The sequence below is a fragment of the Ochotona princeps genome, chromosome 20 (assembly GCF_030435755.1).
Source record: "Ochotona princeps isolate mOchPri1 chromosome 20, mOchPri1.hap1, whole genome shotgun sequence".
Classification (NCBI taxonomy): domain Eukaryota; kingdom Metazoa; phylum Chordata; class Mammalia; order Lagomorpha; family Ochotonidae; genus Ochotona; species Ochotona princeps.
This window is the reverse complement of record NC_080851.1, coordinates 32,119,367-32,191,455: the sequence shown is the minus strand read 5'-3', so window position 1 is coordinate 32,191,455 and position 72,089 is coordinate 32,119,367. Positions and strand designations below refer to the sequence as shown.

Below are 72,089 nucleotides of genomic sequence, written 5' to 3'. Positions count from 1 at the left end.
TGTTCATTTGGGTTTGAGAAGGAAGAGAGAAGATGAAAGAAACATGGGAAGACAAGAAGTGAAGACACACGCTCCGGAAGGATTTTGTCCAAAATCTAGATTATCTACTACTCTTCCATGTTACCTCTTGGTAAGAGTTTAGCTCCAAAAATCAGTGTCTTTTCAAAATCAGTGCACATTTCTGGCTCATGGCAAACATGCACCATGGACGGGGCAAGGTTGTGCTTAACATGTCAGGAGTCTGGACAGAAGAGCAACTCTGCCTTCTATCTCCTCAACAACTGGTGCCATGCAGCTTTTAGCCTCTCCTGTAAAACAGAAAACTTAGGTTGACAATTGACATCTTATCTCAACTGCTTTCACCCTAACATTGTGTAAGTTACTTCCTCTCAGAATCTCTGGACAAAATCAACCACAGGGTTCCAACATAGTTGTGTGCAAGTGTGATAACTTTCCCATGCATGTAAGAAGGAAAGAACTGAGTATGATCAGCCCTCAAGATTCCTACTACACAAATATTTACTAAGCACCCACTGTGTACTAAATACTGGGCCCCCAAAAAGTAAGAAAACAACTCAAAATAATACAGTTATGTTCCTGTTTTGATGGAGTTCACGAAACCTTAAGAACAAAACAGATGTTCCATTTGATCCCATTTACGTGAAGGTGCTTCAGGAAGTTTAGGAGACATAAATATTACTCAGCACAGGCTTTCCAGGTGAGTAGCTACAAGAGCACAAAAATGAACATCAGTTCTGCTCTGCATGGCATGCCTGCACCCATCCAGCACAGTGTTTCATTTTCAGCACAACAGTGAATTTTGATCTCAGAATGGTGCTCACTATGTCTGTATGGCTTGGATTACCCTAGGAAAGCCAATGAGTGTTGTGGCCTTTCAGTGTAAACACCATCATCTCCTAGTTCATGGTTAGCTATATTCGTTTGTTAACACAGCTTCAATTCATCCATCTGTGAAGCACGTAACATAGTGACAACAAGCAAGCAAGACAAACAAGATATATTCTGCTGAGTCAATGATGGGCTAGTCACTGGGTGTCACTAGGTTTGGGCAGGCAATATATGCAAAGAAATGTGTCTGAAGTTAAAGAGAAAACCACCTTGAATGTTTCCGAAGGAACAAAAATTAGTATCCACACCCACTGCTTGCCTCCCTCTTTTTCCAACGATTAGACCAGTCAGTGTAATTACAGTAGATAAGTGCTGCAAGGAAAAGTGCACGCTGCTGTGACGGGGGCGGTATATATGTTCGGGGAGTCAGAGGAGGCCTGTATGTCAGGGTCATGTGTAACCAGAGCTCCGAATGAACGCCAGTAGCTACAACTTTCCAAACAGCGAAAGTGTTATGTGCCTTGGGAAGAAGCAGGCCTGTTGGAAAGACAGAAATCAGTGACCTGGAACTATGAGAAGACAGAAGATGGGATGATGGGATAATTCCAATGAGATCTTCAGGGGCCAACCACAGATAGAAAAATATAGAGCAGGGATCTTTATCTCAGAGGTAGAGAGGTATTGGAGTGTATTCGATGGGGATCCTGAAGAATGACCTGGTTACAGAGAGTGGACACCAAGAAAAAGAAGTAGATAACCACGGCAGTGGTCTTGGAATTGAGAACATGATGGCTTGAGTGAGGATGGTGTCATGTTGATCAGGTAGGTTACCTGACTTAAGGGATCATTCATGGGAAAGGGACTGGAACTGGTAGCAGACTGACTGTGTAGACAGTTATCACTGATACCTCGGTGACTCGCCTAACCACAGGAATACCATTGCCCACTATAGGAAACAACACAAGCAAAGCACATCAGATCCCCACAGGAGAACACGGGGCACTAACAGAGAGGGTTCTTGCCTTGGCACTCAGTGCTGACAAAAGCCCCTGTGAGAAATAAATGCTGAACTGCACTTCAAACCAAAAATATGTGAAAAGGAATTGAAGGTCAAGGTTGAGAATGCTATCCAAGTGCTCCAACATGAATGAAATTAAATAGCAGAAGGGGAAGCTGAGGTGTTTCTGCTGTTTGGTTTGTGTCACATCTCTTCAAGCAGGTGGGGGCTCACAGAAGGAGGGAAACAGCACTAGAAAGCTTGAAGGAGAGAGGGAAGCAGAAACAGAGCGGTAGAGGACGAGTACAGACCTATTGGTTATGATGTATGCTGTGTAGTGAGCTATTCATCACCAGAAGGAAGAGTCAGACACATTTGTCTCATATAATGAGTCAGTTCCTTGAGAATTAACAGCAGGACAGACATTTAGCGTGGTGGCTGACATACCCCAATCTTATGCCAGAGTTCCCTGGGTTCAATTCCTGGTCCCAGCTCCTAACTGTAGCCAGGAGACAGCCATGGCATCTTGGGCAAATGAGTTTCTAACGCCTACATGGGAAATTCATTGCAGTCCTAGAGGTTCATTGTGGACATTTGAGGGGTGAGCTAGTGGGTTGAATCTCTCTTCATTTCCTCATTTCAAATAGAAAAGAAAGAAATAGCTAGAAGTATAAGCTTTGCTGCACTTCCTCTCTGTTTCTTTATTGGCATTTAACAGTTGTGTGATCTTGGACAAGTAGTTAGTTAATGATGTGACTCTACCCACCTTTAAAATAAAAGCAATAATGACTTCTTGTTCCACATTAAATGAAATGATATATGAAGATATTTGCAAAATTGTAACGGAGTTCTATATTCATATGTTGAAATTATAGGTTTTATATACTTGATAACAATTATATGATTATAATTGTATTGATAGCAATATACAATAATATATTAGAATGATTAAAATTATATGCAATTATGTAATGATAACATAATTATCAATTCTATTGACAGTAAATGTGATTATTAATTTCCATAATAGAAAGCCAAGCACCAAAAGAAGCTGGAAGGAGTAAGAGGAGATGAGTGTCCAGTATAAACACAGTAAATTCATAATGAGAGCTTTGCTTGAGGACAAAAAAAGGTGAAGTCAGCCCTGACTGTTTATGTTTTGTGTGGTTTTACTGGAAGCACATGTGCAGGAAAACATGACATTCAAACAAATGACAATAATCATAGAATGATCTTGCCAAGAATGAAAGCAGAGGGGACTTCCAAGGCTTTCTTTCCCAGTTGCAGTCTTTTCTTTTTAAAGGTGTGAGCTCTAGGACTGCCTTCTCCTTCCTGTAAATGGTCCTGAGCAAGTATGTGGCAATCTTCTCAATGAGGTTTTAATCTCCTGGATAATCCCATGGTGTCTGCAAGAATAAAGACATCAAGAGCAACTCTTCACGGAACAGAGGGAGGAGAGCTGGACACATGGTTAGTCCTTCATTTCTATAATGCATTGCTTGACCTTTGTTTTGGCATTTCTGTAATTAGGATGCAGTCCATGACATTATACACGCTTAATTCTTGCAAACATCTGCCAATAAAAAACATGTTAGATTGGTACAACTATCATGAAATGTATATTATACTGAGGAAATGCAAAATATTAGCTTGCAATGATTACTATTCTAAATGATCTTGCACTAAACAAGAAAAGGAATAGCAAATATTTCTTTGGAAAAAGTTCATCAAATAAATCATCTACCCCTTACTCATTCAAAAATCTTCTTATTCAATTTCTGCTTGGTGCAAATCGCAGGCAGAGAAACAAATGTACATGCTCTGGGCAAAGAACTGTAGAGTTCCCAGCAGTATGACCACGGCGCACAGCCAGGCTAGCCTATCTCTGCACAGCCAAACTTATCTCTTTGTTCCTGCAAGCCTTGAATTCCTCAGAAATAGTTCAATTCAAGCCAAAAATCACTGAATCTCTTACAGGATAATCTTGATCCACCCTTGCCTAAGTTGGGATGGGGTTAGAGGTTTTTTTCTATAGGAGCCATATCATGGAAAATTTTTTTATTTAATTAATTAGTTTATTTCTAAAAGGACTCATAGTGAGCTTTCCAAAGGCTCCTCGCCAGCCCCTGGATCCATCAGTTAACTCGCTCCACTGAAGTTCAAGAGCAAATGCTCAGGGGTAGAATCCCCATTAGCTCCTTCCACCTACCGTCTGCATGATGTGATCCCTACTTGCCAATCTGGAATGCTGTCAGTTCATTTGATTATTATGCCTAACGGCTTTTGTTGTTCCCTCTTAAAAATGAGGAACATATTTAGCACTCTGCACTAATGAATTAATGTCACATATGTAATACATATAGTATGTGTATATCTAATTTATGCATATAAATATTACTCAGCATACACATATCGATTAATATAATATACATACATGTGTAATGCTTGTATGTATACATACATAAATTAAGGAAATATATATGATACAAGACATAGGATATTCCCTTTTTTTAAGATTTATTTATTTTTATAGGAAAGGCAGATTTACAGAAAGAAGGTGAGACAGAAAGATCTTCCATCCTCTTGGTTCAGCCAGAGCTGAACCAATCTGAAGTCAGGAACCTGGAGTTTCTTCTGGATCTCCCACCCAGGTGCGGGGTCCCAAGGCTTTGGATCATCCTCTACTGCTTTCCCAGGCCACAAACAGGAAGCTGCATGGGAAGTGCAGCAGCCAGGACACAAAACAGTGAACATGGAATCCCAACACATGCAACATGGGGATTTAACCACTGAACCATTGCGCCAGATATAGGAGATTTTCATCAGTGCATGAAATGATCTCATTGTTTTCCAGTTATTATCTTTTTTAGAGATAGCTGTTTTGCTTGTGGATGTTAACATGGATTTGTATATCTTCAGAATCATTTGAGACATGGGACAAACAAGAATGAAATGATAAAAGAGAAGTACTTCATAGAAAGAAAAAGGTATATGAAGAGATGTCCAAAAATTTGTAAGGAAATGTAATTAAAAGGCAGTCTTATTTCAGTGTAAAAAAAAATGAAATCTGTGCTTAACTGTTTTCAGTATACAATACTCACGTTCTGTTAAAGGTTTATTATGTTAACTCTTTCTGTCTAGCCCATTCTTCCGTTCTTTCCCCAGCCTCTTCACCACACCCCCAAACCAGTACGCTAAAACTGGATATCCTTTATTTATTTCATTACTAAAAAAATACTGAATTCATAGTTTCATAGCTGTCCTTGTATGTTTAGTGAATTTTCCCATTAGCAGGATAAAATAGAATGGCCAACAGGTGGTTCAGAAGGAAGACACACACCAAGTTTGATTTCAAAAATCCTTTGATTTCACTAAAAAAAAAAAAGGATATAGGAAAGATGTGTTTTAAATTATTACTTGAATGTGTGATTTTAATTTATTTGTTTTAAGACACGGAGAGAAAAAGTAGAAATCTCTTATCTACTCATTTACTTTCCAAGTGCTTGTAACAGCTGGGACTGAGCCACGCAAGGCCTTTTAAATAAATAAAATGAATCCTTAAAAAGAGAAGTTTCAGCACACTCTGCTATAGAAGATCTTCTTTGAGCCACTAATCAAAAGATTGAGAGTCTAATCCTTCAAGCAGCCGTAAATCTACCTAACTATTCCATCCTGAATTCAAATTTCTATGGATATCACATGTCAGTTCATTCAAACCATATGTCTTATCTCTCTGGCATCATTTTGACTTGTGGAATAACCTACAGAAAAATAAAAAGAAAGAAAAAAATAAAATCAGTTAGACAAAATAATGTTTTTACCAGATTCCTACCAGAGTGACCTCATCCCTTGACCACAGATTCACTGAGTGATCGCTGTGTCTAAGGTACCACAGAAGGCATAGAACAGGAGGCAGTCCCATTTCAAAGTCAATCCTAATCCCAATCGCCAAGATGGAAAAATGAAAATGATTATCTCCTGGAGTCATGTCAAAATGAAGACATATTTCTCTATTAAAAGAGACTGTAAGTGGAAAAAGGCTGGCAGCCGTCACCAAATAAATATGATGTAAGGTCATAAGTCAGAAATGTGATATGTAGAAAAGAACCATTTTGGCAAAGGTACAAGGCATCTTCAGGTAGCAGTCAAAGGCAAATATTTACAACTGAAATGTGTTCAAATTCCTAAAATATCATCTGCTTCTCCCACAAACTCCATGACAGCTGCAGTTCAGGGACATAAAAAGAAAGAAAAAGATGTGATAGGCAAACAAATGCTGTCACAGTCCTTCATCCAACACACCAAGGAGTAATATTCCAAGCGCTCCAAGTCCTCAGTCTCCTTGACTGGCAGAAATGTTAGAAATGATCATCTTCTTTTCCCTTTGGTTGACAGGAAGAAACTCTCAAGTTATCCTGTTTCAGGTAATATCAAACCCATCCCTATTAATAGAAGAAAAAAAATCCCACTCAGCATAATATTATCATTGGCCAAAAAAAAAAAAAAAAGCAATACTCTGACCCATCTGGCTAGAATTAAAATCTAGTTCCACTGATTTCCTGGATATTGATCTTATGATGTCAAACAAAATTAGAATCAAAGTCCTGAAGAGGTTACTCAACATCTATACTTGATATGTTAGAAATGTATGTTTAAAGTATTTTAACAATTGACAAGGAAATTTGCAAAAACATCTAGCTCCTTATACATCTAATTTCATCTAGTGTGTGCTAGAATATTGCATTTGTTCAAGCATTTGGGTTGGGCAGATGGCTCATAATTCATAATGGAAAGGGGAAAAAAAGATTTGTCAGTTCGCTTTTTCAACCTGTGTTTTTATATATCTCGAGGAAATATAGCTTCCCCAAATGGTTCAGAGATGAAGAATTGGTACTCTGCTCTTTTTCCCTCTCAGCTGCTCATTTTATTTTTAATGTTTGAGCCAAAGTCATCCCACTCCTACTCAGTGAGGCAGAACTCTCACTTCTTTTGCTTCTTGCCTTGAGCATCTGAGTCAACCCAAAATCACCACTTTAGGAAATGTTTATGTTTACCCATAAAAGCCCGTGAACTTAACTTTATCTGAAAGAATGATGATTGTCCCCCCTTATGAAAACTGAGAGCACATCATTACGAAGTCACAAACTGCCATTTTAAGCTAGGCGGTGCTAACAGCTTGTCTTCCTCAGCTGAAAACCAGGCATCAAACATAAGTCCTATTCTGATATTTGAAGACCAATCAGTTTAAGGCCCTACCACATGGCAATGTAGCATCCATTAAGGATCCTGTAACATGCTATCTGCTTTGTTGTTATTTGTTGTTGTTGTTGTTCTTTGGTTTTGGCTTTTGCTTTTGCATTCGATATGTTAAGTCAAAAATTGGTGATTTTTTTTTTGAGATAAAAGAAATCTGATCTTCCACTAAATCGCTTGTGATTCAAATTCCCAATTCAATAAATAAGAAAATTTGTTTTCAGCTCTAATCTTCACAAATAAGTTCAAGACGGGATGGGTGTATTTTTAAAACCCATGATTAATTGTTTACCATTAGAAGTAATCCATCATTAGGAAATTGAAAGCATGTGACAATTTGGAAAACAGACATAACATTTTACAGGATTCTTGAACATGCTTGAAAGAAGGATAAAGTACTGCTTCTTAATTAGCTAATTTGAACCTCAACTTCCTCATCCCTAAAGTCCCTTCCAAGTTTGTCACTGTCTGTTTGCCTCCAGTGCTCCGCTGTGTCATGCTCAGAGTCCAACTTGGTATTGCGTTTTGATGTGTACACATGGGTCATGTGTATGTACAACAGCCTTCCGGAGGACAAAAGCATTAATCCCCTATTGTATCCCAGGCACGTAGTGATGGATCAATAGATATCAACTGACTTGAATTAGAAGTCGAAATTAACCCTATTTCCCAAAGACATGTTGAATAGATTCTATTGATTTATGCCAAGGTCACAGAGGTTGATGGTTTGCAGGGAAGCTGATTCAGCTTTCTGGTCTCCTCTTGATGCCACATATTGCTTTTCACATTTTGTGAAACCATGGTCTTAAGAAAATACATTAGGCTTCCAGACTCACAGTATGCATAATGTTTGTGTTTTATAACTCACAGTCTCGATCGCACTGTATCTTGGCCAAGGATATATTTTCTATCAGTATTGCTCTCTGATGAGTACCTTGGATGGCTGTATGTTTTCCCTTTGAGTCATATTACTAAAATTTATACACATACTATGTAGATTATGAAATTATGGTTTAAAATTATGTTTATATGTTGAGGAAATGTTTCCTCGTTATGCAAAGAAACCACTCTAAACATATTAAAATAGGACAATAATAACAAACACAAGAAACTTCAATTTTACCTGAAAATGAACAAACTAATATAAAAAGTACACCCAAAAAGCATTTGTATGTCAGATTACTAAAGGCAATCTACAAAATCTAAGCCCATGACACTATTACCAAGGAGTGATCACTTCCTATGGCAAATTGACAAATTTTTTTTTTTTTGCTAAATTTAATGTTATTCAGCCAAATTCTAAAGTCATCTAAAGAGATGAGCAGGCAAGACATGTGACACAGATCTAAGCTGTGACTATCTTAACTATTGCTTGTCACCACCAGGTGGCCTGGGAAAAAGGGTCGAGGAGCCGAAACCTAGTCCCTGCCTTTATAATGAGACATCTGCCTACCCCAGAGTGTTCTAGTAGCTGACCAACTGAAGCCAGTGAAGCAACAAACCTAGAAATGAATTTCCAGGGAAACAATTTAGTCTTTTCCAGAAATTTTAATTTAATTTTTTTATTTGAGAGGCATTTTTAAATTTAGTTTTATTATTACATTTAATTTTATCTAAATTTATTGTTTTATCAATACAGATAGATAGATACAGACAGAGATCTTCAGTCTATTGGCTCACTTTTTGTGTGCCCGCAACAGCTAAAGCTGGACCAGATCAGAACCAAGAACCAATAATTTATGTCTGGTACAGGGGGCCTAGCGGCTAAAGGCCTCACCTTGACCATGCCAGGATCCCATATGGACACCGGTTCTAATCCCGGCAGCTCCACTTCCCATCCAGCAACCTGCTTGTGGCCTGGGAAAGCAGTTGAGTATGGCTCAAAGCCTTGAGGCCCTGCACCCACATGGGAGACCTGGAGAAGGTTCTGACTCCTGGCTCCAGATCAGCGCAGCACCGGCAATTGCGGCTCACTTGGGAGTGAATCATTGGATGGAAGATCTTCCTCTCTGTATATCTGACTTTGTAATAAAAATAAATAAATCTTTTAAAAAAAGAACTAATAATTCAATCCAGCTCTTCCACATGGATACAATAGGCACCCAACTCCTAATTTTATATATGTATAAATTTTATATTTATATAAATTTATAATATATATACTTATATATAATGTGTGTTCTAAGAAAACCATATAGCTTTGTCCATGTGTTTATTTTATGATAATGAAAGGTACAGGATAGATTTCCCATCCTATCCCATTCACCCATTGACTATCAAAATCCCTTCAAAAATCCCTTCAATATCCCTTGTGCTGAGCTAAGTTGAATCTAGGAGCTGTGAACTCAGCAATCATGTTCTCCAATAAGTGTATCAGGGCCCCAACCACCCGAGCCATTACTGCAGTGTCCCAGTAGCAAGCTAGCAGGAAGCAAAGCCGGAACTCTAACTGCACACTCAGATAGGGGATGCAGACATCTCAAGATGAGCCTTCATTGCTATGTCAAATACCTGCCCCCATCTAGCCATCTAGAAACCTGGTTCATCACTTAAAATTGGGACAAAAGTGACTACATACACATGATGATGATGATGACAAGGTAAAACAGGCATTTGGTATTTTCAATAGATTTCACTGAACTCATCTTCCCCTACATAAGTCATTTCTTGCACTTTTTATCAATTGATCTGCATTTCATTCTGAAAGATATTCTGGATTTGTCTTCAGGCTTCACTGCTAAGTGCCAGATGCTAAAATATACCTACCCCAGAGGCTCTGGAACTCTGAGCAGGCATACTGAGTATTAGTGAGGCTTTGGCAAGATACCATCTGTCTTTTGTTGTCATATCCAACCTTTAGCTCCTTTGTTTTTTGTTTTTACCCTTCAGCTAAGCATGTGATGTCACATTATACAGATTTAAAAGTGATATCTTTTCATGATTTCAGCATCGAAGCAACTGCTGCTAGCTAATGACATAAAAATGTACAGCTGTGATGTGAAAGTAATATGTTGTGAAAGGACTAGAATGAGCTGATCATAACATTGCCTTCTCTCAGACACACTAGTGGCAGCCCACGTGGCTGCAGCTAAAACTCCCTAGAGTGACTATAAGAGCCTTTGTCATTCTACCCTCGCTTATGACTTCACCTCTTGCTCTGTAATGCCGCATTCCACATCTCTTCTTTTCTTATCATTGAGGCTGCTGCCTTGCTAAATGATTTATAGGGTTCAGAACACACCATGTTCGCAAGGTCAACTCTAACCTGTGCTTAGGTCGCTTAGGCTGCCTAGAGATTCCTTTTGCTCCTCTTTTCCTCCCTGACTAGTCTGTGTCCTTGGCAGTCAGAGGTCTCACAACTGAAGCACCCACCATCCAGAAGGTTGACTAGAATCTGAAGTGGAATATAAATAAGCCGCAACTCATGTCAGAAGGACTGACAAGAGGCTTAACTTGGATCTTATTAAACTTAATGAGATGAATTTTTCAAAAAGAATTAAATAATGCTTAGAATGTATACAGTGGTAGAAGTTTTTTTTTAAAACAGATCCTAGGAAGATAATGATAATTCAAAAATCATGAAAGGATTGCAGTATAAACAATAGGACTTTTTATCTGAACACATAGAAATTGGGTTAACTAACTGCACAATTCTTGACAAATTATAGTATGTGTTGTTTGGAAGTCACAACACCTAAGAACAACGTTGTTCTTATTTCTGGAAGATTCCAAACAGCCAGTAGATATATGTTCCTTTCCTTGTTTTATTAATCTTTTCACTGTTTTTTGAAAGAAAAAAAATTGACATGGTTTTCATAAAATTTTATCCTAGAATATCCCAACTTACATTTGTATTAGAAAAGAATGATAATTATAGGTTGCCAGTCCTGAGAACAATTTGCTTAAGGTATATTCTAAAGTCTCGGCATAGATATTTTATGATGTAAAATTTCCTGTGTAGCTTTGAAAACAGAAAAGCTGAGCACCTGAGCTTTACCAATTTCTCTGGTAATCCATGATGTAAGAATGGATGCTAATTAACTTGACTGGAAAAACATGGTAGATGCCAAGATCATTCCATGTCTCACTATAGTCCTTTGTCGAAATTTAGGAAAAAGGGCCAAGTTTTCATTTGCTTTCATTATTGCACTTTTCATTTTTAAAAAATCCATAGAGTTCTTTGCATTGTCACAAGAGCGATGAACAATCACTTTCTCTGCCTATTTCCTTACTGGGTAGTAATGTCTCTACTCATTTTCTTCGCAGCCATCTCCGGGAAAGCTTTGTAATTTAACTGCCTGTTATCAAACAAGAGTGAAGACTGAGTTTCCCCTCCGTATGATGCATACTCTCTTGTTTCTTCATTATAATCTGCTTGCATGTAACCTATTTCTGTGATTTAAGGTTCTCCTAATAGTTCTTTCTTAGCACCAAAACAAAAACAAAATATCTTCTCTATTCTTTCATAAAATGGATGAAACACATTAAGCTAGAGTAAAAACGCACATTTCCTAAGTAATTTGTCATTTTCCTTCCTTAAAGAATGAAACTTCAAGAACAAACTTTCAAATAATACTCATCTGTCAATATGCCAGAAAAATTTACAATAAATTTAGAATATCACCATATACTATAAGGTCCCCAATCAATAGTTTCAAATTATACGTTCCTTTTCCAATAGTACTCAGAACCACCTGAAATTGAAGAAAAACAAATGGAGTCCCATCACTCATGAGAAATGCTAAAATATCTAAAACTGACCAAGGCTGTTTAAAATGCAGCCCGTGTCAAAACAGGGGGCTTTCTTCTTAAAATTGCCACATTCCCATACTCAAAATAGGACCTGGGAACAACAGTGGCTTCAGAAAACTCAGCCTTGGGATAACATCCCATATGATAGCATTCATTCTAGTCTACTTCATCATCCAGCTCTCTGGGAACGCGCCCAGGAAGGCAGCTGAAGACGGTCCATGTGGGACACTTAGATGTTTCTGGTTTCTGGATGTAGCCTGGCCCAGCCCTGGTCGATGGAGCCATCTGGGGAGAGAAACAGCAGGTGAAAGATTCTCCCCGCCGCCCTTTTGCCCTCCATCTGTCTCTATCATCTTGCCTTCAAAAGGAAATATTGTCTAAGAAGAAAAAACATAGCCTTTTGTAAACCGTCTCCAAGTATGATTCTGATGGGGTTCAGAGATACAATTTTGATTTCAGAGCTTACCAACTCTCCATCTAGGCAGTGGGACCAACAAGTGTTTGTAGAAGTTCTCTGCATTCTAGCCTTATCCTCATTGGCAAAGCACACATGAAAACAATGCTTATACTATACATGTTAATACTGTGCATGTGAAAGCTCTTGCTAGAATGTGTGACAATTAACACTGAACAAATTTTAGTTGTTTCTACAGTTAAGGCAATTTGACATTCAGAAAACAAGGTACTATTAAAATGGAAAATCTCGTGTCATATTTTCTCATTTTTTTTTTTACTGATGAGAGACACCAGAGAGCATTTAATTATATTTAAATTCTCCTTTAATCATCTCAGGATGAGGTCTGGATGCTTTGTGAATGTGCTTTGAAGCCAAATCAGGAAAGCTTAAAAAGATACCACTACTACCAGGGACACATTAGCTTTGCCTTGGCACTTCCGGAAGAGTGGCTTTCGTAACCATCTCCCCTTTGCCCAGTGGCCACTGAGAATCCAAACCAGACCAAAATGCAGATGCACAAGTCAGTTATTTGTTCCATGAGGCTTCCTTTCAGACAGAATAATAGTCTTTGTCACTCATTTCCTGTGAAAGGCAGCACCCAGTGGAAACAAGAGAGATTGAACACTAGGACGAGGTTGGAGAGTAGAGCGCCAGCGCTCATGAATAAGTTATGTATTTTCAGCATCTTTAATGCAATTGGTATCCTTCTTAAATAAAAGTAAAAAACAAACATAAACAACCTTGAATGGAAATATGGATAACGTCATGTATTCATGTATTATATCTACACATAGAGCAAAGAGGTAAAATGCTGTAAGAATGTAGGACCAAGAAAGCCCACCAGTGAAGGAGAAACAATTCTCTCGGGTTCTTGACCTGGCCAGGCCTCCAGAACCAACTGACTGGGAAATCCTTTAGTAACATTAGAAATTTGGTTCATAATCCAGAAAATCTTGCCATTAAAAAAAAAAAAGACTACCTGGTGGTCTTCCAGATTTGTTTATTTATTTGTTTTAAACTTTTATTTTTGACGGTGTTTACATAGTTGATTAGGGTGAGGTAGGTCCAGGATCAGGGGAAAATAGGTGAGACCTTTGTTTCCACATTTTCTTTTCCTTCTTCCTGTGTCTGGGGGAAAGGGAGAGACAAGGGGAGAAGCCACACCCAACCTCCCAACCGCCTCAGTACCCGAGGATCGGGAATGGCCACCCAATGTTATCCTAAAGTCCCTGTTGTGGAGCATGCCTCAAGGGTTCTGCTAAAGTGGTATTCAGTAATTCTGAAATACTGTTGGTCTTGCAGATTTATTTTTAATACCCTAAATAGTGAAAAACTTGCTACCTCAAAAGACAAGTCATTCCATTTTGGAACGTGACTGTTATGATGGTCTGCCTGTACGTGAATCCAAATCGACCTTTTTGTGGATATGTGTTCACTCATTTACTTATCCATTCATTCATTCATTTGGCCATTATCTGAAAAAAGCAGACATACTGCCAAATAGTGTGTACCTCAAGTGCTTGGGTTAAAAATCACCCAAAAGACATATTCCCTTTTTTGTGGATTTTTCAGGTAGTAGAAAAAAGTCCACTCCAAGAATGCCTTTCTCTATTTCCCTCCTTCCAATGCTTGTAGGTAACTCTGATCCTTGCAAATCCTTACATCCAGTGTTTAGGGTGCACATCCTGTGACCTTTCATTTCAAATAGCTTCCAGATTCTTCATTGCATATTACCATGATTTGCACATGCCCATCTTGATTTATTCATCCAGTACTGCTATAGCTGTTTCGGTCATGCCTGTCCAGAGCACCCTCATACCTTCAGTCCTTTAGTTAGAAAACTTACTAGGCCTCAGTTATGTGTCAGGTAAGTGTGCATATGATCAGAAAACTAAAAGAAGTTCCAGAATGATTGAACAAGACAACTGCATCTCTAATTGAGGCCAGCACAGTTCCCCTGCTTGGCTTGTGCTCCACAGAAAGGGAAACATTTTGACAGACTGATGACTTGACTTGGTCTTTTCTGTTTGTCTAAGAGTTGTAGCCCCAGATCAAGTCGTGGATGCAGTAAAAACACTGAGCTAAGCAAGCAGTGCACAGTCCAAAATCTCAGAGAAACAGTGCCAACTGCAAGGCCATCAGGTTTTGTTTTTGTGCTTTTTTTTTCTAGTAGGGGAAATGAAATGATCGCAATATAATAATCTTTAGGGATATTATAAGCTAGACGACCTGATAAATTTGTAGGAAGAATTAGCTTAAAATGGGGAGAGTGTGTACAAATATTTATAAGATAATGAAGGAAACGTACATGCCATCACTTTTGTGAATTGATGCCATTTCTTTTTCTCTTCCTTCTTGCAAGCAGAGATCACCTGTGAGTCTGAAATACAGTTTCGTTAGTAATATCCTGCTCATCAATGCCTTTTAACTGAAGAGAACTTCCTTTCTTCCTTTTCCCCAGTATGAAACTCCCGTTTTGAAAATGGCTCCTATATGTGTTACAATGAAATTAAGGAACAAAGTTGTTGCCTTATTCAATTGTTTAATCACATCAATTCACTTGTTCATCATTTTTTTTAAAATTAACTATAGTGCTAGGCTTTTGTGAAATGAAGCGATAAATCCACGAGACCCTTGTCAAATAACCTCCATTTTCACACAGTTTATGGTATTCATATGCTTGGTAGGCAACAACAAGACCAAGGTTCTTGCCACTTTGTGAAGGTATAGGACTAGCATGGAGAATGATGCCCACAGTGTCACGGAGCATCAGGGGGTACAAGTCTAATGAGTGACAGGCTGGTTATGTCTCCGACATAGAACTGTCTTCTCAAGCAGGTTTCAACTGCAGTGATGTTGTTTATCATGCTATTCTTGCTGGCCAGAAGAAGTGCAGATGGGTGAATTCAATCTTCCATTATTGCAACAGAGAATACTATGACAATAACAAGTTGGTATTCTTCATGACTTCCCCAAAGCACTTAAAACAATGAGAAATATATGTTGCTTAGAGAATAAAAGTATTTATGTAAAAGATAAATGAAAACATCAATACTCTATTGCATTACAGATAAAAATCACCAGAGTATGTGAGCTAATTGGCATGGATTCTTACTAACACACACACACACACACACACACGTTTTTAACTATAATTAATTCATTTTATTTATTTGAAAAAGATAGACACACAGAATATGAATAAGAGAGAGGAAGACACAAAGAGAGAGAAAAAGCTTCCAACCACTCTCTCCCAGCTGTCCTTACAACAGGCCAGGACTGGGCCAGGCTGAAGTCGGGAAGTGAGAACTCAGTCCATATCTCCAAAACAGGTAACAGGATCTAGTACTTGTTCCATAATGTGCTGCCTCCCAGACTGCACTGGGAGGAATCTGGAATACAGAGCCAAACTGGGACTTCAACCTGCACTCTTACGTGGCGCGTAGGTGTCCCAGCTGCTATCTTAAATCTAGGCTCATTGTCTGCTCTGAAATGTAATGTTAGGCAATCTTATGACAGAGAAGGCCCACTGGTCTCCAGTCTTATTGTTCAGTGTTGTAGAGAGATACATTGGCTCCCAGTGCTCTACGAATTCTAATTACCTTATCCAACATCCAGAAAATACCCACTTTAAACTCCAGCCATTACTGTGCTTGATTTTTTTTTCTAAAGGGAGAAGCAACTGTTATAGTCATAGCTTCTTAGTTGATATAGCAGGGGCTCTGTCACTAAGTACAAAATACTCAGTGATAAAATTATTTCCACTTGAGTGTTCTTTGGTCAGGGTTGTATTTTTTCTATGACTTTTTTTAAACACTGGAATGTTTTTGGAAATACAATCTCCTTTATTAATGTAACAACCCTGCCCGTAAACTTGAGCTCATTCTGTTGAGTCAGGACTTAACCGATAGATTCCTGAATTTACCCAGGGTTTGCAATGTTGTATTCCAAATACTCTTTGCCCTCCAGGAATTAAGGAGTGCATTAATGTAGTTGTCACAGTAATATTTAATAGGGAACCTGGGGCAGGATTTTAGAAACTTTCCATTTGAAGGTGTTTCCTGCTCCTAAATAATACAAATGCTATCAATATACAAATTGGGCTGACATAGCAGGAGAGCTGGGCAACTGTGCTTACTCAGCACTCCCATCGAAACGGAATTTAAGAGGTGGGTAGGCAAACGAAAAGCAAAGTCTTTAAGTTCAGTGTTTCTACTCTGTGTAACAGTTGGAATTCACTGTCTCATGAGCCTTATATAACATAAAACCAACAAGTTATGGCTAACACAAATGCGTGTTATTACACCACAAAACTGCATGGGAAGAGACAGAAAGGAACTGTGGGCATGGTAGTAGATCTCTGTACTGTTCCTGTGTAAGAGGGTTTATAGATCCTTTCAGAGAATCCTTTCAGAGCCTTTGATCCTCTGTATGTAGGTGCAGCCCTAGTGGTCTAACACACTTTCTGCCATGTCTACATATATAATCACCCATGAATATGCTTCTCCAAGTTGACTTGAAAATGAGTTAGAAATGGAGGGTTTTCATTCATAGTGTCTGAATCCACGTGGCTTGCTCTAGCCCTAACAGGTGTTCAAGGAGCATCGTTTTCTCAAAAGCAGTCACTTCAGATTTTGTGCTACGGATAAGAGGACTGCAGCTTTTTGCCAACAAAAAGGAAGGAACGTGAGGAAAAAAGGAAGACAAGGGTACAGGGTGAAAGGAGAAGGAAGGACACTATAGCAGAGCAAGAGAGACTGGCACTAAGTGGCTCATAACAATGAAAGCCATCTTCCCTACTTAAGTGTGTTTGGACACATGCTCCTTCATATGGTTTGGCATAAACTGCGCTTCACCACAGCAAGATCTATGCCCATACTAAGTCACTTGCACGACCCAGTTAAGCAGGCCTGAGGACAGCTTGCAACGACTCTGCAAATAAAGTCACAGGCTACAAAGCATCCCACACTTTTTCCATACCTTCAATTGTGTGTTGAATCTCGTTCACACTGGTTTTTGTAACTACAATACTCACTTTTACAACTATTTTTTCTACAGATTAGCTATCAAGATTCTATAAAGTGACATGCCGTTTCCACTGCTGTATTTATTTATTTATGCCCTTGATTGAATCGAGTTAATAATTCAGTGCTTCACAGTCTGAGATGCTGATAACCACGTCTGGATCCTGAGCTATCCTTGCAAGGGTTATCCACATCGGAATGACGTGCGCTGTGCCAGATCCCACCCGTAACAGAATTTGCTGTTAGTATCTCTTCCCTATCGAAACCACAAAGCCTTTTCTCCTTGGATTTCCACTCCGAGCACTTTCCATGTCTCTCTTCATGCATTCCAATAGCTCAGCTCTCCAACTGGCCTTGGGTACTCTGGTGATTGTGTTTTTACAAAGTACCAGAGAACGACTTATGGTCTGATCTTGGATATTGAATCATTTCAGTGACCAACAGTCTCATTTTGTTTTTGCCTGAAAGTTTTCCTGTTTTAGCACCAGGAACCCTATGTCTCTGGGCATCTTGGGCAAATCAAAATACTGTGTGCCCTACTTTGCAGCTGAGAAGTCTTTGGCCTTCTATCTCAAATCACTGCCCTGAAGTCAAAATGTTCTCAGCCTGTTCTTCCAAACTCATGCTCATAATTATTTGCTGGGCCTTCTTGGGAGTCCCCAGCACCCTATCTTTCTTCCTCACCCACCACACCCTTCAACAGGAGTTCCCCAGATGCTGCACCTAATACGTGCCTGTGTTATGAAAGTCATGCAATGCTTTGGTTTGTGCAAGAAGGCACATTTGTTGCCAAGCAACTTAGTGCTCACTATTTTTAACCTAGTTAAAGGAGCATATCCAGGGTGCAGACTCAACAGTCTCCACCATGTCTCTCAGGTTGTTCTTAGTCTGTCTTCATAGCTCCCTCTCTGCCATAAAAGCATTGCTTTTCCAGGACCCAGAACCTATAGGGACAACAAGGAAAAGTCAATGGAAATGATCAAGACTTGTATATTCTCTGCAGCACTGTAGATTACCATGAGTCCCAATAAGCAGAATTTGACTGTATACACCATGCCTGCGGTTACAGAAACATGTAGTGACACAATTCGAGATGTCATTGTGTCATCCATCTCTTTGTACTCTGGATGTGTCTCCAATCTGGGATTTTTCTAAAGAGAAAGTAGGAGGCGAAAATGTTACAAGGTTCATTGCAGGATTGCTTAAAATACATTTCAACAGGAGTTGATTTGGAGTGTAAATACGAACCGAATCATCATGTTGTCACCTGATTGAATCCTGCACATTCTTTACTCATACAATTGAAGTGCATACCTCTAGGCTCCAAGAATGACATGTTTTTCCCAGCTGGCATGGTGGCATAGTAAGCTAATCATCCACCACCTTTGGCACCAGCATCACATATGGGCGGGCACTGCTTCATGTACCAGCTGCTCCAACGATGATACATATGAAAGACCCAGAAGAAGGTCCCGGCTCCTGGTTTTGGATGAGCTCAGCTTCAGTCATTGCAGCCAGAACCAGCAGATGAAAGATCGCTCTCTCTCTCTGTGTCTCTGTGTAAATCTGCCTTTGCAAATGAATCTTTTAAAAAGAGAGAGGAAAAGAGAAAGAATAAGCATGTGATGTATTAAGAGACATGATCTTCCTATTGGTAATTCAGTTAAAGTGAGAGCCCTGGGGCAGGCTCTAATACAAGTTAACGTTTTTCAAAGCCATGGAGACTTAACACATGTATGAAGGGAAGACCACACAAAGGTATGGGGAGAAGCAACCTAAACTGAGAAGAGGTCAAGAACAAATCCTCTGCACACATCTTTGGGAAGAAACAGGGACAAAACCTTGATCTTACCTCTTCTCTCTCAGAGGTATCAGAAAATAAATTTGTGTTCTTTAGGGTCCCCAGACTGTTGTGCTTTCCAGGGATTTCTGGGAAACTGGCACAGTTTTCTAATAGATGAGCACAGCATCCACTAAGTGGCCAGAGTAGAGCTCTCACTAGAGGTGGATTTAGCCTTGCCATAGGCAGAATCAGGATGGATGAACTCTTTACTGGTGATGTGTTTGCTGCTGTCACACTGAAACTCAAGACTCTTGGTCTTAAGCACACAGCAACTTCCCAGCAAACAAGATGCAAAGCAACACACAGGTCCTTTCACAGCATGGAAGGAAAATTAAACTTTTTCTTTCAGCCTCAGTGAAGCCTCTTGACAGTAGCTGTAGGAACAGATTATCCAAGGCTCCTTCCTCTTTCTCTCTGGAATAAACTTGATCACTAACCTCTTCTTTCACTACACCCCCCCCCCCAGCCTCCCACTCAACCTTGAAAAACATGGCATTGTGATCTTCCCTCCTGAAGAGTGATGTAAATGATGACTACAATTAAACAAATATTAACTGAAAATGTATATTGGAAAGAAAAAGACAATGAGCTCTTAAAATTGACAGGGTGGATTGTATAAAATGTGAATTATATCTTAATAAAGCAGCTTCCTATTTGTAAACAAAAAAACAAATAGGCTGCTTTCATCTGTTGAATCCCTGGCACATTGCTCCATTTTCAATGATGGTAGAGAATCTTCTTTTTCACTTTCCTCTTTATCAGTGTCCCACTGTCAGTCTTTATCAATGTCCCACTGTCCCACTTTCCCCTGGGAGAGATTAGGGGTCATTACATACTCAATGGAAGAGATAAAGGTCTCCATTGAAAAGTCTGAAAAGTCGTAAGACTGGGAAAGATGAAGCACCATTGGCCTTGAGCCTTCTTTTGTAATTTCATTCAGGAAATGTTCCAAGGAGTCTGCCATGGTGCTTTTCCACTGGTGAGTCACAACACACAATTCCAGCTTTCTGATTTTCTCAATCAGGCCTTCTGAGAAATCCTTCTCGATTCCCCCTCCTCCTTAGCTTCTTTCTGGCTGCAGGTGAGCACACAAAGTAAATGGCCAGGTGCACCTGTATCTTTGAGTGGATTTTTGACTGCAGTTGCACATCATCAGTAATATGTAAAGCAGGTTACTGAGAATAGATGTTGTCTTTGAACCTCCATTTACTTCAGATGATGCAGAGTAAGGATGGAATATATCCTTTGACTGCATGTATCCAGGAACGTTAGCCTTAGTCTAAAATCACATACGGTTCTTTATTCCATCTCTGGTGCTGAACCAAAGTCAGAGGTCTGGGTGGACTTGGGGGAAATAGGGACAATGGGAATTTGAGTTTGTTGATCATTGGCACCCATGCTGATCTCCTACAGCATGGAGAAGTGCTTATCACTTCAAGCTGGCACTCACGCCTGGTCAGGATTTGGAGAAGAGAAAGGAAGAGATCGTGGGATCCGTAGCTTGAGGGTCACTCACAAGCCACTCAAGGCCTTCTAATCGGCTTGACCTATCTTCAGCATCCAAGAACAGCAGTGGTTATTGCCCCACAGTGACCTTTTAAATCTTACCCAGATGTCTCTGTGACTAACCCTAACCAACAGCATTACATAATGGAATATATGGGAAATTTTTATTAGTTCAGCCAAGTACATACATTCTAGAACTAAAACATCTTGAAACTAGGATATGAAGCTGGAGTTGCTGGAGCTGCTGGAGCTATATTGTCCCCATGAGGTAAAGCACAGTGACTGGACTGCTTGCCTGAATCCATGAATGAAATCAAGACAACCAAAGGCAAATCACAGATTCGATCACATGCTTCAAGCCTTGAATCCTGCAGAGTCCGAAACTACAGCTTCCAATGGGGAGGGACAATGAATTTCTTGTATTTCTGCCAGTTTGAAATAGGTTTCCTAACACTATGTCCCAGAATTATTGCTAAATGACAATCATAATAGAAAGTCAATGTGTTTGTTTTGAGTAATGTCTTTTTGCAATTTTAAAAATCAGTCTTATGTTGCATTCATCATGGTAAAAAAAAAAGCAAGAGTTAATTTGATCAAAGAAAGAGAAAGAATGGGAGATACATTCTATTTGTTAAAATAGCCAACAGAAACAAAGGAGAGCAAAAGCTGAATGGCCAACACTTAGGCTTCTTTTGTGGTTAAATTCTCCTATCTCACTTTAAGCTTTTCTTGGTTTCCATCATGACATACAAGAACTGGACAAACATTGAGTAATATTTCCTGAGAGTTAAAAAAAGACTTTTTCTTCCTGTCATGTCAGCGTTTCTATTACACTGAAAAGAAGTATGGTGGCTAAATCTGTTATGCTGTATTTACAAGGACAATCTTATCCCAAACTTGGCAATATTAATTTTTGCTTAAAAGATTGAATTGGGTAGAATTCACTTAAGGCCAGTAATTTTTGTCATAACTAGGTGATTGATTTTCCACTTCTGATCATATTGATGAAAGTATAATAAATGGCCCCACACATCGCAATGGTTTAAGTATGGATTTAAATGTTAGCAGTATTAACACCCTTTAAAATTTGTTGCTGGTTATCAGAATAGTCATGATATCTTTAGAAGCAAAAAAAGAAAGAAATGTATGGATTCTCCTGGTCGCCTAAACAGCAATTAGCAAGGAAATGAAAGAAGATGAAGAGGAGGTGTGGAGCCAGTGCTGTGGCACAGTGACCACCATCAGGGGTGTCTATGGGAGTGCTGGTTTAAATCCCAGCTGCTCCACTTCTGATTCAGCCCCCTGTCAATGTGCATGAGAATGCAGTGGGAAATGATCAAGTGTTTGTGCCCCTGCCACTTACATGGGAAATCTGGATGAAGTTTCTGGATTCTCACTTAGGCTTATGCTAGCCCTGGCCCATATGTCCATTTGGGGCATGAATCAGCCAGATGGAAAATTGATTCCTCTCTCTCTCACATTCACTGTGTCTTTGAAATGAGCTAATAAATCTTTTAAAAAGTTGGGATGCCAAATTAATTAAATTAATATCAAATTAATGTCAAAGTGAGGCAGGCCAACTTGTGAATCATTTCTTCAAATGTGAACCTGCACATGCAAGTGAACCAGCAGATGCAAGATATTGCTCTCTCTGTCTCCTCTTCTCTGCTAATCTGTCTTTCCAACAAAATGAATAAATCTTTTAAAGAAATGAAATAGAAAACAACTACAAAACACACAGGCAAGTTCTCAAGTGTCTGCAGTTGACTACCAGACAGTGGGTATGTACAAATTCAAGTTCCCTGAGTAAGTCAGTGGCTTTTGATTTTGTATTATGATCTAATAGATATGCATATAAGAAGCCAATCTCCAAATTTTTTTTCAGGATATTTTGCTCTGAAGAAGGTTGTTGGATTATGCACCAGGTATGACAACACAGGATCTTTGAAACTTCACATTCACTGAACTGTACAGCAGCACAGGAAGGAAAATTCATTATGTGTGAACAAACTAGGGAAAAATCCAATTTAAAAAGACTCTAGTGATATCATTTTCCTATTATTAATTCATTTCTATTATCTCAAATATTTTATAGCCATTATGCATGTAAATTTATTTATTTATTTATATACACGGAATATTTTTCATGTATTTCACATATACAGTTTTAAGAACATAATGATGATTCACTCTTGCTTTTCCTCCTCATGTCTTTTGTGGTAGCAATGTGGTGTCAACATTCAAGTCTTGAAACTTCCAGTTACAGCATTAAATAATTTTGAAGGTATTTTTTCCATCGTATGTTCACTTCACAACCACTAAGCTGTTAACAAGCAGCAATACTTCTCCACCCCAACTACCCAGATTTAGCGGCCTGCTCTTTCCATAAACCTATTTCCTGCTAGTTCAGAACTGCATGCAATGGTTTTTACATTACAGGGCACAGAAGTGCACAGTCTTCATTATTGTCTTGAACAATTATTAACAACACTCTGTTGAGTGAATATTTTTTTTTTTCATTTAAAGGATTTGCAGAGGGAAAAACAGACTCTCTGCCTTACATAGAAAATATAGCTATGATGCAAGTTGGGTACCCCATCCTAAATCATATGCCAGTATATATACAAAAAGCCTGAGAAACTGAAAGTCCAGTCTAAGCTTGCCCCATTTCTGTATTACTGAAAGTTTTAGATTAATGGCTTTTGATGCTTTAATGCTGTCAAGGATGAGATGTTTAAGTGCCTCGTTAACTCTATTGACTTGCTGCCAAATACGAAAGATAGCCCATAGTTATAAAGTTAATCTTCACTGATTATGTAAATCCATTTTAGCAAAAAAAAAAGTAAAATTCAGAGATGTAGAAACTCTTTATAAAGAGAATCAGAATAAATGGATAACAGCAGAATGTTTTAACACGGATTTAAAATTCCCCTTGATAAATTTGTTGTAAATTTTCAGAAAGTCGTTTTGTGTTAATACATGAGTCATTGTTTCATTCTTAAGTTACAGAGACCCTGTATTTCACTCTTTTAAAACTCCTCTTAAAATTTGCAACCACAGTCACATTCCACAATGCAGTACAAACCTAAAGTGATTTATTCACTTTTACTATGCTAATTAGCTAAGAAGATTTCCATCTTCTCAGATCTGGGAGCTTGGAAAAACCCAGTTATTAATTCCTGACAATTCTTTCCCCAAATTTTCTGGTTCACTGACACCAGCAAGACTGCAAGAATGCTCTAAGTATGGGAAGGTCACCTCTGAAAATGACCATGTCCTCAGGTCGCTGCTTGTTTCCTCTCTTCCTGAATTATTTCCAATTAACATAAGTATTTTCCAATGTGTGTGCTCCTTGGTCAAGCTGCATTCGGTTATTCTGATAATAAACAGTGGAAGCCTCTTAGAACCTAATTCACATCACCATCACCCGCGTTCCAAAGGCTCTAAACTGTGGGGAAGGTTTTTACAGGCCCTAAACAGCATCTGCTTTTACTTTTTAGCCAAATGGATATGTTTTATTCAAAAGTTCTAAACAAAACCCATACCCAGCTCACCCACACTCTGAAAGTGTCTTTCCTTTCTGAATTCTAGTGGTTTTAGTTGCCTTCTCATCGCATCTTCGGTTCCACCCTTGCGCTCTTCACCTCTTCCTGGGTCCTTCCAGCCCTTCATCACTGCTCCCCACACTCCTGAGCGCTCTCCTGGGGAGCACTTCCCTGGGACAAGTACCACCTCAGGCTCCCTGGATCTGCACCCAGCTCACTAGTGCTTTCCCAGGGAAAATCCCTGGCCTTTCCAAAATGACTTATACATACACCTCTCTGCTACCATTACAAATGGCATCTTACACATATCTTACCATTTTTTAATTCTCTGCTGCCAATGTCAAGCTCATGCTAGTTTCCTCACTATCCACCTCCAGCATCTATAATGGCCTTGCAGAATAGGTGCACTATCAATCAACTGAATGACAATAGACAATTGACTGACCAAACATACATAGACACACTGATAGGCCAACCAGGGGATGACATGCAGAAGTAAGACCGGACTGTGTGTGAACATTACCCTTCGCGATATTTATTCTGGCTTGTCTTTTTGATAATCCATCTTCCAGGAGTTTTACTTCAGTATACGCATGTACACACATGCAGGTATCTCTGTGCATACACAAAGATATTGGTAATTTTGGATAACATTGCCATGCTTAGAACTGACATTTATCCTGGCAGTTCACATACTTCACATCTCCCCAATTTCTTCTTAATGCAGACCCTGAATTAAGGAATTGAGTTCCTGCCACCAATGTGGGAAACCTGGGTTACAGTTCTGCTCTCTGGCTTCTGTCCTGGTACCGGTCCTGGGTCATTGCAAGCCTCTGGGAAGAAACCAACAGATGGAACTTTCTCTGTCCCTGTTTTGCACGCTCTGCCTCTTCAAGAAATAAGAGTTAAAAAAGAAAAAGATTCTGTACTCAACAGTGACAAAGCAGGTTTGTGGCTTCTCCTGTTATTAGAAATCCCTGAGCTTGGAATAATGAAATATAATGAAATCAAGCATGTTGAGCACTATACACAAAACTAGGATGGAGATTCTCACTCAACGTGCTAAGAACTCCAAATCCAGAGAGAAGTTTAGCGCCCAAGCCATTTTCAGCTACCACTGAGAACAACTGCTCTGGCACCACAACTGCTGACTGTGCATATGATACCTAGGGAACTCAGTGTGTTGGTGAATGGCATGGTTCCGAAGGAGCAGCACAGGTCTTTCAGTGCCCAAACTACTCCATCTGGGTCATTAACTTCACATAATCAGCGGTACAAACAGTTCACCAGGAAGCCCTGTTTCTCGTCTCATGCCCATTGTGGCCAGTATAATGAAATCAAGCATGTTGAGCACCGCACACAAAACAAAGATGTAGATTCTCACTCAACGTGCTAAGAACTTCAAATCGAGAGAGAAGTTCAGCGTCCAAGCCATTTCCCCATGAGTTTCCCTCTATAATCTTACGTGTTTAATAATCTGTTATCTGGTGCAATTTTTTTTTAAAGGATCGGGGGTGGGAACCAGATTTTTCAAACGGGAAATCTTTTTTTCCCTGGATCTCTGTTTAGCCTGGACTTCCTCACTAGTCCACACGGCACCTGGGGGTGAGGCTCACAATAATAGAGATCTGGGAGGGAAAGTGTGTCCCCTGGGACTGACCTCCACGTAAGTCCTTCCTTCTCTGCTCTCCCCACCTGCCTCTGGGTGAAACGCCCATACATCCTAAAAGCATCTGTTTCAGTTGCAATGCTGTAAAGTAGGCTCTTTCTCCTCCTCAAGCACAAGGTAGTCTCATGCTCTCGTGGGAGAGGCACACAGAAGGCATGTCGGATTGCAAAGACCCTCCTTGGATGTCACATTTGGTTGAGCTTTCCCTGTGCAACAAAGGTTTTCAAACATGCTTTTCCAAGATTCCTTCTCTCGTACTCCCAGCCAACACACACACACACACACACACACACACACACACCCCTTCATTTCTATGTTTCCTCAAACATGGAGAACGCATTGGCCCTCAGGACTTCTAAAGAATGGACTAATATTAAGGCTCCAGTGAGGTCTCTCCACTGTTTGGTCACGGGGTGTTTCATTCCGTCCAAAGCTGCCTGGAGCTCTTGCAGTGCGTCTCTGTAGCTGGTTCCATAGTGAGCGCTCCAAGTGCAGAGAAAATCATAGGCAGGCTTCCACATCTGCAGAGAGAGCAGGAGACCGGGGGAGTGCGCAAGATCAACAGAAGGGCAAGTGCTTAACGACAAAGGAAAAAGGCAGATTATCCAAACCGCTAAGGTGAAGAAATAAAACAAAATTGGAATACCAATTATGCACAGATGGAATAGGAAAGAAGTCTGATACTCATCAGTTTCCTGCCATATTTCTATTCTCAATTAGAGTTTTTAAATTTATGATTACATATAGGATCCTTAATCTTCTATGCCATCTGCTTTGTATTTCTCATGGTCTTGATATGAATATAAAATCCCCTGCATGAGATTTAATGATCACAAATATCAAAGAAATACACTTACCGTTCCCCAAGGTGTCCTTAAGCTTAAATAATTGCTTTCCTATGATATATACCTTTGGTGAAGTTTATAATACACATATTGTAATAAGGAGTTAGATTGTATTATTTTGCACTTCTAAGTCATTTCCCTCAAACAAGGAAAAAAAATAGCCTGATGATCAATTTAAAATGAAGGCAGAAACAGAGATGCCTAATTCAAAAAATTACTTTGATAAGACATTTTTGACCAAAAGAAATCAATATTCAATGATTTTTCATTTGCATTCCCTAAGCACCTATCTATGCCAATGACATCACTGTTTCCATAGAAATAAATGTACGTCAAAAGAGAACTTCACAACCGTGTATGTAATGGTAACCAAGGAAACCAGGCTCAGCAAGAATAGAGACACAGACCAACTCAAACAAATGATAGCACACACACGAGAGAGAGAGAGAGAGAGAGAGAGAGCACTTAAAATGAAATGCTCTGCAGAAAAACAATAGAATAAACCATGCACTTATAACTGGAATAGCTGTAATATAAACTTTATTACTCACTACTTATCTGGGCTACCTGAACGATTCAGCTGTGATTCTATTACTTCAGAAACATAAAATCACAGATGCTGAGCTATTAGCAGAATTAACAGAACTGCCCACTACATGCTACCCTAGCAGTAACACTACATGAAGTATGGTCTTGCACTATAAATTTTCCCCGTATCTAAAAGCTCTTCACTCAGCCTACAATTGCAATAAAGAGAGATAAAGACTACATAAGTCATTATATCATGCTTTGATTCTATCCACATAAGAGGTTCAATGATCCTTTGGGGCCATTTGTCCAGATAGGCACTCCTAGGGTGTTGTGAACACGCACATCCTCACCTCTGTTTACAAGGCTGAATTCTGAAAGCTAGAGATGGAAAGATATTCACATTACATCATATCAAGGTCTAGGATGCCACAACAGAAGTCATTTTTTTAAAGATCTATTTATTTTTATTGGAAAGTCAGATATACAGAGAAGAGGAGAGACAGAGAGGAAGATCTTCTGTCGTTGCTCTAGCTGAAATGCCAGGAACTGAGCCAATCCAAAGTCAGGAGCCAGGGTCCTCTTCCAGGTCTCCCACATGCGTGCAGGGTCCCAAGGCTTTGGGCCATCCTTGACAGATTTCCCAGGCTACAGACAGGGAGCTGGATGGGAAGCGGGACTGCTTAGAATAGATACCCATAATGGATTCCAGCGTGGCTCAAAGCGGCTCCTAGGCTATCATGCTGGGCCCCGTTTCTGGTTTTTATACATAAACTTGATCCTTACTAGGATGGATAAAGACTTTCACCTATTATTGATAGAATGTCAATGAGGTGTCCTCCCCGGAAGCCCAGCCTCCCAAGTACAGGTCATCCCTCTTAGCTCTGCAATGGAAGGTGAGTAGAGACACTAAATAGAACCTTCCTGTCAGGCTGCATCTTGACTGTCACTGCCCAGGTGCAAAGATGCGTTAAATACATTTTGTTCTGTGGCAGGTGGAGGGTTGTGTCCATACTGACTATAGGAGCTCTGAGGCCTGTATTCTGGGCAGTATTCACTGAAGGGTCTCAGTTACCCCCTCAACTAAAAAGTGCATCACTTCTCAGTCTCTCTTGTATTGTTTAAAATAATGCTGTTTACTAATGAATCTGTTTACTAATGAGTAAGAAATGCATTTGGAAATATTTTATAACAAGGAACAATCAAGAACATTTCAGTAGCTAGGGGTTGGCATAGCAGTCGAGGAGCACAGAATACTACAGCAAACCAGGGCCTCTTAAGAGCTACACTTGAGTATCTTTGTGGTTCTCTACTCTGCAGGCCCATGAGTCTCTACTGTTGGAAACAGCCAACATGCCCCATTCCTCCGATTCTGGTGGGTGGAAAGGCACTGTGTCATCTGTGTAGCTCTGTGAGCTGCTGTGCATGGAAAGCCCTCTGTGGGACACTCCACCAATGAAGCAGCTTCTCCATGTTGCCAGTGGCAAGAACTATGCCCAAGTGATGCAGAAATTAGGAACTGCAGATAAATTAGGATACAGCATATCAGGCATTGAGGCTGAGTACCACTCAGACATTGCCCCATCCCCATTTTACCACCTGTACTAATAAGAGAACAGTGCAGCCATATCTTGCAGTTCAGAGAAGTCTGTCCACATTGCTGAGCCATGGATCCTAGGAAGGCCTTGGAATGCATGAAGACACGCCCCAGCAGTCCTGGGACTCAGTCAACATGCAAGGAAGATATTGTCTCCCTAACTCTTTAGAGATTCTCTGGGGTCTACATCATCATCTGATGTACCCCGCTGCCACCCAAGGTACTAAGTAGCAGGAGCAGAGCACAGACTTGGATCCAGGCTCACAGGTCCAGGATGCTGATGTTCCAAGCTATGTCTTAATCAGTCAGCCAAATGCCACCTGAGCGAATGCCACATGGGAAGTCTGAGGCAAACACACAGACAATGCCTTTGTGCACTTCACATCAGAGTGAGAAGAAATTGTACTGCTGACTGAGGGGCATGTTGGTGTAATGTAAAGAAAGATCGGTTTGGTTGTGACAGTCTTATGTCCCCATCTGAGAGCCACTGCCTAGTAGAGGCATGCACTTAAGTAAACTCATCCAATTATGAATAATACTTTCTCAGTCTTGAATTCTCAACAGACACTTCATAAAGTGTCTGGATAATAGTTTGCATGAATTTTTTTTTTTTAATTAAGAAGTGGCTGCTTTTGGGTGAGCACAGGAGGCTAGTTTGTTACTTTGTTTACTTTCATTGGCGGGGCAGAGATAGACCGACAGACAAAGCAAGCTTCCATGTACTGCTTCACTCCACAGATGCCCACAGAGTCAGGCTGATGCTGGGCTAAATGCTTGCCCCAAAGGAGGCTAGCTTCACTAGGTCTGAGTTCATGGAGGTAAGAGTATTGATAAGAGTTTAGGGTGAAGAAACAAACTCAAGGGAAGTTAAGGATTTAACATCAGTCATGCCATATGATGATAAATAGCATATGAATAGAGAAAACTGTGAAGGAGGAGAGTAAAGCAAAGAAAAACACATTCCTCACATAGACCTTTATAAAAAGGGGGGAGGGCAAGGATAGGATGCTGAAGAAAGGGAAGAGTGAAGAAGGGAAGAGTGAAGATAAGCAGAATGAAGAAAGGGAAGCCATGTGCTGTGTGCTGCCCAAACCAAGTTCTGATAACATCCCAAAAATAAATAAATAGAAAGACATCCAGTGGCTTGCGGGGCATAGCTCACTCGAGCCCAGAGCTGCTGTTCATCCATACCTCAGGCACAGTTACATCACACTGAGTTTAAAATCAGCCTTTTTGGGGTCATCTACTTTTTAAAACTTAGCAATGGCTATGAATTAGAGATGTTTCTCCCTTAGAGAGATGATTAATAAACATAGATCAGTAAACCAAGAGATTCTTCTTCTGTTACCTTCCCCATTGTCTGTCATACCAAGTGATGTGGAGATATGAACCATCATGTAGAAAAGTCAGAATTCTGCAGTTAGTAAGCATTTATTAATCTTGGAGAAGGCAGATTTAAGAGAGTACAGAAGAGCATAAGACAGGTATGAGGAGATGCTGAGGAAGCAGACAAATGGGGCATATCTGGAACTTTGAGAGAAAAAATAGAGACAACAGCAATCAGACACAGAAGTATGATCAATAAAAAAAATCTGTAAAAAGTAGTATTTCACAATGGTAAACGAAGTTTTGCTTGAATCCTATCTTTTTCAGATAGAGAATAAAGTATTCTTGAGGCTCAAACAGAAGGGATATATAAAAAGCCAAGAAAAAACAATAATAAAGGCTTTGCTTCCTGTAGGCAGGAGCATAAACACAGAGGGATGTTCAAATCATTATGGACTCAAGGTGCCTGATGTGGGAAACCAGTATCAAGAGAAACTGACAAAGAATAGAAGCAAATGCACATGCCAATAGTTCTGTGTTTGATATACACTGATACAATACTGAATTTCAGGAACTGCTTTCCTCAGTGTGATCTAGAGTTTGATCAGTTCTTCTTTAAATATTTGACAGTTGGATTCCAGTCTTAGAATCCTTACATGTTTCTATCATCAGTATGTCTTATGATCTTGTTTCATTCTAGTTTTCTTACTGTACCAATATATGTTATCAAAAACACAGGCACAAAGAGGGTAGCTCACATGTTTTAATAAACTACAATTCCCATGAAATGATGTGCTCATATATATATGTATATATATACTCAATGGGGTCACAAAGGAGTGTATATTTTGTAATTCATTTAAGAGAGAATGAAGTCATTTTCTCTGGAAATATTTACAGGAATAAAATGGGCACAATGAGTAATTTTCTGTCTGGAGTGATCTAACTTAAATCCTACAAAAGCTTAATTGCTAGCTGCCAAGATCTCCTCCAAGTGTGTGTTATCTATGATCAATCTGGTGTTTCTAAAATTAGTTCAACTATTTATGCCCTACGTAGTGACTCAAGGCAGATAGTCAGAAGCTATGTGCGTAAGCCTGGACAATCGAGAGGGAAGCATATTCCTGACGGTTTCCCAAATTATTCTTCTCCACGAAACACGTTCTCTGAGCCTTTACCACAAATGATTGATGTGGAGGCTGCCTATTTCCACACTGTTCTTAATTTTTTATGTTAACTTTATGTATTACAAGTTCATCCCTGAATGGAAATCATGAAACTGATTAGAAAACAAAAATAGGACTATTGATTTCTCATCCATGTGCTTTGATCTCAGCAAGAGAATTTGGAAATATTTAATCAAGATGAACCATTCTCCCAGGTTCCAGCATTTGTGTGGAAGGACTATGTCTTTTCCTTGCGTTATCTTCTCTTTAAGAGGACCAACTAAACGTAAGGAGCAATGAAAAATACAGGAAGTAGAATGCCAAAGAAAATGGAATAGGAACACTGACAAAAAGCAAAGTTTTCTAAATGTAGAGTGCTTATTTCCAGGTGCCAACAACATTCATCAGATAATGTACTAGATAATGAAATGCAGCATGAATAAAAGCAATTTAGATTTGAGCACAGCATTGTTTCTTTTTTAAGTTCATAAAATATGAATAGCAAAAAAAATGTAATTAATCTTAAGTAACTTTGGATAATTACATTTTGCCACATTAAAGGATTAATAACCCACCTACATGTCTCATAAAATTATAGGAACAGCATTTCGTTGTAAGCACCATTAGCTGAAGAAGTATTAAGGCAAGTTTGCCTTGTTACTGATTCTTACATGTGCACTACCTTCAGGACGTCATTTACAGCATATGGTAGATTTTAAACAATCAGTAATGGATAAGTACACAACTTTTGTTTGAAATAAGGTTGCCACTATCTTCCAAAAAGAAAAGAGACCAATATATAGGGTGTGAGTGGGGGGTGAGATCCTATTTTCTCAGAAGGGAAATTGTGCTTGGTTGAAAATATGACATGAGGTACTGTTGGAAAGAAAAATCCGCTTGGGCACAGCCAGCTAAGTTTGCTGTGAGGACAGCCACTTGGAACTACAGGAATTAAGTATGGACCAGAGGAAGAAAAAGGACACTCTCCTTGCTCATCAGTCTGCTCAGAACATCTAACACCCCAGAGATACATGTGGGTCAATACATTCTTACAATTCTTCCTCACCATCTCACCATCACCAACATCACCCTCATTTCCAGAGGAGAAGACATCTCAACATCTCACATGAAAGAAACTGGGTTCCTCCAACCCATTAAAGTGAAGAGACAGGATTTAGAAGCATTCAACTTGTCTTTTATCTTCTACTCTCGATTTGCCAGCTCCAACATCTTGGGTTGTCCTATAAATTTTTTTCTGAGCTCTTGTTTTCCCCTTCTGACAAATGATGGGGGTGAGAAGTAGACCCAAATGCATAGAAACATTGCTCTGTATACAAGTTACAGATCTAAAATTTTCTGGCATGTACTAGGTGTCCAATTAATGATTAATACATGGGAATACAATGCATTACTGCCCACCCATTCAGGAAATTTACTGTGACTTTTTTTCAGGATTTTTTTTCACATCCTTAAAAAAATGGAGTCTCTTTTTGAAGTTAAAGATTGCAACAACTATAACATTGTACAAAATAGACTAAGGGAATCTAAATATCAGTGTAATATCTTTAGTTTCAACAGTGAAGATTTTAGAAATTATGCCACATACTTTACAGCTAGTAGATGATATTCCATCAGATCATCCTCCTTCAGAATTTAATAAATCTATTTCTCACTGTGAATAGAAGTGAACAAAAGATTTAAGTACCAAGGTAGAACTGAGCCAGGCCACAATACAGAAAAGAACAATTCATATCCCTGTAAGCAGAATCCAAGATTTGCCAAAAAATCACAACAGGCCATGTTCTCTCTTTTCCAAGACAAAATTTGCTAAGCCCATAAAGGGAACCTGACTAGTCAGGACTTGTGCTTTTCCATGTGTTACTGTGCAGCCAGCCTCTCTTGAGAGAAGGCTGGAAATTAGACTTTTCCTTTCTCTGCATCCTTTCTCCAGCCACCCTCAGCCTTGTTATTGAAAGGTGATTGCATTTTCTAAATTCCTCAATCATATCCGGTTGCCAGTTCCCGTCTTCCTCTTTCTGCTCTTCACAGCATGGACACATTGCTCTTGTTCCACAAACTTCTGAATTCCAGTTCATTAATATGATCCGATTTGGTTCTCTCAAAAGCTGACGAGTAAATAATCTGTCCCCTTACATGTATGTGTGTATATATGTATACATGTACATATATTCACATATATTTATATACATGCACACATGCATACATAAAGGTATTTCCAGGAAAATTAAGTGGGGCAGGCATTTGGCACAGTGGTTAAATTTCTATTTGCAATACCTGCATTCCCAAATCAGACTGTCCAGGTTTGAGTTCTGGCTCCACTCTTGATTCCAGCTTCCTGCCAAGGTAGCAGCAATGGGCCAGGTGGCTGGCTCCCTCCTGCCCAGATGGCAGACCTGGATGGAGTTCCTGGCTCTTAGATGAGCTGGACCCAGACCTCGTCAACATGAGACTTTGCGAGCTGAATCAGCAAATACAATATTCTCTCTTCTTACTTCTCTTTGTCATTCTGTTTCTGTCTCTCTTTGTCTCTCAAACAAGAGAAACAAAATCTAGAAAAGTTAAATAACTCACTCAAGTGAGGCTAGGGCCAAAAATGACAGAACCGGAACAGAATCCAAGCCAAAGGGTTTAGTCTCCATGCTCTGACATTCAAGACTCTCTCTCTCAACGATCCCAACATAGACACCTAGCCACTCCTCCCATAATTACAAGGTGAATTCCCTTTTAGCTCAAGCCCTCCTTTCAATGATCTATATGAGTATTGGCATTCAGAAGCACTTAAATCCATTTCCAATCCTTTCAGTTAATCACATGCTACTTTGTCATGTCTCTTGACTGCACCTGCCTACGTTTTTAGTGACTCAGTTCTGAAAAAGGGTACCATCAGTATGGCATGGGGATTTGGACTGGGTGTAAAACAAACTGGACTATATACATTATACAACTGTATGTATTCACCCTCAGTTTGCACATTTGTAAAAAGAGAGTGGTTTTAATGCCTTCGTCCAAAAATGTGTCAAGATAAATGAGATATTACAGAGAAAATGCTCATCATGTTTAGTGAACACTTAACAATAAATTTCAATTATTATCAGTTCTTATCTCTAATTACAAACTTCTTGAAAGCATAAAAATTCAAATGTTAACAAATAATTCTGATTCCCCAAGCCAAAGTAAAACTTGGCTTTCTCGTCAAGGGAAAAAAAAATCCACTTGAATTTCCTTCTGTTTGTTTTGTGCTGAAAACAGATCCAGAAAATCTAAGGGCATCTTGGAACAAAATACTGAAGCCACGAACACAAAGGAAAGATATTAAACAAGTGAGAAAAATTCTAGAATTCTCTGTAAATAAATAAAATTGGCTGTGTGAAGATCAACTATTTTTTTAATTTTAAATCTAAACTTGCATCAGATCACAAGAAGAAGCAAAAATTGTGTCGAGAAGATACAACAGACAATGAAATCTGCATTAACTGCATGATGACTTCACGAAAAGATTGGGGTAGCCTTTTGCCCTAGAAGATTCACATCTCACCTGAGTACCTAGATTCAGAGACCAACTCTAGCTCCTGACTATGGCTTTCCGCAAACGCAGTCCCTGGAAGGCAGTGTTGGAGGCTCAAGTAATTGGGTAGTGCCACCCACATGGGAGACCTAGATTAAATCCTTGGCTTCTAGCTTTGGCTTTGGCCTAACCGTTCCGGCTGCTGCTGTGGACATTTGGAGAGTGAACCAGCAGGGGGGAGTAATCTTTTGCCAGCTGCCTTTCTATCAGTGTGTCTCTCCACCTGTGAAATGAATACAACTTTTAAAAAGACTTAAAATTCACTTTTTCTTTTATAACTGTACAGTTGAGTGGATTCAGAGATGAGTGGATTCACTGTTGTCTCATGTGATGTCCCTGGGGAGCATGGCTACTATTGGCAGGTCAGATAAAAAAAAACTAGCCTCAACAGACTGCCAGGTCTCTGTGTTAAGGCAGAGAGCCCGGTGCATGAGACATTCTTCAAAAGCAATGAGCACTTAATGTCTTTGGGGAACAAGAGTCTCAATGAGTAAGACGGAAAGACCAAAGTACTGCCATTAGGCAGAAGATGGGTGGAGACAGAAGGAAAGGAATTTCTACCATACAAGGATATGAGCCTCAGAAGGCCACGTGAAGAGTGCTAGCTCAGGCTTGTGACTACCTTAGCCCTGAAATTTCCAGCACGTTCTATACTAACACCCTACTTGAAAACAATGAGCTAAATTTCCAATATTTTGCTGATTTTAATTTTGAAGTTAAAATCTGTATAAACATTTTCAGAAAAACTCGAAGAATGTTTACTATCTTTCACAGAAAGAAAAGTTTGCATAGCCTGCGTGTGTTCTTTTTTCAAAATATACTTGAAGGAAAGTATAATTTGCTTATTATCTGACCCAGACCTGACTGTCTTGGTTTTATGCAGGATACCATTAGAAACACTGAGAAATACATAAAAATTTATTTCGCAGAGATGATCTCTTTCAAAAAGCAGCATTCTCAGAAGTGTCCTAAGTGAGACTTTCTTTCTCACTTGAGGAAAGAGTAAGAAAGCATCAAAAGCATTTAAGAAAACTAAGCTGTCCTATTGATTTTCTTCATTCCTTAATCAACTTCAGGCATGACAAAGATTTCTGAACCACTCTGTCTTGCCGTTACTTAGGTTGGAAAGAGGACAAAGAAAAATCACAGGAGTTTAAATGACCCCAACCCTAAGCATGCCCCAGTTTCTGCAGCCTGGCCAATCTTGGATTTGACTTGGTGGACAGAATATAATTGTTGAATGACATAGACCCACGGAGTCAGAGGTCTGTGTTCTAGACTTGGCCCATGACTTACCTGTAGGGAAACTGCTCAACATGTCCACATCTTAGACATGTGTGCCCTGAGAGCTTTTGTGGCAACAAAGTAAGTTCATGTTTAGAATACTCCAGGCATAGTGCCTGGGACGAAGATAATGTCTGGGATGGGATAAAGTAGAAGATAGACAAAGTGAAAGAAGTTGAAAAGGAGGAAAAATAGGTGGCAGAGCTTTCCCCAAAGCACTGGCATAGGATGCCCCTAAGAAAGAGACACACAACAAACAAAACACGCAACAGCACAGCAGCCGCTGGGCTCAGTATCTCCATGTCCCAGTGCCAATAAATAAATAAACAAGTACCTTCCTCTCTCAGCAACTCACCCAAAACTATCCTCAGTGTGCTGCGGAGCCAACAACTGGATTTGTTAACTAGTCACATTTAAGAAGCTTCTGGTTCCAAAAGGAACTTGTACAGCCTTGGGCTTATCTGCAGGGGAATATGAAATAGTATGTGCTGCCCCTTTAAACGGCCTCACAGGTAAAGATTCCTATAGCTTATCTAAAATGGTCATAAGCTGACAGCCTGGAGGCTTTGTGAAGGTGATGTAGGGGGAGAAGCATAAAAATTCATTGAAAAGGCAAAGTGACAGAGTTGATGAACTTGCCCTGCTGTTAGTTCACTGCCTGATTTGCTGCAACATCCACAGCTGGGTCAGGCTGAAGCCAGGAGACTGGAACTTCCTTCTGGTCTCCCACACGGTTGTTTCAGAACTCTCATCTGCTGTTCTCCCAGGCCCGTGAGCAGGAAGCTGGATCAGAAGCAGAGCAGCCAGGACTGTGCTGTGGAATACCTGCATCAGGCCTGTGTCAGACGCGTCAGTTTCATGCGCTGATTCAGCCCTCCGACCATGGATGTTTGGAAGTCTTTAATAGCATAGATTACAGCGAAGAGTGGTCGGAATAACCACAGTCTATTGAGGCCTAGCTCTAGGAAGAGAATCTAGGGATTTTCCTTTCTGTCTCTTAGTCTTCACTAACCACAGGCAGAGACTTCTTCATTTATGACTGGGGCTGTCCTAAAGTAAACATTGGGAAATCACGCTCTGGCTTGGCCTCCGTCAAGCTGTGGGTGGAAGACAAAAACCGTAAACAATCACAACTAGAGAGAAGCCAGATGCTTAAAGGCTGATTGAATAAACAACTCTTCATAACTCCAAAAGAAACTTTACGGAAAAAGCACCAGGAAGACAGATGGAAGAAAACCTTGGTTCAGTTAGACAGCTTTTCCATCAACTAATGGAAAGGCAGGACTCGGAGCAGCACCTCCCTCATAACGGTGCTTTTCCCCTTCCAAAGGCTACAGTGTCCTACCACCGTGTGCTGGAAGCTGACATGCGCTCCTCCTCAGGCAGTGATGTTCATGGAGATGCACATGGTCTACAACATGGTCCATCCCCAGGGTCTGGCTGCTCCTGACTGCTGCTTGTTGCAGGCAGAGGCCACTGGGACCTGGGAGCCAGGGAGCTGATGCTCTCAGTGAACCTGCACCTGCTGGAGTTTCACCTGTCTGCCTGTCACCCCATCCTTTCCAGGAAAGTGCTTTGTCCTGGAGGCCCAGGGTAGAATAGAGACTTCAAAATGAAATAAATTTCTCAAATATTTAAAACCTAAATCTGTGCCCCATGTGCTGTCAGCCACTGGGAAGACCAGCATGGAATTCCAGGCTTCTGGTTTCAGCCTGGAACAGTCCAAGTCCTCATGGGCATGTTGAAAGTGAACCAGCAGAGAGTAGATCTCTTTCATTCTCTGTCTCTCTGACATTCAAATAGCAAACCCATGTGAATATTTAAATCCCAAAATCTCTTGTTAACGGGTTCATGTTACAGGTTGATGGATAAGGGCAAAAGCTGATGGTAGGGCGATTGGGAAAGGCCGAGGTGGTGCCCATAACTGAACCACTGTGTTGTTTTCCTTTCCAGGAGTTGCACATGGGCAACAGGGAGGGTTGTATTCCCCATTTTTCGGCCTCATGGTTCACCTCTAATCTCTCCAGGGGATCTGCCTTTATCTTGGACTGTGGACCTTCAAAACTGTAACACAAAGTAAACCTTTTTCCTCTTGAGTTTTTTAATCAACGTTACACTGCGAAGGACTCCATTGCATCTGCTCTGTTCTGGATTCTTGTGTCTTTCTTCCTGAGTTGCTTCTACTTCTTTACAAAAGCCACCTGTTTCAGGTTTCAAGTTCCTATAGGCCTACCCCCTTACTGCCATGACATAGGCTGATACAGGTGTCTCTTCAAGGCTGCTAAGAGAGATGGATATGTAACTGAGAGAGTTGGCATTGGTTACAGGGATGCTGACTTAAGTTACAGAGTTTTGGGTACAGTCTTCCAATTAAACCTTGGTGTGATTTGGGCTACAGTTTTCTATTAGTGAATCTGACCAAATTCTTACCTCCACAGACACATCTGCCGCTTTCCCACGATGAGGAATCTGAAAGGCCTCGCCTTGTCGCTTTGTGAGTCGTGTTAACTTTTCAGCCAGTTCCCTCCAAGCTTTTCCGAGCTTGACAGCTGATGTCAGAAGGACAGCCTCCTGGGTCAGATGTATCACTAACCCTTGACAATCCATCTTCAACAGAGCCTGTCACAACAAATATGGGTCACATTAAAAGCAGTCCTATAGTCTTTGTCCTATAAATTAACTTCTTTTTTTTTTCACAACATTTACTGGAAGTCAAAATTCATCTGTTTCACATCACACATTAACTGTTTTTTTTTTAATTTTAAAAATGTGTGCCTATTTTTATCTGAAAGGCTGAGTGATAACAGAAGGAGAGGTGGAGAAAGAAACCTCGCATCTGTGGGTTCACTCCCCGGTTTTGCACAGTAGAACAGATGGAATCCAGGAGTCAGGAACTCTAATAGGGTGTCCCGTGTGGGTGGTAGACATTGAAGTCCTGGAGTCATCTTCCACTGCCTTCTCAGGTGCAAAATGAGAAACTGAATTGGAAGAAGAGCAGCAGGACCTGAGGGACTGCTCTGACACAGGATGCTGGGGTTGCAGAGAGCCATTAACTCACTGTGCCACAACGCCGGCCCCCAACCGAGTTTTCTAAAACTCAAAAACTTTTTTTTCACTTTTAAACAAATTCAACCTGCAAAACACATGAACCAGAATTGGAGGATATTTAGAAATACCTCAGTGACGGATTATAAGAACTTGAGTGAACTACGTGACTAACATGTGTCTTACTATCTTTCGTAGTAACAAGGTAGAAGCTGAAATAAACACGTCCAAGGGTACTCCATGATTCTGAGAGTCTACAGCTTAACAACTCAAGGTTGGTAAAAAAATAACTTCTTGTGTGATTAGCAGATCAGCTGCAGGATTTTCCTGAGGAGCAAACACACTGGTAATAGTAAACATTGATTTTTCTCTCCTCCAAACAAAACCTTCCAGAAGCATACCTATTGCAGGAAGGTAAGGCATTCTTGCATCGAGCACAGATATCAAGCTTCATAAAATGAAGAGAAAACTTATGCAACTGCATTAGATATAAACCACAAAATAGTACAGATAGAACAGTATTCTAAAACACTGGTGTTGTGCCTTTATTGGCATTTAAACTTTGTCAAATTTTCAGTCATTCTTGTTTTGACTTAGTAACATTTTTAAGATGTGGTTAAATTAATGCATGTCTCGCTCCTATTCAAGTAAACACTGTCTGTGACAGCCCCTTCATTGTTTCATATCATTTAGAAATTTTATCTACCAATATGAAATAATAAGCAAACCTAAGTAATGAAGTAAGGGAATTGTTAAAGTTCATAAGAAATCACCATTACAAGGACTACACTGATCCACATATCTACAGCATGCACGTGGGGCCTCTGTGAGCAGGAATGCTGAGCTCTAGGCCCAGGTGGGTAGTTTTAGTCAGTTGCAAAGTTATCTGCTCATGGTGGGGTCTGGCTTCTTGCTTCAGTGAAAATGAATTCTGCAGTAGTGGCCACTGTGGTGCAGTGGCGGGAAGCCTGCATTCCACCTGTGATCAACTTCCACCATTCATTTCTGAGCCGGGTCCCTGCTGATGCACGCTCCAGGAGGTACAAGATGATGGTTCAAGTAACTGAGACCTGGAACTCTGTGGGAGACACAGACGGAATTTCTGGATCTGACTTCCAGCTGGCCTGGCCCCAGCTATTGTAATTGGGGAATGAACCAGTAAATTGAAAATTTTCTCCTTTCTCCTTTACTCACTCTCTTCCACTTTCATATAACCTTAATTTTTAAAAAAATTATCTTTACTGGAAAAGCAGATATACAGAGAAGCAGCCACAGAGAGAAAGATCTTCCATCTGCTGGTTCACTTCCCCAAGTGGCCACAATGGCCAGAGCTGAGTTGATGCAAGCCAGGAGCCAGGAGCTTCCTTAGGTCTTCCATATAGGTACAGGATCCCAAGGCTTTGGGCCATTTTTCACTGCTTTCCCAGGCCGCAAGCAGAGAGCTGGAAGGAAAGTAAAGCAGCCAGGACATGAACTGACACCAATATGGGATCCCAGCACATGCAAGCAGGCAATGACTTTAGCCACTAGTGTACCGTGTCTGGCCCACATATAAACTTTAAAAAGAAGAAAAACACACTTGAGTTAATATCTAACTCCACACACTATGTTTATTTAGTGATTTTTAAATGGCTGGGTGGTGATCTCTCCCTTTCTATCCTTTAATCACTAATGAGCATTGCATCAGATATGAAGTGCTTTAGAGAGTGTCAAGAATCAAGAAATGACTGCAGGGGCTTCATGCTGTGGCATATTAGGTTAATCCTCTTACTATGGTGCCAGCATCCCATATGGGCACCAATTCTTCCTGCTAATGGCCTGAAAAAGCAGCAGAGGAAGGTCCAATGATTCGGACTGCTGCACCCACATCGAACACCTGGAGGAGGCTGCTGGCTCCTGGCTTCAGATCAGCCCAGCACCAACATACAGCCATTTGGTAGTGAACCAGTGGATGAAAGATCTCTCTCTTTCTCTTTCCCTGTAACTCTCTTTCCATCTACATTGTTTCTAGGTTCGAACCTGACTAACTAATCTCATTTATTGCCTATCCAATATCAGCCTTCCACAATTATGACGTGCACACATCAGCAACATAGTTTCATCCACATTTTTACAGCCTCTTTCATACACACATGATTGTTTTATTGTTTCGAAATGAAAAGTTTTCACACCCAGTCCCTGATAATAACCAAATGTAGGAGACTAAGAAAATCACCTTCACTTCTATGTGTTACTTTCTCCTACTGGCATGGTGAGGATATTAGCTATCCCTAACCCCACCAAGCTGTTATAACGGATAACTGAGTTAACACATACGGGCTACTCAGCAGAGTGACAAACACACAACAAGCTGTCGCTCTCCTAGGTCCATTCACATTTGGACAGCTTTCAAGAAGCACACTTTCAGTTTGCTCGTATTTATACATAATATTGAATTTCTACCTTAAAGGCAAAGGTGTTCCTTAGATCTTTCCTCTGAGCCTTTCACTGGAGTGAATATTGTGTAGAAAAAAAAATATATATATATATGTATGCATGTTGACTCTAAGAGTTCTATTAAAAAGTGAGGATGAATATGAGACTCGCCAATATCACTATTTGTGTTGTGAGGCACGGCATATGGGAAAAGAAAATTAAACTGCTCAAACAAAAACATTGCTTTTAAACCAACAAAACCTGCTAAAAGCTGGTCTAACCATGGCTAAGTCAGTTTTGCTTAAGTTTACTCTTCTTTATTTTCCCTGAATAACAGCTGGTGGAACAGTGAAGAAAGGTGGAAAAAAGCATTTCTTCAACACTTGGGACTAGCACAGAGGGAACTGTTCATCTTCCTATAAGAGATGGTTCTTGGAGGTCTATTTTCTGAGAAAAACGCATTTGAATTTCAACTCTAACAAACCAATGACATTATCTTGTAGAAAAAGCTTTCTATTTCCTGCAAGATGATATCTGTTTATTTGGGACTGCAGAGTTTTTAAATTTCTTCTCTTGAAGGTTGGATTATAAGTACTGTTAAATAAAACCTTCCCTCAGGTGGATGACTTCACTTCACTTAAGCAACACTCACCACAATGAGTTCATAAAGAAACTTCCGGGTAGGTCTGTGATCATGGCAATCTTCCTTTAACTTCTGCAGGACACAAGCAACCTTTTCTGATTCTTGGTCTGTGTGTATTTGATTGAAATCTTCCAGTGCTTGGTGTGAGTAACCCAGAATTTCAGCTAAAACTTTCCAGTCACACACTTTTTCTGTCACCAAGGTCAATACAACTGAGTAGACATAAGTCAGTTTTTTCAAGGGCAGGGTAATTTGTTCTAGAAGATTCTTGGTTGTAAAGACTGTGTCTGACACAGACATTACTTGTTCCTTTGAAATGACCTTGACGTTTTTGCAATGCACAAGTCCAACCTTACCTCTGAGGACTCCCACATACCATTCTTTCACTTTGGATTGTCCAATGGCTTTTATCTTTCCTTCTCCAAGTAGAGCTATAGTGTCCCCTTTGAAATATTCCAGGAGGTAGTCAATCTTAACTTGTCGTAGCATAGACTTCAGAGTGACTCCATACTTGGTCAAATTCAACTTTCTGTCTTGAAATCTAGGATACTTAATACTCACTGTTGGTAATAAAGCAGCAGACTTGAGTTCCTTCTCATCCTTTAAAGCACCTGAAAGATTTGGGAGTCTTTTAATGTTTGGGGCTGGGTCAGGTGTAGTGATCGTGAATTGGGTAACTTGACTACCATTCAGAGTCTCCACTTGAACATGAAAAACAAACAAGTGCATCTCCCTGGGTTCAACTATAGAAAACAAAAACTGTTCATGAACAACTGCACCCGCTTCCAACTGCTGTTGTTTAATTTCTTTCTTTTCTGCATCCACCTTAACTTTGAAATTAGGATCACATGAAACTGCAGAAATACTTAAATCCTGAGGTTTATCAAGTGAGAATGAATGCTTCCCCCAGAGATGAAACACCACTGGAGATGCGTTTTTACCCTTCTTGATGTCAGAGATTGTAAGCTTTCCAGGCATATACCTGTGTCCACAAACTGTGAAAACAGCAGTGAAACTGGGGTGTATGTATTTGGGGCCATACATTCCAACTGAGGTAGTTTTGTGAATACAATCCCAGATGGTGGCAGCTGAGGATTGGAGAGCTCTAGTTTGAGCTACCACCACAAGATACATCACTGGATTCAAGTTGAGGAGCTTGACTTGGATGGTATCTTTATAAATGTAGCAATTGTCCAAGGCATCAAAAGGACCTTCTTTCGATGAACTTTGCAAGCACACTATTTCTGTCCGGACTTGGCTGAGAGGATCTTTCCTCACTTCAGCCCCAATTCTCATCTCCAGGAGAAGAGATTCCTTTGTGTTAAGGTTACTCAGCGTGATTTCCAGCAGTGGACTAATCGTGCATGAAAGATCATGGTTGAGTCTTGGTGGGGGATCAAGGAAGACTCTGAGAGACACCTCTTGGAAGTCTCCCACAGCGACGTGACCTTGAGGCACATGAACAGTGATGTCTCCTTCAGGCAATTGCACCGATCCTCCTTGGTGGGTTAGTTTGCAAACCAGGGTGGTTTCTGCGACTTGGGTTTGGGCCCACCCAGGACTCTGACTGATGGCATCCAAATCCAAGCAGGAGCGGGCCAGCTGGCGCTGACTTAACCACGCCATTTTATAAGCCTCTCGATCATTCTGGAGCCATTCTAAGTCTTGTGCCAGGATCTGTTGGGAGTTATGTAAACTATGAGGGGCGCATGCTGTGTCATCCAGAATGTCCAGGAGTTCAGAAACACTTTTGGATCTCCCAGATTTCCTTGAGGGAGACTTCCTGAGCAATTGATGAACATCAAGTTCATCGCCAGAGGAATCAAAGGAATTTCCAGTTTCTATTTCTCTAAAAAAGAGAAAGGGATCTTCTTTTAAGATGGAAATATTATCCCTCTTCTGGTTAGTTCTTAGTTGTGCTATGTCGTCCAGAAACGGGTTAGAAGCCGACAGTTTGTTCCAGAATGGATTTGTAGTTTTAGCAGCATTCTTACCAGGAGCCATTGGCCAATCAGGAAGTGCACCTGGATCTTGACATTCTTTGTATTTAAGCACAAACAAAACAGAACAAAGATGAAATGGCATTCTCAGATGTAACAATTAATTTCTCTCATAAATAAAAATTAATGCCTTACTTTTCATTTGCTTTTTAGTCTGTAGTACACTAGCTACTATAAACCTAATGTCTAAATGTGGTCAAGTTTATGTATAATAAAGAAAGAGAAATTATACTACCAGGTTATTTTGTCAACAGTGTCATTTTTTTCCATAGGACATCATAACCATAAATTTAATAAATGTTGAACTTTCCCTAAATTACATCTTTTTCAAATACAGTCTATCATTTTTCCAATTTTAGGTGAAAATCAAACAACAGGACATACTTCTGCCTTTTCTTTTTATTTAACTGCTTTATTTATTTTTGTATTTGCTGGTAATTCAGAAAGAAAGACACAGATGCCCTTCTGCTAGTTCATCCCACCTGCTAATTGATTAAATACCCATAGTGGTGAGGTTGAGACTGGGCCATGACCAGGAGCCAGGAACTTAAATCAAGTCTCCGACATGGGTTGCAGGAATTCAATGACATCATTGTTGCCTCCGACAATTAGCAGGAAGTTAAAGTGAAGACCAGCAGCCCAATTTGGAACTGAGGTACTCCAAAATGGGAATCAAGCCTGCTAACCAGTGCCTTAATTGTTCATCCAAATGCCCACCCACACTCTTTCAGTAAGAATACATTTAAAGGGCCCGGCGGCGTGGCCTAGCAGCCAAAGTCCTCACCTTGAAAGCCCCGGGATCCCATATGGGCGCCGGTTCTAATCCCGGCAGCTCCACTTCCCATCCAGCTCCCTGCTTGAGGCCTGGGAAAGCAGTCGAGGACGGCCCAATGCTTTGGGACCCTGCACCCACGTGGGAGACCCAGAAGAGGTTCCAGGTTCCCAGCTTCGGATCAGCGCATTGCGGCTCACTTGGGGAGTGAATCATCGGATGGAAGATCTTCCTGTCTGTCTCTCCTCCTCTGTGTATATCTGGCTGTAATAAAATGAATAAATCTTTAAAAAAAAGAATACATTTAAGACATTGACTTGAAAATGATTCAGGAGAGACTTCAATTAGTACTTAGATTGGGTTTCATTTTTGCAAAAGTAGATTGCTGAATAGAACACTTAAGTCAACAGATTTTTCTAAATATTGAATAGTTTTCCTTGGTATACCTACAGTATTACTTTAGTGCTTTTCTGTTCACATAATAGTCAATTTGTGAAAAAAAATTAAAACATCTAATTAAACAGCTTTAATCACTTTGAAAATCTATGTTATGATTAGTAGATTATTTTCTGAGTCATTTGTATTGGAAATTTTAATAGCATTTTTTTTTACATGAAAAACAAAAATGAACGTTGACTCAATGGATTACTACTGGATTTACTATCTGAATAAAAGATTCCAGTCACTGAGTTTTGCAAGGTTACAAAGGCAAAACAACAATCTTGCCACTAGAAAACCCAACGTTATTCTGGAAACTCACTGCTTTAAGGATTAAGAACATTCAAATTCCCAGCATAATCATTGCTACACAGAGCACAATGTCAAAGTCATTTCTTTATGCTTAAAACAAATCCTACTTGGTTACTTCTGAGTAAACAATAGTAATGAATCTCTAGATCTTTTGAAAAAATGAAAGCTAAATCAAGTTGTTAAAAGTTTCAGAGAAAACAAATTCAAGTGAATTGTTGCACCTTTATGTTTGATACTTGGGAAATCATCACCTTGATTAACATGAGTTTAAAGTAAGTTTTATTAAAAATTAAAACACACATTGTGAATAAAAGTGTAATTTTGTTCAATCCACACTTCTCTTCAGTTCACCTTGTCCAAATGCTCTTAACAAATTTCTTCTTCTAGAAGGATGTGAGGATAAGTTCTATTTTTTATACCTCATGAAGATTTTTTAGGTCATTCCAATTTCCAGAACTCTATTGTCCCCCAAAATTTTTACATTTACTACATATGCCACTCATTTATTAGTGAACTTTTCTCTCTTTATATTATGTATTATATTTAGCTGTTAATTTATTTTGTGCCTAAATTTTAAAATATAGTAAATATTTCCATGATAATGCTGTAATTTCCAAATTTTTTACCCCCTTTGCACTCTTTAGAGGTAGATTTTTAATACTTACTGGTGATGGATTTACTAATATGGAAAAATTATAATAGTTACAAACTATAATACCTGTAATAGTACAACTTTTTGAGAACTTCGGAGCTTCCATGTCAGCCAATTTTCTTTCTAATCTACTCTTGCAATCTCTCTTGTCCAAAAATGGGTTCTTTCACCGATTAACATTTTCCACCTACAAATCAAATAGATAAATATAATTTTGCAACTTACATGTGCAGCTCTAGACACTGATTTCTCAAAAACATAAACCTTAATGAACCTTAAAATATTTAATATGCTCAGTCTCATTGATAATTAGGGAAATGCATAATGAAACCTATGGAACAAAATGACATTTCACAGAATTTGCAAAAATACTCCATACTCTTAGTGGAGTTGTCCATGGGTACAACCACTTGGAAATGAGACACTACCTAGGAAAGATAATTACAGTCAATTCAATTTGGCAAGTTCAATCTGAGTTACTTATTCTAGTAAAATTTTGCATATGACTATCGGAAGAGATTTATCGATACATGTTCATCTTATATGAATACAAAGTCTGGAATGAACTAGAATGTTCTTTGTTTTATGAATGCATAAACACTCCATGGCATCTTGATATGACAGAATGCCATCAGCAATGAAAGCACATGAGTTACAACTGAAAGTATGAACATGTACTAGCTGAAGATTTCTCACCATGAGATCCAGTCTACTCTCTACATAGGATTCTTCTCAGTTACACAACAACACTGAAAACTGTTCCTTTCAAACTTCACTTTCAGGGTTGAAAGACTCAGCGATGGAACAGAACTAACCCAAAAGGTCAAGTAGCAAGTGACTGAGCACGAACAAATTTTTTGTTTGCATGATAGCCACTGCCTGTAGCCTCCTTCTGGTGGCTTTGCACATACCCTGTCCCAGAACCAGAGCTCACAATGGCACATTTTGGGCCTTCCTGACTTTCCAGTTTACATTTTTGCTATGCTGAACCTGACTTCTGGGTCATCTGTTGACCACATCTCTCTCAACGTTGACCCCTCTAGATTTGTCTTATTCTTCTATCAAATTCTTGGTTCATTTGTTTTTCAAATGAGGTGATGTTATTTAAAACAGAAATCAGAAGACCTCTGGCTTTAACAAAAAAGGAGAAAGAAGATGATGGAGAAGGGAAGGAAAATGAGAAGAAACAGGAAGGGAAGGAAGGAGAGAAGAGGAAGAAAATAGACAAGAAAAAAGAAAGGACAGAGAGGAGCAGGTTTTCCTTGTTATGTTGATCAAGCAAGTGCAAAATCTGGATCTTTGTAGGTATAGTTAAAAAATGATATGCTGATGCAATTGCAATTTTTATACTCAGAGGAAACTGCACTGAGAGTCTGAGTGAGAAGCTGAATTATGCAATATGCAAATTGCAATGAAACCTCCAGTTTCCTGGAAGTTCTTCAGAATTCTGTGGTTTGATCTTGCTAAATATAATGTCCACAATTAAAAGTCCGTAGTGTACCATAGAGAGGCAGAAAAACAGCGCTTCAGCAAAATTTAGCAAATTAAGGTAAAATGAGCACAGATGCTTAAATGGAGGAGTATATTTAAAAAGACAAAGTACATTTTAAACAGAAAACCGAAATAGAAATCTACCTGAGCTTTTTTATTCTTTTTACTTCTTGAAAGGAACGGAGCAAAAATAATATATACCAAAGATTCCTTTGAGGCAAATAACTGCTGATGTAAAAAAAAATTATAATCCAAGCAAATACAATTACACGTTCTTAACCACAAGAAACCTAGGACCACTTCCTTAGGCAGAATCTGAAAAGGCCTTGAAAGGTCACAGCATCTGAGAAAGAGGGAAGAAGATTCCCTCACTGGGACTGTGTTCCCTCACTGGGACTGTGAGGATGCCTATGCTTCCTTCGGGCCCTGGTTGCAAACCTATGTGGTTCCACAATCACCTGGAAGGGTCAATCAACTCGAGCCTGTCAGACCCACTTCAGAGTTACTGACCCCAAGGGTCTGTGGTTCTACCCAACAAGCTGTTCTTCTTACAAAGTTACCAAACAATATCAATGCTGCGATTCAGTAGGACACACTCTGAAGACCGCATTCTGGTAACTATTCTGCTGAGTTACTTTCCTGCCTGCCTAGATTCCCCGGCTGCTCCCAGTAGATTCCCTAGACTTCTCCATGACCTCAATGCTTCTGACCACATGTGCACACGTACACCGCCACCCACACACACACCTTACAGGAATACAACAGTACCTTATTTGATGCTGTGAATACATTGTAAGGTAGCATGGAAAAGAAAGTCTTTTACTAAAACAATGAAAGGAAGCAAGCAAAGAAGGAAAGAACAATCCTGACCAAAGAAGCCAATGCTTGTCCACTCAAGTAAAGAGCACCAGACAAAACTATTTCCCAGGGTTTGACTCAGTTAAACTCTGCACCCAATGATCTGGGCTGTCCAAAGCATGATCTTTTCTTTAAAAAAAATAAATAAATAAAAACCTTGGCTAAGAACGCATGCATCAGTCTTTACCGAAATGAGCTCATTCTACTTGGAGCATGTTCTTCTCATTATGCCTTTCACAAAACACTGCGTTGTTGATCTTGCATAGCCCATCATCTTTTTCCTCCATGAATGAATATACAAAGATTGACCTTTCATCTATCTCCCAAGCCTCAAGAAACTAGGAATATTTACCAAATGTACAACTCAGTAAAGAAGAAATAAAGTCCTAAAGGATATTTGGGGAGAAGGAAGAGGATGATGAGGGGAGGGGTGATGTCTGGAAAGGAGTAAGTGGGTAAACCATGGCAGAACAACCCCTCTAAAAGGTGTCAGCCGTTACACAGTGGAATTGCTGTTTTTAGGCAACGAGTTAGTTCAAAGCATTTTCCAATTGAATGCCTTGGTCTCTGTCATTGCCAAGTTTTGCACTGCACTTTTCTACGATCTGCACTCTGACTCTTGCCCTATGTGATATCAAAAATGCATAGATGTAGGCTATACTTTTGATAGGTGAAAATAAATAGTACTATGTCTGCAGAACAATTGTTAGTTCAGGAGACTTTTTTCACTCTCCAAATGCCAAGATTCTCCAAGTAACCTTGCATTGCCTGGTCCATGTAGCTGGCAGAAAATGCCTGGGTACCTATCCGAGGAGCCATTCCAAAAGGATGCTCACAAACGTGATTCTACTGAGTGCAATGATGTTTGCGTGTGTTGGTGTGTGTGTAGTGTTACTGCACTTCACCTATAGGCCAGGTATCTTCTGAAGGGCTTTTCGGACTCTGTAGCAGTGCATATAAACTGTGTCCAGTTATTCCAAGATTCATGCGCCACTTCTGATTGCTTCACAGAACAATCACAGCCCAACATGGCAAATGTCAGCAGTAGCCACTTTTTCCCAAGGCAAATGGCCTTAGAAGATACTCTGGGAAGAACAGCAGGGACCTGGGCCTATTACACTGTAATAAAAATGCCCAATAGTTTCTACAATGCCTCCAGTCTCAGTAACTCAAAACATTTCATCAGCACATCATCTTGTTAATGTCACCATGTCAAGATGTCTGCTACTTCTTTTGTATCTTATTACACTTCCATCACTGGCAGGGCTGAAGTGTGGGAAAATGATAATAATTGTGCCCCATAGCATCATATGAGTGTCCATAAATCAGAAACAGAGAATTAGTAGGTCAGAAACTATCTGTGGTGCATTTCTGGAAGCCTCTGTTTAAAAAACAAAGCATCTAGCATATTCTGCACAAGATGCATATAAGAAATACCATGCACCTATAACAATAATAAGAACTATCATTTAAGTGCCTCTGATACATCTCGTATTTTCACATTTATTACTTGAACCGCTCTGCAATGTTGATTGATCATCATGGCCATTTTTAAAAAGATGTGTGTATTGATTTTAAAGTCAGCATTCTAGAAAGGGAAAAAGCACAGAGAAATCTGGATTCTGTTTTACTTCCCCAAATGGCGACAACTGTCAAGGCTGGTTGCGGCTGAAACCAGGAGCCTGGAGCTTCATCCAGGTCTCCCACATGGGCGACAGAGACCCAAGCACTTGGATGATCCTCTAATGATTTTGCCAGGCTATTAGCAGGGAGCTGGAATAGAAGTGGAGCAGCAGGTACACAAGCCAGCCAGGATCCTGGTGTTGCAGGGGGGAAGCTTTACCTGCTGAGCCAGAATGTCAGCCCCATTATTCCCATTTTTTAAGTAGTGAAATACATACTGAAGGCTACAAAGCCACTAAATAACAGTGCCAGTATTGGAATGTGTGGCCACTGGATTAGAAAAGTCTGCTGCCCAGTGCTTCCTGCCTGTGAATCAGGGCTTCTCTTCCCAAAGGAAGTGGAATTTGAGACTCTGTCCTGGACTTGTTGCTGGAGAATGGTTCCAAACCTCAATCTGGAACTCAAAAGATCTTCTGCAGATTCACAGCAGGACCCCAGCAAGAACATGTGACATGTGGAGCAACACATGGCCTCTCTCACCTGAGCCCCATGCTTGGGATAATGCTCTTCTATCCCCATCTTGAAATAGTTAGACTATGTTGAGCAATCAGCATAGTACAGTAGACTAAGCTTCTGTCTGCACTGCTGGCATTCTACATGGGTGTCAGTTCAAGTCATGACCACTCCATTTTCCATCCAGCTCCCTGCTAATGTGCTAAGAAAGCCACAAAAGATGGCCTAAGTCCTTGGGTCCCTACACTCATGTAAGAGACCTGGAAGAAGCTCCAGGCTTCTTGCTTCTTGCTTCACACCTGCCCAGTTCTGGCCATTGCAACTATGTGGGGTCTGAACCAGCAGATGGAAGATCTCTCTCTCTCTCTCTCACTATGAACACACCATTCAAACAAAAATTAATAAATCTTTAAAAATGGGTTAACCAGGGGTCATATCTTTATTTTGTACCAGGTATCACAAGCTATTTAGGTATCCCTGGTTTATAGAATCTATACCCTCACCTTTCAGACCCAAGAGAGTGACAGAAATTACAGGTGGCCCTAGAAAAAGGAGAGAAGCATTATTTTTTATGAATAATGCTCATTTTTCCAGATGACAATACCAAGATGTAGAAAGCTTAACTGAATTACCTAAGACAGCAGGTTCATCACTAGCAGGTTTAAAAATTGTGCTATTTCAAGCTCCACAAGAATCAAACATGGCCTAGTGAAACAGTTGAAACTATTCTGAGAATAGGATGCTGGATTCTCTGACATTGTCTATCCCTACAATGTTGGCAAACACTTCAATAGCAGCATGATGGACTTATGACTACTCATGGAAGACCACCCATTTTAATACTAGAAGGGAAATCAATGGGGGGTGGGATTTGGAGAAGGGGAAAAGAAATTCCAGAGCCTATGGATCTGTATCATAAACCAATAATAAAAAATAATTTTTAAGAAGAGTCAAATGGAGTATGGAAGTAGTGCTAACCATTTCCATCAACTGTAAGAAAACGACATCTATAAAACTCCTCTGCTGCATACAGTGACAAACATCATCATTAGCTTAGGTTTAAGTATCCCAAGACCAAAGAGGTACAAAGTTTAACTCCAACACTCCATGAGAGTGAAATTCAGTGATCTCCAACCACAGGCTCCCCGCCACCATCCCTCCCACCAGAAAAAAATAAAGTTCTTTGTATGTGTTGCATGGCTAAGGCCATGGTCCACTAGCAGGTAAAGTCCACCTGTCCTAACTTAACCTCACTTTACACTGCGCAGAGAAAAACTACATAGTCAACATTCAAGAAAATGGGTGAGATATATTTTTGGACATTTCAGGAACTATTCTGGGGAATTAGAAGTTTATAAAGATTATTATAGGTTTCTGATATAAACATGCATTGTGGGTCAGTAATCTTTTAACATAAGCACATGACTGATTCTTAATAGATATTTGATTAATTATGATTCCTTTCAGAATGCTCACCTTATGTGTCTGTGTTAAAGGTGTGTGGACACCCACATACATGAATGCAAACAGCATTCCTTATTTTTTCAGAACGATTCCAAATCTTCAGAAAGTACAAGAGATGGAAGCAATTAAATGTAAAAGACTTTCTGCTAAAACGTTTAAAATAAAATTTGTAAGTAAACAAAGTAGGATGACATTTGTAAAATTAGTAGAAAGAGCAAAACTGATTTCGCCAAACATTCTGCCATGTGTTTCAGTACAGTTAGTAGCAATGAACCATAGATTTGGCTTGCCACTTCAAAAAGACACCACAACCAGCTCCACAGTGACCACAGGATGTAAATAAGCCGCCTCTTGGGTGAAGCACCAGCATTCACGAGAAGGGAGGGGAGTGGAGAGGGCATTGCACCAGCTGGGAGCGGCCTCCTCAGAACTGTCCCTTCTTCATGCTGTTCAGCTGTGGGTCTCTCATGGTCCACCTTCCTAGTGTGTGATTTCCGCTCCCTGAAGGACAAGGCTGTAGCATTCACATGAGGAACAGCTAGTCCAACTCCACCGCCATCCGTCACAGTGTCTTGGAATAAGGACACACACCGTGATACATTTCCTCCAAACAAGGAAGGTCCATTTGGTTTGAGAGAGCCCACTAGACTTAATTCCTCCCACTGAGCTTCTAAAACTACCCGGCTTCGGCTCAACCTTCCACCCTAGGATCCCAGAGCAGCTTTCTCTGGAAGACCCAGATCACAAGTTATGTACAAGACTGGAGACACACTCCCTTGTCAACATAGAGATGAAGAGCTGAAATATCGAAGTACACAGATGGTTCCGCCTCTTTTGTGCCATGGTGTAAGCAACAGTGTTCCTCAAAAACAGCTATGTTGTTGCTCCCACCTGAAAGCATACAGGTGCCCACTTTTAGGTCATGAGACAAAGCTTTGGTGCTTTCCCTAAAGAATGCATTTTATTCATTTTTTTTTTTATCCAACCTCCACTTGTGCTCAAAGTTAGCCTTGTGGTGTATCTTTCAAGCGTAACTTTAAGCAATGAATTCTGTTAGCAAGCCTTCAAAGATTAATCATCTGTGAAGCCTGTGCCTGGTAACCAAACTGGTTTAATTCTTGCCTGGGTTATTGGAGGTAACTTGTTCTGTGGAACTGTTGGCCTTAAGCTGGCTTTTTTTCTCCACACCCTTCAAAGACAGCAGTCTCCTGGGTTCTATTTTTGCAAAGGTGTGAAGGTCAACTCCTGATTCAGAAGAGAAAAAGGAAAAGCCGTTTGACACTGATGTGGAGGAAACTGCACCCACAGACACGTGCACAGCCCTTTCGAAGCAGCTGAGCCTGATTCCGTGTTTGTTACAAATGCATTCTGGTCCAGTACAAAAACACAAGAAACCTTGGAGTCAGGATTCTCTCATTCCAGAGCTACTGAGTGCAAACTTGGAAAAATTACTAAACATGTCTAACTCTATCATCTGTAAAAACAAAATTAACAGTAGCAATAGTAACATTAATAGATAATAATTCTACATTCTCCATCACACTGCTGAAATGATCAAATGAAATGGTGGATAAATGTGGCACAACAGGACCTGATGCAATAGCCTGGCGGCTAAAGTCCTCGCTTTGGATGTGTAGGATCCCACATGGGCGCCAGTTCCAATCCTGGCAGCCCCACTTCCCATTCAGGTCCCTGACTGTGGCCTGGGAGTCAAGGATGATCCAAAGCCTTGGGAAACTGTACCCATGTGGGAGACCCAGAAGAAGCTCTGGGCTCCCTCAGAAGCAAACACAACTACCAATCAATCGCCTCACACAACCCTATATTCTATTCTTCACTCTTCACAGAATATTTCACTCTTCCAGTGGGCATTTGGAATGCAGATTAAGAAGTCAGTTGGGATAGGGCCAGCAATGAAGCAACGTGAGTTAACATGCTACTTGCAACTCTAGCATCTTGTCTTGGAGCCTCAGTTCCAGTTCTGGTTGCTCCACTTCTAATATGGCTGTCTGCTAAGGCACATGGGAAAGTAGCAAAAGATGGCCACCTCCATGGGAAACCAGGATGAAGTTCCTCTCTCTTCCTCGTGTGTGTGTGTGTGTGTGTGTGTGTGTGTGTGTGTGTGTGTGTCTCCTTCTGCCATTCTGTTTCAAATAATTTTTTTTAAATGAAAAGTAAAGAAAAAGAAGCCACTTAGGGCATCTGGAAGCCACTTTGAGGTATCTGGGTACAAGTCCTAGCCAGCCTTCTGATTCCAGTCCCTGCTAACGTGCATCCTGGGAGGTGACAGAGAATGGCTCAGTTTGGTCCCTGGCAGCCACATGCAGAGCTTCAATAGAATCCCAGGCTCCCAGCTTCAACGTGGCTCATCCCCAGTCATTGTGGGCCTTTGAGGGAGTGAACCAGTGGATGGCATTTCTCTCTCACTCTAACAAATAAGAATAAACAATTTTCAGAAGAGTAAATGTAGCCTTGGAAATGAGACAGACATGGCTAACAACAATGTTTATACATGAATTTCCTGCTCTGAGCACCACTTTTTCAATTGAGCTCATTTTCAGATTTACTTAAAGCAGGCTTTGTAATGGTATAGGATCACATCTGAATAAAGGCTGATATTTTTAAAACTGTAAAGATTAAATAATATAATCCCTAATGAGCACAAAGAACTACGTAGAACAATTCTTATCTGTTTTTTTTAATATTTTTTTTACATCTGCACCAATTATGGCAGTTTTAAGAATAATGGGTAGCTACTGACAAAGAAACTTATAGAAAATTAGAAAATAAGGAACAAGATCAGCACTGTGGAAGTTTGTCATTTTAGCTTGATTGATGATTCAACACGTCACATTTGTTTCACCTCTGAAAAGGATAGTTTAAATATCATTCTCTTTTTCTAATTAGATTTTTAAAAAATGTTTTGCCATGAAATCTAGCATTTTTCAACCAATACCCCATTGCTGGTCTTTGAGGTAAATCACAAGTTCCCTAAATATCTTTTTTTTTTTTGGTCCAGAGAAAAACTCTCCCTGACAAATCTGATGGGTATATACACGCAATGTTCCTGGTTTGGAACTTACCATGTATGAATCATCACTTCTCATCTGATGAGGTCACCTGCATGACAGACTGTGGCTTGGGGGAACGCTCAGGCACTGCCAGGTATGTGTGCATATTAACATCTGCTATGAGAAGGAGTACACACACACACACACGAGAGTTGTGGTGAGAAGATGACAATCTGCTTTTTTAAGGTTTCCAGGAAAAACAGAGTTTTACGTACCATGTTTGTAAACTGAGAATTGTGTGGCAAACCATGAAGCGTTTCTCAAACAAGTACATAGAGATGGTTAGGGAGGTCAACAGGTATAGATCATACACAAGATGCGGTTGAACAAGGAAGGTGGATTTGTTACTGGAAACGTTCTACTAATCTCAGACTACGGAAAGCTGGAAGATAGTTTTCTTTCCAAAAGACAACTCGATTTTCAAATTTCAGTTATTTGAAAACAGAACCAAGAAGTGTTGGGAGTTAGTCATCTAAACCAAGTACCTAAGAGAGATCAAAATCTCCCATGGTAAGGAAACACACTGAGGGCATTGGAGGACTACAGCTGTAAGACAGATGAGAAATAACGTCACCACCGAGGAGAATATCCTGAGTACCACACTGAGCAGCTTACACTACCGACCCCACCATCTGTCTAGTCCTACCCTGCGATCTTCAGGAAAACCCACATGACTGACTCATCCAAAGAGAATTCACAGCAATTACTAAGAGATGTTGCATTTTACTTACACACAGGGGAAATGGGAAAACACAGCTGCCGCAGAGAACATATGGGCAACACGGAGGGTGGCCAGACACCAGTCTGCTCTTCCTTGGGCCCGCACCATTTTAACATGGAGAACGCTTATCACAGGGCAAATCAATGTAGTTAAAAGCACACAGTAGTGTTTAATCACGTAGTCCAGCTTGGAAGTTGTAAAGCATCAACTTACATTCCTTTTATCAGTAGAAATTTCTCAGTGTTTAAAACTATCCATAAGGAAGAAAACCAAGTATACACACACACACGTGCACACATCTTAGACACCAGTGCGCAAATGTGTGTATGTTTTGTTACCCTGCTCTCAGTTTTAAACCTTGATCGACACACCCAGTTGAATATAAAGGAAAATACTCAGAATGGGATCAGCAGAATTATCCATCACTGCCTTATTTACTCCATGAACTCTCTCTGAAATTCAAACGCAGCTCTTTGAGCTGTGAGCCCTTACGTGAATTAGCTCTTCTCCTCCGCTCTGCGCATCCTCGCTTCCTCTGTTCAAATCCAACGCTGAAGGCCAGGGGCCAGGTTGCTTCTCTCTGCTCAGAGATGCTCCTATTCTGCAGCCACTGGGGACCCCTTGCAATCAGCTGGGAACTGGAAGCAGGATCCGAGGTGTGTGCACAGACGCCCCCTGGTGGCAGGCTGGGCCTCTCCCGGAGTTTTGCGCTTGCTCATCCTTCAACTGTGGTGTCAGAAAGCCATACGGGTACTCTTTTGAATCTCAGCTGCTCCACTTCTCATTTAGCTCCCTGCTAATGTTTTGCAAAAGCAGTGAAAGATGGATCAAGGATTTGGACTCTGTATCCACAGCGGAGACCCAGGGAAGCTCCTGGCTCCCAGTTTCAGACCTGCCTAGCTCTTGCAGGCATTTGGGGAATGAACCAGCAAGGGAAAGATTTTCTGTTTCTGTGTGTCTGTGTCTCTGTGTGTGTGTGTGTGTGTGTGTGTGTGTGTGTGTGTGTGTGTGTGTGTGTGTGTGTGACTCTGACACTCTGACATTCAGGTACAATAAATTAAGTCTTTAAAAAAATAAAGTATACTGCAACATCAGCATCTTTATTGAATTTCACATGCTTTCCATTTGCAAGCCGAATCCTGCGTGCACTCCTAATGCTGCCAGACAATCCTACTTCATGGTGCAAAACATACACATCCCTGTCATTTCTTACTGAATCTCCAACAGCCTTAACTGCTGCATTTCCAGCTGATGACCTTGCTTCTGATTTATTATGGAAGAAAGAAAACAAACTCCAAGAGACGACTTCCACTAAGACTGAATCTTTGGTGTGTGCTGAACATAACATGTTTGGATGTCTTTCATATGTTGTGGATGAACTATCTGTGCTCTCAGCCAGCGGGTCCATCCTACACTTTCACAGTAGGTCCACCACCCACTTAAATACTCAAAGAAAAGGTTCTCAAAAATTCTATCTTTCTAATATCACGTGTGTATTCTGTTCCGTTGCACTTTCTTCATACACATAGGACATGCTGATCCTTTTTAAAAATGTATTAGGATTAAAGTACCTCGCTGCAAATGAGGTAAACAGTGATCACGCATATTTTTACTTTCCTAAATTATCTCGATTTATACATTTAAGAGTTAGCGAGTTTCTACATCCCTGTCTTTCTGGACTTCTCAAACCCTCATTTTATGATTTGAGTAGCTCATTCTTGAATGACCTATCAGTTTCTGAAGTTTGGTGTCCAAGCTCACAAAGTCAGACAGTCACAATTGGCTTTAATAAATAAACACACAAGGATTGTGTTGCAATGCAGTGGGTAAGCTGTTCCCTGTAATGCCATTATCCTTTATGGGAACACTCGTCTGTGTCCTGGCTGTTCCACCTCCAATCCAGCTTCCTGCTGATGTGACCGGAAAGGCAGAAGATGCTGACACATGTGCTTGGGTCCCTGTATCCACATCTCGGCTCAGCCTGGCCAAGTCCCAGCTATTGCGGCCATACCGAGGGTGAACCACCTGATGGAAGAAGGGTCTCGCTCCTTCCCTCCTGCCCCTCTCACTCTCTACCTTTCAAATAAATAAGTCAACCTTATATAAACATACAAATTAATAAATAAACTCTTTGCTTGACTGAAACCAGCCTTTTGCAGGTTTGACTTAATAATAAAAGAAATCAAACTAAAGATAGAGAATACCTATAAAGAAGTGACACTCTTAATATAGAAAGATAAGTGTGAAGTCTGAGAGGAAAATATGTCTGTTAAACCTACACGCCCAGACAGAAGAGCTGAAAGATAGAAATGACAGAGTGATATGTTTGCTCACATAGACAACACCATTTCAATGCTCCTTCCTGAATATCCTAGATAATTACAATCATGCAAGGCTAAATGAGAAATTGTGACTAGCTTTTCTCCTGACTTTGTTGATGAAAAACATTTTATTTCTAAAATGTCAATGCTTATTTAGCATGCGTGTGATTTTAGTAGCTACAAATTAACAAATTGCTACTGGAACTTGTCATTAAATACATTTTTCTCAATACAAATTTTACAAAATTAGCAAGTGAAAAAAACAGCCAAGGAATCACAAAGAGTCTAGTTTGTTGGTTCTTTTGTTCCGAAGAATTGGAAGCAGTTTTCCGTTTCAGCGTCTCCACAGATAATTTTCAAGCATGAAATTTTTAAAGCAGTTCATGGGTTTGAACTGGCAACAAAACTGAAATCTATTAGCTTTTGTCTAATTAAGAAAAACAGAAGAATTTCATCACAGGTTTTTTGGTTTGTTTTTCTCAATAATAACCAACGTTTTTCACTTTTATGAGTCTATGTGCTAATGACAGAATGACCAATGGACATATCCCTCTTACTTCCACTGTTACAAAATTGAATTTGACATGGACCAGAAAAATGAGTATTATCCCCAAATATGCTTGCTTTCTGTTTCATGAAAAAAAAAGGTCTCTTATAAAGCAAACTGGTACTACAGACATACCGTCTACAAACAGAAGATATTAAACCCATAGGAAACAAAGCATCAATGTTTTCTGAATAGCATGCTCTTATAACTGTCATTTTAGCACACCAACTCCACTTAACTGAGTATTTTACTCAGATCTGCAGGTGATAAGTGATAGCCCCATCCCTTCCCTCAAAGAAAATGGACCAGGAGGTCATTCGTAACTGAGGTTGTAGTTATGAAAGTGGTTGGGATGCCAAAGAAACAAAAGCAGAATGCGGACTAACCCAGTTGCTAATCCCTGCAACAAAGCAACTGTGTGCTCAGGGCCAGAGAAATGAAAGGGAGGAAGAAATGGTAGCACCAGGGAGTGCATTTGCTGGTGCACTTTTGGGATATCTCAATAGATCCTAGAGGCAGAAAGGAGGTACCGTCCGTGTTGCATGGAGCAGGTACGAGGAGTAAGCTCTTGAATAGCTGTGTGTATGGAAAGACAGCATGCCCCTTGTGGTTGGTGTTGAAAACAATCAGTGAGCAGTTCCTCAGTACAAGCTGAACTAACCAAATGGGTTGTCCTTATAGGCGCTGGCACAGTCTAGAGGGATGCCACTCACAGGTGTTGGGCATCTAAAATGTGAGTGATACTGGAATCCAGAAAAGAGTTCCAGGAGCTGCCAGAAGATTCCCACAAAAGGAAACCTGGAAGTTGGAAGTTGGAAGTTGGAAGTTGGAAGCAAGCCACTTTCCCCACTTCATTTCTCAGTGTCCTTCCAAGACTTCTCACTGGGAAGACCTGGCCAGAGTCCTGCTGACCAATCACTGGCCTGTCAGGAGCCTGCAATACACAGAAGAGACAGGACACAGAAGAGGCACAGCTAAGGCAGATAACGGCTGGCACACTGAGAGTCTTTAGAATCAAGTTTTCCGTATCACTTACTCAGCATGACTGAAGTTGTTCAAGCAATTTGAACATCTGATTTTATTTTCTTAGCAGAAGAATGTTAAACAAATACATTACTAAACTAGATGATGAAAATAGAATAATATGTGACCTTGCTTGAGTCTGCTATTGAAAAAATACTGATTTTTCACCTTTGAGAAAGGGCCATTTAAACTTTGAAGCAGACAAAATTCTATCTTTTCTCATTTTTTGCGAAACCATATTAATGATGTACTTAAGTTTCTTCTTCTGTTCAATTCCCAATGCATGATGCTGTGGAACAGATAATTTATGTAAGAAGTAAACAACCCAAGAAAATGATTAGCCTGTGCCGATGAGAATGACCTTGAATTTTTGGCTTGAATTCCCCTTGAACCAAGACAGCCAAGTGAGTTCCACGGCTAGGATCATAAAGAAAAAAAAACAATATTCAGGGATACACAGAACTAGATCGTAGCACAGGTTGCGTCTCCTGCACGCAATCTGGCAGAAACCTTAGTCTCCACTGAGCTAGCCAGCTGCCACGTCCAATGTCTTAAGACCAGGGTGCTGGAGACTCCAGATATAAGCTCTGCACCACAGTCCCTGCTGAGAGCCAACTCTGGGGCGCTCCCTCTGATTGCAGTACATGAATGTGAAGCTGCCTTGAACTCTATACAGTCCATTTTGCAGCTGAGAACTGGTCTGTACCACAAGGCACATCAGAACCACACCATCAGTCAAACTGGGAAACAGAAAGAGCCGAATTTTGGATTACTAAACTTTGGAGTAATTCACTATATAACAATGAGTGCTGGAATGTGGCAGGGTTTTTTTTTTTTTTTTTGGAGGTTTTATTTATTTTTATTGGAAAGGCAGATTTATAGAGAGAAGAGAGAGATAGAAGAAATAGAATATTTTCTGTAATTAAAAATTTGCATTAGAAAGTAGATTATCTTTATAAATATAATCAGGCTATGTTGGCTAAATTAACTAAAACTAAATCACCAAACAGAATTCATGAAATTTATGGACTTATGGGATGGAGTATTTGTAAATGTTACTAATGAAATTAAGTTGTTAGGGCATTTGAAAGAACCTTCTTTGGCAGTGTAAATGTGACACACATTGAGCCAGTGTCTCCTCACCACGGTGAGGCTTTTCAAGGCGGGAGCTGCCTACTCTTTTAAAAAAAACTATTTATGTAATTATTTGAAAAGCAGAGCCTGAGAGAGAGAGATTCCATCAACTAGCTCACTCCTCAAATGGTTGCAATGGCCAGGGCTGGGCCAGGCTAAAGTAAAAGAAACAGTTGGGTCACTCACTTTGTGAGTGGCAGAAGCCCAAGCATTTGAGCCACCTCTCGCTGCCTTTCCAGGTGTATTAACAGGGAGCTGAGTGTGAAGTAGGGTGCAAACCAGAGTTTGTACCACAATGCTAGCCCCCAGGGGATTTGAGTCTTCTCTCTTCCATAAGTAGTATGAACTTCAGATCCCACAAAACAGAATCTGCCCCTGGAGACATGCACAAACAATCATAAAACTCTTTGACCCTTCTCTGTAATCTGTATTTTCTTCAAGAAAGTAACTCAAAAGAATGGAAGACAGCCATGTTTATAAAACTTTATCAGAGCATGTTCTACAACTGAAAACTTAACTTAAAGCCACCTAAATGTTCCAAAACAGATGTATAAATAAATAAATTATAATCTATCAACTTATAAACATTATGTAATCTTTTTTAAGGTAATTACAAAACCTTTAACAGTGTGACAAATATTTTAAGGGCAAAACGTTCATCTTGAAAGTTTATACAGGGCCCAGCAGCTTAGCCTAGTGGCTAAAGTCCTCACCTTGCCTTGAACGCATCGAGATCCCATATGGGTGCCGGTTCTAATCCCAACAGCCCCACTTCCCATCCAGCTCCCTGCTTGTGGCCTGGAAACGCAGTCGAGGATGGCCCAAAGCCTTAGGATCCTGCACCTTCCTGGGAGACCTGGAGGAGGTTCCAGGTTCCCGGCTTCGGATCCGCGCAGCACCGGATGTTGCGGCTCACTTGGGGAGTGAATCATCGGATGAAACATCTTCCTCTCTGTCTCTCCTCCTCTCTGTATATCCGACTTTGTAATAAAAAAATAAATAAATCTTTAAAAAAAAGAAAGTTTATACAAGTGATGATTACAAGTATAAAAAATATATATTGCAGAGAGAATATGAATGGAAATTTGGGGAGAAAAAAAAAGAAATAGATGTGTTGAGAAGTCCTAAGATGCAGCTTTGTGTTTTAGCTTTGCATTTTATTTGTGTATTTCAAATTCTCACTTCCCCTGGAGGCCTATCCCATTCCTGTCACTGGCAGGTGTGGGAGCTCTCTCCGAAATTAGGAAAAAAATGAGGAGGAGTCTTCCAAACTTTGTGAAAAAATAAACATTAATTTAAAATGTGTGTATTTAAAATTTTTGCACCAAAGCAAACTGAACTTCAATCTCTCCATGACTTCTTTAAAGTAATTCCCTTTATCTTTGGAATTGAAAAGAGCTTAGAGATTTAACGTTCTTCAAAAATGTATCTACCATTTGGGAAGAACTTAGTTGATCTTTGCAACCACGCTATGCTAAGAGCTTTTCAATTTGTCATTTTGAGGAAGTTGACTGAAACAATTGATGAGGTTATATTTTGGTGAACTAAAAGAAACAGAGCACCTCATGAGACTTGAAAAGTTGTATTTGGCTATTTGTTTCAGGAAAAGGATTAAAATAGTTCAGGTAAAAATAATCTATACAGTAATATCAAGAAAATTTCATCCTACAAATATTCTACTTTCTACAAATGGTGAAGATACAATAACACTTACATGTTTCCCCTCTTTTCAAATTATATCATCTTAATTAGATATTTTCCTTTTATAATATTTCCATCTGCTTGTGATCAAAATTTTCACTCACATTGCCTGTTTGACAGCAAAACACATGGAATGACAATAAAAATGAACCATCAATGTCAGATAGCTGCTCTCTACCATAGAATCTATTCACTACTGTGCTTAACACTGTATTTGATATTTACAGCATTATGAATTCATGATAAATTCAGCAGCAAGCTTAAGTTGATATACTGATACAAAGTAACACATCTGAGACTCTTTTTTTTTTTTTTTACTCCTAATGTGAAAAAAGTAGAGTGAGAACATGGTTATTTAACTAAGGAATAAATGAATATTTGCATGAATGCAAAAGAGAAAACACAGAGCCCATTTCCAGGGTGAATATTTGGCCTAGAAGTTATAATGCTGTGGGGCAACCTGTGTCCCTCGTTGCAATGGCTGGGATCAAGTCCAAGCTCCAGTTCTTGACTGCAGCTTCCTGCAAGTCAAACTGTGGGAGACAGCAGGTTCAAGGTACCTGGATTCTTGCCACCCACAGACGAGTGCTGGACTGAGCTGACTCCTTTCGGATTCAGTCACCGAAGCCTGCGTGTGAAGAATCAATGAGCCAATAGGAGTGCTCTGTTTCCCTTTCTAAACTCCTCTCCTCTTTTTTTTTTATTTCCTTCTTTCTCTCCCTGTCCCTCCCAAATAATTTTTTAAAGATTTCACTGCAAAAAAAAGAGCTATAAATTCAACCCATGAAATCCAGCTTCCTGTGGAACACACTGCAATACCTTCAATCAATATCTGTCAACTCTTCTAACGACAGACAACGATGTGTTAAAAAAAAAAAGAAAAAAAGAAAAATGAGTTGTCTAGAAACTTAGCTAGTAGCCAGGTCACAACCAGAACTCAGATTACCTGCTTTTCAGACCTATCCCAGCTTTGGTTTACAACTAAGATGGAGGTGATCAAGAAGGGTTGAACAACTGGAAATTTTCTTGTTAAAAAAAAAAAAGAAAGAAAGAAAACAGAGGATCTTAGATTTCCTTAAACAGGACAAAGCAGTTCCAGAACTACATCTTTTTCTCCCTCCCAGGCCCATGGGAAACCAGGAGATGTTAAATACCCCCCATCCTTTTCAGTTTTGTTTTCCCTTGGTTCTGCCCGTGCCTGTTCCGTGGCAATTCTTAACGCACCTAAACTTGTGGTGCCTCCAGCAAAGAGTTGTCGGTTGCCACTTTGTTCTTATAACTTTAGTCGTGATCAAGACTTAGTGGAATCTCTAAGTCACAACTTGTTTTTGCTTCTTGGGCATCAGTTGGCCTGATTTTAGTATTCAACTATAGGTGCATTCACTTCTTGTCTTAGTAAAACCAGAACATGTTCTTGTGTTCTCCTGTCAAGATGCTGAGGACCGAATCAATCTGGGAGCCAATTTCATTTTACAAATATCTCCAGACATAGCTGAAAAAATAGAATGTGCTTTTCTGACGCACAAAGACTTCACACCAACATTGGAGAGATCACGGAATGTTTCAGAAGCCAGAGATGAGCTTCAGAATTCAAAGTCATGATTCTAGACATTATATAACTTCAGGTCGAACAGAAAAGATTCAACGAGATATTTTTATAGAATTAAGGTTTCCAAAAGTAACCATGTCTTGTTGTTTTCATGTTTATTCCTCACAATGCATGAATTTATTTTGACCCCTAGACTTGTGGCTATTATTTTGGCGGGAGGGGGGGTGGACTGGTTATTTGATCAAAGCCATTTCAATATAAATTACCTCAAGGACCACACGAAGGAAACAGCATCCTCTAGTGGAACAACCCTTAAACAACAGAGTCATGGGGCGCCTCTCTCCCAGTTATCCTGGTGATGAATGCAGAGGGAGAGGGGATTAAGTGCCAGGCCTGAGGAAGGGGCAAGTAGGATAGTTCAAAAAGACCACAGGCTCTGGGGGGCCCACAGGGCCTAACACCTGGGCTCTGGGGAAGAGGAGTAAACCATTGCCAAAGAGATACTGATCAAAAAGCAGTGTCCACCCTCTTTGAGTGGAGCTGGGAAAAACTGGTGCTAATTGAGCTGGTGCTTGAATACAGTCCTGAGGGCTGCTCTGCAGCAGGAGGAGGGATCCTTCCGGAGGCAGCATGGGAGATGACAGAGGGAGCCAAACATGTAGGGACTGCCTTGAGGTGTAAACAGTGGGCAGAACACACAAGCCATTAAGGCTGGCCTTTAATGGACCCTGGCCTCCTAGAGGGAGAGAAGGATCAATCAGTCCATGGGTAAACATTTCAGGCTTATCCAGATCAGTAAACATTCTTGTCCAGACCCAACCCTTTGATTATTCAATTGCACCTTGATAATTGCACTTTGGAGCTCCACCCGCCCATGGCCCTGTCTCCATTCTGGAGTTTTCCTTCACCCACTGAGCCTCACCTAGAACCCCTCCAGACTCTGCCTACTGAGGCAGGCCATTTAAGGGTACAAATCCCACACCTAGAATCTAGTTCATTCAGCCACAAGCCAACTTGAGAAATCACCAATCCTTCTCTTCAGAGGGAAAACAGGGCTCATCATAGCATGAATGAGCAAAATAACGAAAAATCCATGAAAACGAGGTCTGTAGGGAAGGCTTAACAAAGCCTTGATGCATGAAAACATGATCATGAAAGTGCACAGGACAAGAGTCTGTCCCAAATTAATAAACAGCATAAAATATTTTTAAATGTAGAGCTTTATAAATATCAACTAAACTGTGAGTCTAATTTTTCTTCTGGCCATCCAGAGGGAGGCTCGCAATAATAGTCATATACATGTACGGAGGGTCTACCATTTTAGACACTTACCAGTTTATTAGTCTTCAGGACTGTTTTAGGATAAATGGAGTTGATGGGATTAACTCTGTTTGCAGATAAAATCTGAGCCAACTGAGAGATGGTATGGTTTATGCAAGGCCTGCCAGCCTGCCTATGAACACTGCTGGGTGGAAGAAGAACTCGGTAGCCACTAAGTTGGACATGTGGCTCCACAAATAAAAAGTTTGCATAATTTGACCATGTTCAGCCCAAACACTGGAAAAAATAAGTGCCATGTCAGTCAATGCTAGTTGAAAGAAAGGGGAGATTAAACTAGAATGTGGGAGAAGTTTCACCCACCTTGCTGGGAAGCCTGCACACTCCTGCACCCTCCTGGCCTGAAGCTGACCCTGGCTTCAGGATCATCATCCCCACCCAACTCCCTCCAAGAAGATGACCTCCAGAGAGATCATCACACAATGACCCGGAAGGAGTCACTTCAGGATCATGTTCTGTAGTAAGGATTAGGACAAATTCTTAACATCAAGGAAAGATTAGAGACAGCCAGCCCCTAAGACACGAAGGAAGAGGATCCTGCTGTGTCAAAAAGCCTCACTCAAAATGCATCCTTGCTCTCTTCTTAAAGAAATCACTTGTTAAATTTTTTTTCAAAAATTATTCTAAATTTAAAAACTAGTAATTCTAAAATTAAAAACTTAAAAGTCAAACTAAATGTTTTATAGAGTGAATCACTAACAAAGTAGTCCTGTGCAAACTTTCGTGAAAGGAAAATAAGATTGTAACTTGAGTTGTCAAGTTCAGATGCATTATTCAAGACTTAGACTATTATCAACAAGATTGAGAATTAAAGAAAACAAGCCACAATATCTCTCTCTCTCTCTCTCTCTCTCTTCCTCTCTGTCTCTCTCTCCTCCTTCCTCCTTCCCTCCCTCCCTCCCTCATAAAAGATTACTGGAAATAAGCAGTTGCAGATAAACAGATTAGAAGTGTCTCTTTCATTAACAAACACTATTAAATTAGATTTCGAAATCATAATAAATACTGGAGATAACACATGATGACATTCAAGGGGAAAAAAAGGAAGATTACTAAGAGACCTTTGGTAGCTGAATTCTCCACAAACTTACTTATAAAAGCAGCAAATTCTGGAAACAAACATCAATTGCTGTCAAATGGTGACAGGCCAAGGTGCACAAGGTCAATTACAGGGAATTCCTAGTGCAGGAAACTGCCAAACGCAACCAGATGCGCGAGAAATCAACTGATGTAATTACGTAAGAGAGAGCCAAAGTAAACCCCTCAGAAGGCGGTACCTACTTCCTTTTTGTTTGATCCAAGAGAAACACTGAGGTTCCTGAGACAGCAACCCTAGCCTACAGACGAGGAACTAGCCATTCCTGAAAGTTTGTAAAGACCAGGTACAGCACCTGCTGACGGGCAGGGAGGATGGACATTCCGCAGCAACTCCCTAAGTGCTGTGTACTGGCTGACATACGTCCTGGTGAGTAGTACCCATATGACACACATTGCTCAACTCTTCTTTCGACATTCAGGCAAGTGTCAACCCAAGTGTGACCATACTGTTCCCATCTTCCTTTTGAAAAGTCTTTGAAAATCACTGGACAACATCAGGCAGGATGGATGTCTAGGCCCCTGCTTCTTTATATATATATATTCTTCATCTAGCTATATAGATAGATATATAGATATACACATACATATAAAGAGAAGAATTTCATTACAGCATCTAAATAAGTGAATCAACTATAGGGAAGTCCTTGATTAGCTTAGTCAAGCCCAGAAGGAACTCTATGGCTGTAACACAAGAAAGGGGAAGAGAACACAGCCAGGTACATGCAATTGATGACGCTAGATCAAGGCTTTCAGTCTGTCTGCCCCTTGATAGCATGTGCTGGTGACATAGCAACCAGAACTTTGGTTGTCTGGGTTCTAAGTCAGCACTACATTGAAATACAAAGGGAGGAGTACAAGGATGAAACAAAGAAACAAGAATGAGCATACGCAGTGCCAGAGGACAGAGGGTGGGGCCACAGCAGTGGGATGGGGACAGAAACAGGTGGGCTGGGGAGTATGGCAGAGGAAAGGATGCTGACAAAGGCAGGGGCAGTCTATCTTGACAAGAGGGAATGACAGGGTGAGAAATTGGAACTTCAGGCTCAAAAGAAAGAAGATACACAAGAGTTTAAAGGAATGGCATGAGCCAATTTAGGATTAATACCTCAGATGGTGGAAAGCAGAAGGAGAAGCAGAATTAGGACAAGGTGAGGGGACGGTGGCCTCTGGCAAGAAAGGAGTCATCAGAATGGAGAGCTGTGGACCAAGTCCCTCGAGGCCTCTGCTTTCCACTCCTAAATTCCCAGCAGATTAAGCATCATGCCCAGAAGGTTGCATTGAAGACCACTGCAGGTTTCAGTTTTTGAATTTCCACTAGAATGATACAGGGCATGAAACTAACTCACTTCGCCCTGTGCACCAGTGGAGTTCACACTGACTTCACTTACTGGTCATTTTCACTCCTAGTTTTTCTACAACTAACTTCTGTATTTCTTTCCGCATAAAGCAATTATTTACACACGCTACTGAAGGCTTGGAGTAGAGCAATATTTCTATGCAGAATTTCATTTCTCTCCACTTGCAAAGGACTACGGAAAGCCGCAGTGGTCTGAAAATGCTCTGCACACATCCAAGTTTGTGAGCTTAGTAAGTCACATCAAAGGAAATTGAAAATATATATGAATGCTATTATTTAGTACTCCATCATTGCTATGCAAAAACATTCCCATTAATTCAAACAGTTCCCCCCCATACAAACCTTTTTGGTAAAATCTAACTCTATAAATAAATATATACATCGTGAAGTGGAGAATGCTTAACGTAGGATGTAAGATTGTCCTTCTCACCAATAGTAATGACACAGAGAAGGGCACAGTTTGCTACTCTAAGGGATTTCTGGGCTTCCAAATATTCCTCTTTGGATTATGCAAGTGGATTGGAATACAGTTTGTACTTCATGTTTGTGATGAGCATCAAACACTGCACTTTAAAAGAAAGAACAAGGGAGTGATCACAAACCTCCTCAACTTCCTAAACCTCTCTGATCTTTCATTTTTACATCTATTCTCTCAAAGTAATAGAGTGCATTTTTTACTTTGTTAGTCACTGTTCATTAAAAAAAAAGTGTTCCTAAGAGAAGTTTTTCCCAAAAAAGCATGGCAGAAAACATCCCAGTTGGCCCCATGTATCCTGTAGCCACTTGTGGGTTTAAAAAAAAACAAAAAGAAAATGATGCTAATCCTGTGGTTATTTGAAAATTGCAAAACACAGTTTGACTTATGAATTTTCATAGGCACAGCAATCTTCCTGTGTGGCTGCTACTCCACCCTCAGCCCCATTCCTGCAGAGGAGTCTACAGCCTCTAACATAAGAGGTACGGCAACATTCACCACCCTTGCCATGATCCAACCTGTACCACTGCTACTTAGGGCTGAAACAATAGGTGATTGGGAAGGAGGAGGATAAAGAGAACAGAATGGCTTTCAATGCCTAGTATAGTGAGTGATGATTTGGATCCTCTGTTCTAGACCTGGGTGGTTGCTGCTGTTGTTGCTGCTGTGGGGTGTGTGTGTGTGTGTGTCATACATGCATATGTTATGTGTGTGCACGTGTGGATGTGAACATGGTTTTATGACATGTGCATGATGTGACTATGTGTGTGCATGTTGATGTGTGTGAGATGTCAGCGGCTGTGTGTGCCTGTGAGTGTGGGAGATCTGGATTGAATTTCAAAACCCTAGCTGCTTGGCCCAGTTCCGGCTATTACAGCGTTTGGGGCACATACCTGAGGACGGAACATATTTCTCTTTCTGTCTCAACTCTTTGCCTCTCAAATACATAATAAAATAAAATAACATCTGGCACTACATTGCAGAGATTAGAGAACTCCAAGCTTGTAGACACTCCAGATGCCATCAGCAGCTGGGTTTTGATTACATCTAATCGAACACTTGAGATTAACAAGTATGTTGAGAATTGGGAAAGAGGGCTACTCTCATTTTGGCCGGGAATACAATGAGGTTTAAGTGTTTGAGAAACCGATCTCTCTTTCCATATCTCACAAATTTGAAAACACATATGTTTATGGTTCAGTTAATCGGTTCATATAAATATTCACTAGAGTGATTTTTATGTTAGTACAGAGACAGAAATGTGATCAAATCTTATACTGCTGCTTATGATAGTAAAACAGTTTTGAAAGCACTTGCGCATGACAATCAGCATAGATTCATCTCAAATGTATAATATTAACTGAGCAAGTTGCAGATGAACAACTTATACTTCATGAATGAAATTTGAAAGTATCCAAAGCTATGCTATATACTCTATACAGCAATGGAAAAATAAAGGTGTTGATAATAACAACAGAGATCGCGGTAATGCCTACAAAGATAAGACTGTGAGAGAACTGTGCTGATGCTGAGGTTCCAAAGAGGAAAATTAGACTAAGGAGAATGCTATACTTTTTTTTCTTTTTTAATGTGTAACATTTTTCTTACAAATCTGGGTAATAATCTATAGTAGATTATTCAAGAAGCACACCCCCCAACCTATGTGGGGGAAACACTTCTATCATTCCTGGAAATAAAAACTGGTGTCCTAGGGTCCAGCTAAAGTCCTCGCCTTGTATGCGCTGGGATCCCACATGCATGCAGTGTATACCGATGGCCACACTTCCCATCCAGCTCCCTGCCTGCGGCCTGGGAAAGCAGTTGAGGACAGCCCAAACCTTGTTACTCTGCACCCATGTGGGAGACCTGGAAGAAGTTACTGGCTCCTGGCTTCGGATCCGCGCAGCAATGGCTGTTGTGCTCACTTGGGGATGAATCATAGGATGGAAGATCTTCCTCTCTGTCTCTCCTCCTCTCTGTATATCTGACTTTGCAATAAAAATAAAATAAATCTTTATAAATAAATAAAAATAGAATAAATCTTTATAAATAAATAGAATTTTTAAAAATGATGTCCTTTCTAGAAATGAAAAATGTTTTCTTCACTCTGAGGAATCAGTTTGTAGAGAAACTTGGTATCTCTGATGAGGTGGCAGCCATGGAAAGCAATGGAGAACCCCCGAGGGGTGGGAGTTTGGCACAGGGCTTAAGACTCCCACATCCACATTGGAGTGGCGGGGATCAGTTCCACCTTTCCACTATTGCACTTCGCAGAAGGCAACAGGTGATGGCTCCCACATGGGAGACCTGGAGTGACTTCCTGGCTTCTTGTTTGGGGCTGGCCCTGCTCCAGTTGATTCAGCCATTTGCCGGGTGAACCCCCAGTTGGAACATCTGTCCCTGTGTGTCTCTCACACACAGATGAACTCCATCTCTTTCTCCCTGTCTCTCTGCTTTCCAAACAAACAAGATCCATTTAAAAAAAAGTGTAATCTTGGGAGGAAGAAGTTAGCAGCCCTCCCTCTGAATTCCATCTCTGGATCTCTGTGGATTCCACCTCCCCAGCTCCTTTCCCCTAAAATCTCGAGGGAGCAGGAGAGAGTGAGGCTGCATTTCACTTTTGTAGGGGTGGCCTTTCTCCTGCATTTCCAAAACCCTTTGGAATTCCAATCCCGCAATTAACCAAGGCAATTTTCCTTTCTGTTCAAAGGCCCAATCCAACTCCATTCCAGGTTATCAGATACACAGAGCATCGGGTCTGTATATTGGACCTCTGCCTCCATGTCACGGCCACTTTCCCAGGCCACCAAGCTCAAGGCCATCCCCACTGTCTCCATGTCACGGCCACTTTCCCAGGCCACCAAGCTCAAGGCCATCCCCACTGTCTCCGTTGCTGTTATTATGATCATATTCTTTTTCACTCCAGTGACTTCTCCACTCTCTTCTTTTCCCCTCATGAATTCATGCTATTACTAGATCCTATTCCATAGCACTCTCCCTGTGTTCACAGCCCTTTGAAACTCCCACCCAACCAACCTCATTCCAGCTTCATCTTCCAAAGCCACTCACAGTGTAGCTCCATAGACTAGACTACGCAGTATCTCTTGTTTCTCACTGTACACAAAGAGCCTATTCGACTCATTTCCTGGTTTCACATTCCCTCTAGTTCCATGTTCTCCAAACTTCAGGCATTCTGGTACCGTATCATGAGTTCTGCATTATCAATGGCCGTCTAAACTGGTTTCTCCTAAACATTTTCTGTAAAGCCGCTTATACATGTGGTCTTTGCACACAGTTACAT

General features: G+C 40.4%; 1 protein-coding gene across 1 annotated transcript; it reads right to left on the bottom strand.

The window, feature by feature from the left end:
• Positions 1 to 26,198: 26,198 nt before the first annotated feature.
• MACC1 (MET transcriptional regulator MACC1) lies at positions 26,199 to 46,684 on the bottom strand. The gene is given in 6 exon segments (XM_058678128.1): positions 26,199 to 26,416; positions 32,424 to 32,426; positions 38,658 to 38,846; positions 42,340 to 44,369; positions 46,571 to 46,639; positions 46,642 to 46,684. Coding segments are annotated over 6 exon segments (2,544 nt in total). The 3' UTR covers positions 26,199 to 26,206.
• Between the last annotated feature and the right edge of the window lie 25,405 nt (positions 46,685 to 72,089).